The following is a 72,089-nucleotide window of genomic DNA, read 5'->3' on the forward strand; positions in this document are numbered from 1 at the left end:
CTAACTATTTCTCAGTATTTATATTACAGGATATTAACGTGGATGTGTATGACTTAGCTAGATGAAGAACATGACAAGTCCTAAATTTTATTAAATTAATATAAGAAATTTTGTTCCTTATTTAGGAAAAGCATATTTTTAGTTATATGATGGATGGTTGCATCAAATTAGGCAGATACACAATTTTATTAATGCTTTTGTTTGTAAGTTACGTATAGATAAATGATGTTTCTATGGATGTCAATTTGACAAGCATGAACTCTGGATGTTTTATATTGTGACAGTCTGGTTAAGCCAGATGTTTCTTCCAGAATTACTTTTCTTTTATGGGTTGAGGATAGAACTAGCCAAAAGAAAATTTTGTATGAGTTTTAAAGGTGAAAGTAGAGCATCAGCCATTGTGTGCTGAAGATCGGTATAGGACACTAGACACCTCTGCAGCTTACACAAATTATTATTGAGCTCCTCACTCATCTTTTAGCATGGGGCAGCAACCACTCCTACAGATCCTTCTGTTCCCACAAGAGCTTTCCCTTCTGTTCCTCTTAACCTTTGGACCAGGTACCTGTGCTGCTTCATGATGAAGTCTCTAGGTTTTCCTATAGTTTATTCAGGTCATTGAGTTTGGAGGTAGATTCAATTTGCCTGTGTGTACCAGTTTGTTACTGCTTTCCACTGCCTCGTGTTCATCTTTTCTTCCTGACTGTTGTCTCTTGTGACCTATAGGCAATTCAAACCCATCATTATATGTAGAGGTCAGTGCCTTCCATGAACTGTGGAAGGTCTAATCCATGTAATAACTCCATTACTTTGTTTCACCCTTGGCAGTCCCACTTCTTCAATACAATTCTAACCAAAATAGCCTTTAAAAGAGCGTTTCTAACAGAGAATAATAAAAGAACTGCCCAACAGTCATTGCTAATCTACTCTATATAGTTATATCATGCTGAGAGTTGACCAATCGTTGAAATGAGTCAATTTCTAATGTTTAGAAGTACACATTTAATACACCACACCAACAGATAGAGCAATTACAGTGGACATCTCTGGTATAGGAGAGGGGTCAGACTTTTTGTGCCTTTACAGTGAGAGCAATTGCTGACTTGGTAAGTCCAGAAATCTAGGATGTGTCTGGAAAAGAGCATTTGCCTTCACATCTGCTGTTTTCTGCTTCAGAGGACCCAGAATCCATGCTGTTTAGCTGTTTAAAAATATCCTACTTTGACAGAGATAGGAGGTGACCAAGTTGCCTTGTGTGACTACTGTACTCAAAATAAATTGGTTTCTATATAAAAAAAAAACACCTTAGAATTCAGAGTTTGTCTAAAGAACTATTCCTAGAGAAAAAGTAGCTGGGCTCCTCTTGTGAGTGGATAAAAATCTGTTATGGGAAGTTAAGATGCTACTTGGGATGCCTCCATTGCATTTCAGCATTCTGGGTTTGAGTCCTGATTCCTTTTCTGATGCAGCTTCCTGCTTATGTACACTCTTGGAGGCAGCAGATGATAGATAAAGTGATTAGCTTCCTACCACCCATGTGGAACACCCAGATTCAGTCTTGGCTGCTGACTTAGGCCTGAACCAGACCTGGCTGTTGGAGGCATTTGAAGAGTGAACCAGCAGCTAAGAGATCTTCATCTATCTCTCTGTCTCTTTCTCTCTCTGTCTCTCTACCTTTTAAGTGAATGAATAAATACAGACTTTTAAAATTGTGGCAAAGTTATGTTTAGACAGAAAAACTGATTTCAGTCAAAATAACAAAGGTATTTCAATTTTTCCCAGGATACCAATTAATGCAGATAACATGGTTAGTCTTGAATTACATATATTACGGCAATTGTAGAGAAGAAGAATATCATGAAATTTTCTATGGGTTTGCAAGGTTGTCTTTGTGAATACTTTTTAATATCCAAAAGTATATTATGACTTGACAATCTCATGTTTAGGAATCTTATCATATCTTTAATTGGATAATTTAAATTCTGGAACACATAAACATCATTAAATAAAAATTTATTCTGTGAAAATATATTTTAAAATTTTGAATATTTTACCAAAGATATCTTCTAAAATATAAAAGAAAGGAAAATGAAAAGGAAATAGAAAGTAAGCACACAAGTGAAAGAGGATGAAATAAGGGGAAAGGCAGAGACACAGAAAAAAAGAAAGAGAATGAGAAAAAAAGCAAGATCTTGTAATGCTTATTATATGCAGAGTTAACCAAAGAAATAACTGGTTTAATGTTCTCAATTTAGTAATTGTATTTCATCTCATTTCTTTGAAAGTTGAAAATTGAATGCAGTAAGGGAGAGGACAGCTGTCCCTTCTCCATTCTTGTACAACCACCCAAATTTTTATTTTTGGCGTTCTCCTACAGCACAAATGCTAGTACATGTAGGGTGACATCTAGATCTCATTGTGCTGTCCTGGAAGAGGGAAATTGGCACATGGGTAACTGGAGCAGCTATTTGTTGAAGTGAAAAATAGTCCTCCTTGGTCCAAAAACTTGATATTTGTACTAAGGACATTTTATAATATCATTATGTTCTTAGATTTGTATCTACAAAGCACATTGAATCTGTTAAAAAAAAAAAAAAACTAACTAATTTGAAAATAAATGAAGAGTCTTCCAAGATGGTGGATTATGACATACTGTTCTAGGCTATATAAATATTAAAAAAAAAAAAAAAAGTGTAGGAGGTTCACTCTCAGGAGAGAATTGGAGAGAAAACCACACTGAAAATCCTGCAAGAAGAAGGGGAAAGTCAAGGAGCTGGGCATAGGGTGTGGACACACAGCATGAACACGAACACAACATAACAGCTGCAGCAGCCGATAGCTGGAGCAGGTGACAACTTGGAGACAGAGGTGAGACTGGAATGCAGCAACCTGTGGTGATATAGCCAGATAGAGAGGGTGGCCTATGTCTGGACTGGAGCCCTAGTGGCTAGCATTTGGTAGCAGTTGCCTGCTGACCCAGTAGAAGTAGAGAGGGCATAGCTGAGAAAGAACTTCTAAGATTGATCCCATTCACAACAGCTACAAAAAATTTTAAGTACCTTGGAATAAACTTAACCATGGGTGTCAAAGATCTCTGCAATGAAAATTAAAAGCACTAAAGAAAGAAACAGAAGACATTAAAAATTGAAAAAATCTACCATGTTTATGGATTGGAAGAATCAATATCATCAAAATGTCCATACTACCAAAAGCAATTTACATATCAATGTAATCCCAATCAAAATACCAATGACATTCTTCACAGATCTAAAAAAAACTTGCTAAAATTCTTATGAAACACAGGAGACCCAGAATAGCCAAAGCAATCTTATACAACAGAAAGAAAGCCAGAGGCATCATAGTTTTCAAGACTTACTACAGGGTAGTTATAATCGAAAACAGCCTGGTACTGGAAAAAAAACAGGCTTGTAGACCAGTGGAACAGAATAGAAACTCCAAAAATCAATCCATGTTTCTACAACCAACTTATCTTTGACAGAGGAGCTAGAATCAATCCCTAGAGTAAGGACAGTCTGTTTAACAAATGGTGTTGGGGGAAATGGATCTCTACATGTAAAAGTATGAAGCTGGACCACTATCTTACACCTTACACAAAAATCCACTCAAAATGCATCAAAGACCTAAATCTATGACCTGATACCGTCAAATCACTAAAGAACATTGGGGAAACTCTACAAGACATTGGCATAGGGAAAGACTTCCTGGAAAAGACCCAAGAAGCACAGGCAATCAAAGCCAAAATTGACACATCCGTTACTTCAAGCTGAGAAGCCTTTGCACTGCATAAAGAAACACTCAGCAAAGTGAAGAGGCAACCAACAAAATGGGAGAAAATATTTGCAAACTATGCAACTGATAAAGGGTTAATATCCAGAATCTATAAAGAGCTCAAGAAATTCAACAACAAAACAATCCAGTTAAGAAATAGGGAAAGGACTTGAACAGGCATTTAAGAAAGGAAGTTCAAATGGCCAACAGACACTTGAGAAAATGCTCAAGATTACTAGCCATCAGGGAAATACAAATCTAAACCACAAGGAGGTTTCACCTCACTCCGTTTAGAATGGCTCTCATACAGAAATCAACAAATGACAATTGCAGGCAAGAATGTGGAGAAAAAGGTACCATGGTGCACTCTTGGTGGGAATGTAAAGCGGTGCAGCCACTGTGGAAGACAGTATGCAGCTACGTTAGAAATCTGTATATAGATCTGCCATATGATCCAGCCATCCCACTCCTGGCAATTTACCCAAGCCAAAAGAAATCAGGATATGAAAGATTAATCTGTACCCCCATGTTCATTGCAGCACAATTCGCAATAGCTAAGAAATGGGATCAACCCAGATGTCCAGCAACTGTTGACTGGATAAAGAAAATATGGTATATATATATACTATGTAGTACTACACAGCTGTAAAAAAAAAAAAAAAGTTAAAAAAATCCTTTTGCAACAAGATGGATGCAACTGAAAACCATTATACTTAGTGAAATAGGTCATTCCCAAAAAGACAGATATCATGTTTTCCCTAATCCAAGGTAACTAATAGAGTACATGAAATGCAATGTATTGGAATGAAATAGACATTTTGAGATTTGATGACTTTATAGTCCTTGTCTCTTCTGTTGAAGAACAGTGTGGTTCAACTTTTTGTTGATCTCTTTTACTTTTTTTTTTTTTAATGCATTAAGTACACTGAAAATAGATCTTTGTAAAAATCAAGAGTGGGAATGTGAAAGGGAAGACGAAGAAGATTTGGAGCATGGGTATGTTCCAAATCTGTACATATGAAATATGTGAAACTTGTATAACAATTTTTTTTAAAAAATTAAACTAAAAAATAAAATAAAATGGATGTATTAAAATTAATATGGTCTTAACACAAGAAATGCATTAAGGGCACTTTTGTTACATTTGTTCACAAGAAAATATTTAAAAATATCAGAGGTAATAGAAATTCATTCGCATTCATTAACCTTGAGTTTCTCAAAAGGCTTTGGAATTGTGAGTTCTATTATGCCCTGAAGTAATGAAACTGTTAATGGTCCCTCTATAGAAAAAAAAATAAGACCTCTTTAAATTACAAAGCTTTGCAGTACTTTCTTTGACCGCACCCTTCTTCCACAGTCACAAGCCAGAGCTATTTGGTATAAGTAGAATTTGCCCAATTTTATAAAGGCAAATCTACTTAAACAGAATGTGAATTGAGTCTGTTATGCACAAAAGGAATGACAGGTAACTGAATGGTATTTTAAATGTTAAACCCACTCAAAGACTTACTACCTTTTTGTCTCTTACCATAAGGATGATTACCTGCACATCAACATAAATAAGCTCACTTAATGCAAATTTATGTATTAAGTGTAATATTCATTTATTTGAAAATATTAATGCAATTATCATGAGACACTGATGCAGCTACAATTAAAACAAAACTTTGTTATACCCCATTGCATGTATTTCTCCTTTACCCCTACATATACCCTCACACTAAAAGTGCTACAAAATGAGATATGCTTGTAACTAAGGCAACTGGGTTCTCTTAATAGAAAATCTAAAGAAGTAGAGCTTACAACTAGGAGTGTGAAACACACATATGGTATTGTACTTACATTTTTGTGGCAGTAAGGAAAAGTAATCAATAATGCTGGCTATCTAAAGCTAAACTGTTATTGCTCTATTGAGGTGCTTCTGTGCCACATACAAGAGAAACCAGAATGTCTATTCTCATCTGAGTTCAGTTCTAAGTTTCTCCATCAACTTACTGTGATCCCTTAGGAAATTTTATTAAGGTTATGGTTTTTTACCATCTGTAATATGGGAATAAAGTATTAGATACTTAAAGCTCAATAACTCTGAAGAAAACTTGTGGAATATCATCAAATCTTATGGGAAGAAAGCACTATAAAGCATGAAATTTTATTACATCTTTTCTTTCAAGAAGGAGCAGATGATGAAATTTCTGTAGGCTAAGATAATTAAAGTGGTTCTATAAAAGTTTGCCTTATTACAAAGATGTATTTCAAGGCATTTCATCCTTGTGTCCCCACAAGGATTTGTAGTGTTGGGTTATATCCACTGACAGATACCAAATACTTTTTTCTGGAGTAATTCATGTAAATTGATTATATTAAATAAAATTAAAATTAAGATATATTCCTGTAGTTATTTCAGTAAGACTTTTGCACTTTAGCCAAAATAAAGAAATATAATTCACTTGGAACATTGGTGGGGACATAGTTCTTTATACCTATAGAGCCAGAAAAATGTGATTATCTCTTTTCTAAAAAATAAACCAGAAAAATATGTGTAATGCATCACAACTTTCTGTGTTCCTGCAAACTTTTAAAAATTATTATTAAAGAATTCTTATGTTGTTTTCAAATTAAATGATGGTGGGAGAACTCAGCAGAGAGAAATTGCTTGTAGTTTTCATAAACAGACTTACTATTTTTTGAAATGTGGCAGGTAATTGGAAACTTTAAAAAAAAAACTCTCCATTTCCACTACTGATTACCAAGTTGCCTTTAGAGGCACAGCATCAATATAGATAGATGCAACATGACCAACTTTCAGCTTGAAACAATAGCATCTTCAATCCCAGGGCTTTTCATTTTATATTTTATTTCTATATGAGCTGTTTCAAAAGTTTTGCTAGCAATAAACACCTGATGTGGGCTGTCATCTATAAAGAAAGCATCGTTTAAAAATGTAACTATGCAATATTTGCATCAACATTTCAATAACAAGTCAAAATTAAAAACATTAACTTGCAATATCCTACTGATGATCAGTACCACTACAAACCTGTTATTAGTGAGGTTTTTGTTTAATTCAAGATATTTTAATATCGAGAAAGATACTTCCTATTGCCTCAAAATACATGCCTCAAAGTTAAAGTAATGGTTTTACCAGTATGACCGCTTCTGTGAATATGTGAATTAAACAGTAAATGAAAATCAACAGATGTTCACTATATGCCACTTCTATACAGCTCTCTTCAACAGAAACAGTAATAAACATTGATGCTTTTTTTCTTTAACAAAAACTTGTCATGAAGAGTGTTCCATAATTAATATCTCATCATCTGATTAAATTCTCACTGTAATTTGTTGGATTGTGTGGTTTTCTTAAGATCATTTTTCAGATAAGCAAATATTTATTTAAAAATTGTATACACTGCAAGGTTGCACATCTTAAAAGTGGTAGTGCTATTATCTTAAACTAGTTCTGTTTGACACAAGAGTTCAATTTCAACTGTCAATAAAGGCACAATCTCACAGTAAGATTACAGGTGTTCCTCAACTTAAAAATAATACATTTTCCCAAAGTCTTTTCCCTAAGGTTAGATCTCAGATTCTTTGAAAGGTAGGACAGAAAAGTCATTTTATCATTTACATTGCCAAACTGTTGTGTTTAATGCATTTAACTAAAGTTGCCAAACAGCCTTTTCAATATTTGTGCCCTAGCCTTTATACAAGATCAGATCCATAATTGGGTTTCTCACCCTACTTCAATCCCTTTCACTTACCCACCATTACCTAACTCCCAATGGAGTGATCCCATGTTCCAAGCAGAAATGGGTATCTCAGCAAGCTACAATCAGCACTTCAGGAATAGAGCTTATTAGATGATTTTTTTATATCTTTGCAAAAAATCAATCGCTGATATAGAAGAAATAATCAACATTTGATCTCCCTTGTTTCTATTCTAGCCAAAAACTTAAACAAAGTTCAGTTATTAGTGAGAATAGGGCAGGAAATCTTAATTTTTTTGTTCACAAGGAATAGACCACATGAATTGGCAGCAAAGTCCATTTTTGCCATTTGTGTCAATTTAGATACATTTTTTACCATTTTTCTCAACACCTCTTCCACAGGAACAAGAATGACTTTCCTGAAACTTGTAGGAAAAGTTAACCTAAATGGTTTGTATCTTGATTAGTTTCTGTAACGGCCTGGATACTGAATACAGGGTTGACTTTGTGCCCTTGGCTTTTGACCTTTGACCATTACCTTCTTCAATACAGTCTCCATGCACTAGGTGGCAGCATGTCTTAAGGTAGTGATTCATTAAAATGTTTAGGTCATTGTTAATAGTTGATGAGACAAGGACCAACTAGATTAACTTTTATGAAGTTTAGAACATAGATTCAATAACACATATGCAGAATTAACTATTCTGTTTTTATTTTTGCAAGAGAAGTTTTTAGAATAAAGTAGTCCACAAGCAAAGAAACTATGTAAATAACTTGCAAAATATGAAAAATTCAAAAACAATCTTGAAAGGTTTATATCACTGTATTCATGAAAGTAGTAACATCTCTTTCAGTTATTTCCCCCTTTTTTGAAAATAGAAAAGTACAAAGACATCATGGGAACTAGTACTCACACCAAGTCCTCATAATAAATAGAACAGTCATGGAACTTAAGAGACTTATGACTTCAGTTTTCTGTGTCATGCTGAGCTAAATAACTTATAAAGCTCATGTGGTAGAGATAGATTCAGTTCACCCGTTGTAACAAAAATATTGACTCTAGTGTCACAAAGGTGAACAATGACACTACCAATTTTCTAAGTAGCCACATAAGGCATTCTGTCACTTCTTAAATACTCAGTTTTGGGAATAGATTATTTTGTCCTCTAATTTAAAATATTTAGGAGCACAAAGTTTCTGGGTTCTTCTTCTGAGGACATTTCTGTAGGAAAAAAATCCATGTGAATTTACGTGGTGAACATGAAAATAAACCTCTCATATATACTTTCTCTCTTTTTTGTGTAAATATGTGTTTATGTTCTTTGTTTTTTTAGAAAGATTTTATTAATATAAATTTCATAAGTACAACATTGGATTATAGTTGTTTTTCCACCCATAACCAACCTCCGACCCACAAACCATCCCATCTCCTACTCCCTCTCCCATCCCATTCTTCATTAAGATTAATTTTAATTATCTTTATATACAGAAGATCAACTTAGTATATACTAAATAAAATTTTCAACAGTTTGCACCCACACAGACACACAAAGTAAAAAGTACTGTTTGAAGACTAGTTTTACTGTTAATTCAAATAGTACAACACATTAAGGACAGAGATCCTACATGGGAAGTAAGTGCGTAGTGTTGTTGATTTAACAATTGACACTCTTATTTATGACATCAGTAATCACCGGAATCTCTTGTCATGAGCTGCCAAAGCTATGGAAGCCTCTTGAATTCAGCAACTCTGATCTTATTTAGGCAAGGCCATAATCAAAGTGGAAGTTCTCTCCTCCCTTCAGAGAAAGGTACCTCCTTCTTTGATGGCCCGTTCTTTCTACTTGGATCTCACTCGCAGAGATCTTTCATTTAGGTCATTTTTAAAAGGCCATTTACATTCAATGTGACTACTGATAAGTAGTGGCTTTGCCCTGCCATTTTTCCAAAGGTATTTCTAATATATAGTTTGAACTTCCTGTGATCTCTTACTGAGAGATTTTCTTCCTTTACCTTCTATTGATGACCGTGTTCCTGTGTTTCTGTGTGTAATACAACTTTAAGCATCTTTTGCAGGGCTGGATGAGTGGTGACAAATTCTTTCAATGTCTGTTTGCTATGAAAAGTCTTTATTTCACCTTCATTCACAAATGAGAGCTTTTCAGGATATAATATTCTGGGCTGGCAGTTTTTCTCTCAGTACTTGGGCTATATCTCACCATTCCCTCCTAGCCTGTAGGGTTTCTGATGAGAATTCTGCTGTGAGTCTAATTGGAGATCCTCTGAGAGTAATACCCATTTCTCTCTTGCACATTTTAGAATCTTTTCTTTGTGTTTCACTGTGGTTAAGTTTGATTACAATGTATTGAGGAGAGAATCTTTTCTGGTCATGTCTATTGGGAGTTCTGTGTGCTTCCTGTGCTTGGACGTCTCTTTATTTCTCCAAACCCAGGACGTTTTCTGCTAGTGTCTCACTAAAAAGGCCTTTTAATCCTTTCTCTTTCTCCATGCCTTCAGGAACTCCTAGAACCTGACTGTTGGGTTTTTAAATAGTATCCTGTAGATGCCCAACAATATTTTTTAGATTTCTAATTTCCTCTTCATTTCTTTGGTTTGACTGTATATTTTGTCTTCCTTTTTTTTTTTTTTCTTTTTTTTGACAGGCAGAGTGGACAGTGAGACAGAAAGGTCTTCCTTTGCCGTTGGTTCATCCTCCAATGGCCACCGCGGCCGGTGCGCCGTGGCCGGCGCACAGTGCTGAACCAAAGGCAGGAGCCAGGTGCTTCTCCTGGTCTCCCATGGGGTGCAGGGCCCAAGCACTTGGGCCATCCTCCACTGCACTCCCGGGCCACAGCAGAGAGCTGGCCTGGAAGAGGGGCAACCGGGACAGAATCCGGCGCCCCGTCTGGGACTAGAACCCGGTGTGCCGGCGCCGCAAGGCGGAGGATTAGCTTAGTGAGCCGCAGCGCCGGCCTTGTGCTTTGTCTTCTAAATCTGATATTCTCTCTTCTGCCTTAATGATTCTGTTTTTAAGGCTCTCGATTGCATTTTGTATTTGTTCTATTGAATTCTTCATTTCATTTTGATTTCAATATCTCAATTTCATGTTCTATTGAATTCTTCATTTCATTTTGATTCCTTCTTAGGATTTCATTTTCTTGAGAGAGCTTTTCTTTCATGTCCTCCATTACTTTCAGTAGTTCATGTGTGTTTTTTTTTATTACTTTTAAGTATTCTTATCAATCTTTTGAGTTCCATTTCTTAAATTTCTTCTATCTCGTTCTTCATAATCTTGTATTGAAGTGTGATGTTCTTTTGGGAGCATCATGTTGTCTTCCTTATTCTTGTTTCTTGGATTTTTGTGTTTGTTGTTCAGCAGTTGTGGAGATGCTTGTTGGTTTCTTCTTTTTTTTTTTTTTTTCCTGCTGTGGTGGTTTTTATCATTGTACTATGACTCTGTAGTTAAGTGGATTGTCTGCTTTCAGTGAATCTCTAGGGGCTTGTGGTGGATGTGGCCAGAGAGCTATGTTCAGTTCTTCAGGTTTAATGGTGTGCCTAAGGTGACACACCCAGGTTTGGCGTGGTAAATCTCTCTGTTTTAATCAGAAGGGAAGTAATTCCACTCAACTGAGCTCTTCTCAATGAAGATCAGTGCCTGAGTGCTAGCCCCAGTGGGTATAATACTCGTCTACTCTGTCCCAGGGACCACAGAAATGATCTGTGCAGTCCTCAGTATAAGTTCAGATTCCCCTGCAATGTCTCTCACCAGGGAGCCGCCTGAGCTTGTGGCATCTCCACCAAGACTACTCACAGTCTCAGCCATACAGTGAGTTCTCCCACACACGCTCAGTTTTTTTTTTTTTTTTTTTCACAGTCCCGGTTCAGAAGTTCTATACAGTCACTAGGTCTTAGCCTCCAGTTATTACTACCCATCAGAGTCAGGTTTCTCTGCTTTGCTGATTGCCAGGTGCATACACGAGCTGGCATAGCTGTTTTGTATGCCCAAAATGGCCCCTGCTCTATCAGCTTGTATAACTTTGTAGGGTGATTGGAGAGAGAGAATTGTGTCTTTACTGTCCCTTTTATTTTTTTGTCTCCTCTAGTAGGCTGGTGCACTTTCCCCCACAGGGCTTTAAGCCTCATTTCTTCGAGGCTCTTCCTGCCACTTTTCCACCAGTGTCTTGGGCTACTGCAGTCTCCTCTCACCTCACTTTACAGCGCTGGTGTGGAGGCTCTCTGCAGCTGGAGTCTCAAGCCATGGCCACCCACGCTCTCCACTTAGGTCTACCCTGTCCCTCTAATAATGGAAGAGTTTCCTCTGCTGTTTTTTCCCTAACTCTTCCCTGAAACTACACTATCTTCACTTTTATTAAACTATCTTCTCCTGGACTAGGTCAGTAAGCTCCCTCCCTATTCCACTATCTTTGAACCAGCCTCATATATTCTTTTTCAAAAACTATATTTGACTGATGGTCTTTGTTACTGGTCTTTGATTCCATTACCATGTTCATATCAAGGCCACTTGCTACATCCAGGATGGCAGGGTGTCAGGTTAACCTGAAAGAGAGATGACATCCCATCAATTAAGGAAGCAGACTCAGATTAAAGATTTAAATGTGGGAAACCAAGAGACACTGTCTGGTGCCAAAGGTGGAGGCAGAAGCAGAGACTCAGATATCTGGTTACTCCAAGTATTATTATTAATGATGTTCTGATCGATTAATCATAAAGAATGTGCAGTTTCATGAAAACAGGATTTTGTGATGATGGAGTTTAAACATAGTGAAACAGGGAACAATGGGGAGTTTTGGTGTTTACAGGAAAGACTTGTTTGCTTGGAAGCTAGGATTAAGAGAACAATGAAAATGTGGAGGGGTTTTGAAAGGGGCTAATTATTAAAGGGAGTGAACATCCCACTTGCTGTTTACTGGAGCCAACAACATTTCCTTAGCTGCTTCAGCAGCATGTCAAATGACTTTTGCCATTGTCGACATAACTTGACAGATAACCTTTGCAATATGGCTAAGCATGCCTTCAGCAGAATTCAGGCTGTTCGGTGGTCCCAACAGCCACTAAAATGACTCATTGACTCAATATGGAGGGTAAGTCCAATGAAATGAAGGATTCTGCTAACAGGTGATTTTGGCTCTATGACTCCCCTTTGGCCTTGATAAAACTTTATTGGAACTACATGATTGTTGAAGAATTTTCCTGTAAATTTCACTTGCCTCTCTCTTTCCTATTCTCATACATAGGGATTACATGTGAATTATCTGGTTATCAAATCCTCTTTTGGTTGATACATTGTTTTCAGATTAATTTAATCTTACTTCAGTTTGCTAGTATATATATATATAAAGTAAATTTTGCATATTTCTGTTCTAATTGATTATGTGTTGTAGGTATAATATTTCCAAGTTAATAGGCAGTGGCATTTTACTGGGTTTCCCAAGTAGTAGACACTAAAAGATGCCATGTGATATAACTAGGGATTTTATTATTCAAAATTCAAAATTCCTAAGAATCCTTGCCTAAAATGCAATATTTTAAATTTATTAAGCATTAATTTATTTAAATATATTGGAAAATATTTGTGTTGTCAAATCTATATGATTTCCACATAAGTATACAACTTGCAATATAACAATGTTAGAGTAAATTAAAGTTATCATCCTGAATCTAAGAGATAATAGTCTCTTTTATGTAATGTCCCAATTAGAAAAATATGCATGTTACCATTAATTGTGCTTACAAATTAAGAATCCATGAAACTAAAATATTTGCAAAGAAATCACATAAAATAGTGAAATAATTGACTGTATAGCCTTTAAAAGATATCAAAGATAAATGTGATAGATATTTTCAAAGACTTGAAAGAGATGTCATATGGAAAATTGTTGATTTTTTTCAGTCTCCCTTTAGAGGATAGAACAAAAACTTGCAGTTGACAGTTGATATTATGCAACACTTCACTCAGTATGAAGAAAAATGTGTTCATGCAATGTATTAGTCACTTTAGGGATTGAATTACCTGAACTTAATATGATATTTTAAGTATAGGTGAATTCTAGTTTTAAGAAAAATATAGCAGTTATATAACATTTAAGGTACATATATATTATGTATAAATACTTCATGTGCTCTTTAAATTAGAATTTGAGTATTTTATGAATTGCTTACAAAAATTAATGACACATTAATACAGGTATCAGGCATGAAGTTCTCAATACAAAAGGTCTACTGAAGAAAAATTATATCCCAAGAGTTGCTTTCTCATATTTAATTATCCCCACTAGGTGATCCAGCCAGTTGTTCATGACTTTTCCAAGATAGTCTATTTCAGTTTCAGTTGACACCTTCACAGGGATCTAATGGCCTTTGTCTTTGCACCTCATGTCTAAATCCCATACATCCATTCAGGACTCAGTTAATTGTTCCTAGACCTGGCTCTATTTGAATTGTGATGCATGTTTTTTGTGTGCATCTGCCACCATCCTCAAAGTAGAATAAGGAGAGAATGTGAAATGACATCAACACAGGAAACATTAGGAATATTTATTAGTAATAGTATCTGATAGATAAAAGAATATGTATGAGGGATCTTCAAAAACTTCATGAAAATACATGTTATGAAAAACCTGTTCATGAATTTACAATGTTTTGATTTCAAAAACATTCCATTTCTCATGAGCTTTTTAAGTACTTTCATGTCTGTGTGTGCATGTGTGTGTATGATAACCTTATGGATAGAACACATGCTTTTTCCTTACATGACACATATCCTATAGAGGGCAAAGGACATACTTCATTCATTTCTGTGTTATAAAATATCTTTGAATGCTAGGGTCAAGGGTTACAAAGTTGAGGGTATCTACTTTGAAGAAATCTCCATTATAGATTGAGAAAGTAGGCTGGTGTGCCTTCTTGTGCATTTGTACAATATACTACTATGTAAAAGTGGTCAGCAGGAGTTGAGTAATGAAAGAATCTCTCTACTTTGTCTAGCATACCTCCTCCTGGCTGTTTCTGGTTTCTGAATGTGGCCTATCTTCTTCACTCATTTTTTAAAAAGTTTTATTTTATTTGTTTGAAAGACAGAGTTACAGAGAGAGGTAGAGACAGAGAGAGGGGTCTTCCATCCACTGGTTACACTCCCTAGTTGGCTGCAATGGCTGAAGCTGTGCCGATCTGAAAGCAGGAACCTGGAGCTTTTTCCAGGTCTCTCACATGGGATACAGGGGCTCGAGGACAGGGACATCCTCTACTGCTTTACCCAGGCCATAGCAGAGAGCTGAGTCAGAAGAGGAGCAGCTGGGACTAGAAAAGGCGCCCATATGAGATGCTGGCGCTTTGGGCCGGGCCAGGGCTTTAACCTGCTGCGTCACAGCACTGACCCCCTTCTTTGCTTATTTTTAAAGGAGAAGGAAGAAGAGACAAAATAAGATTAAATGCAAGAAACTATATTCAATACAGCGATTTCTAACAAGGCTGAATAGCTGAGAACTTAGGTGCTAAGCTAACCCTTACTTAAACACACAGGTATACTCACATATACCCCTCCAGAGGGAAAGATCCACTGGAAGATGAGAATGGAGACCAAGAACCTCACAATGAACTTCTGAAGGAAAGGATCTGTTTAGCTGTAATCTTTCCTTGGTGTTGGCTGAGCATATTATGATCACCCTAGATATGCCATAGTCCCTCCCTAAAGTCAGTTCAGGGCATAAAACTGCATAGGGCACATTCTTGTCCTCACACCATAGCTAGATGTGCAGAATAGTCTTCAAGCCATCTGTAGCCATGGTGGTAATTTGGGAGATGCCTTTTTAAATGTCTCATTGGCTCCTTTACAAAGTTCATTTCCGTTTCCTTGCTTCTGAATTGGTTCCAGTAGTATTTTGCTGGGGCTGTAGGCTCTTAGATTCATATGAACCTCTGATAACTGTGCTTTTTAGTCTACCTACTCTTCAAGGAGCATTGCCAAATTATAACAGTGGAGTCTATTTCCTGTGTTTTTAATAGATAAATCAAGGCCGTTTTCATCTTAGTAAATTTTGGGTTACTTTTTTAATGTATTTTCTTGAACTATTTCTACTGCAATTCACCTTTTATTCCTCTGTCTACCCACATAGTCTCCTGAGAACTTTTACCAGTCAGTCTTGACATTTCACTACTCAAAGAACTGACAGGCATGTAAGTGGAAGATTTCAGCATCCACACTCCTTGTTCAGATCAGTTATAAAGATAGGCGAAGTCAAATGTGTTATAGGGCAACATCAAGTCACATTGTTCTATTTGGAGTTCATTGTGTAATATATTTTCACTGTTTTTTTTTTCTACCATTTCTTTCTTTATAATATTCTGGTATTAGAATTTAAAAACAGTGATCTGGAAGGGGATGAATAATTGTGTGAGACAGTTAGCTTTAATTTTGAGTGTTTCGATTACTTTGAAATTCTTATCCCACCGTCATCTTCAATTAATAATCATCACAGTTTTTTAATATGCTAGCTAGAAAACAGCTCAATAATACCTTCATATCTAAACATAAATAAATAAGTAAAATAAAAATCTAGCTCACTTTAGGACAATTTAGGATAATTACATCTTTAAGATGTAAAATCCTAAATTTACTCTCTTATATTTATCAATACACATAATTTTTTTCCTACTAGGGAAAAGCGATAGTAATAGGCCACTTTTCAGTTTTGATTAATTGTTTTGAAAGGTTTACTTCTAGTTTATATAATCTCTTTATCTCACAATTCAGTAAGTTTTATAATGGAAGTTATAAGTTTTAATAATGATAGTTTACTGATCTGTGATTCTTAAGAAATTTTGCTTGGGGATTTGGAAATCTATCAGCATGGGTGCTTTCTGCTGCGTATAACTGTAAACATCAGTGCAAACACAGTCATAGAAGAAAAGTATTATCTCATATAATAATAATTCAGGATAGAAAATGAGGATGAAGTTACCCAATATGGAAGTTGTGGTTAGTTTCTCTGTAGCTCTCATGGTGCTATCCTTAACTATACTTTGACTTTATATTCAGATTAGTAGAAAGACAACTCTAGAATTTCCAGGCATAATTTCTAAAGTTGGAGATGTCCATTGGAATAATGTGTTACTCTTTTCTTATGTCTTTTTTTTTATATCAGAAAGAACTTATTTTCTGGATGATTCATAGAAAAATTCTTCTGAGCTTGCTATATGCCCTTTTCTAAATATAGAGTGGCCAGGAAGATGTTTTTGGCCTAATCTCATCACTTAGTCAACCACAGACTATTTGGATAGCAAAATGCATGTATGAACCTATACATATTTTTTTTTTATTTAATGAGCATAAATTTCCAAAGTACAGCTTATGGATTACAATAGCTTCCTCCCCCACATAACTTCCCTCCCACCCACAACACTCCCCTCTCCCACTCCCTCTCCCCTTCCCTTCACATCAAGATTAATTTTCAATTATCTTTATATAAAGAAGATCAATTTAGCATATATTAAGTAAAGATTTCCACATTTTGCTCCCACACAGAAACACAAAGTGTAAAATACTATTTGAGTACTAGTTATAGCATTAATTAAACACCTAAGAGTAATTGTGTATTAATTACAGAGTTCAACCAATAGTTTTAAGTAGAATATAAAATGCAACTTTTGTATTGTTGTGGCCCCCCCAAACCTCCCTCCCTCCCGTGGCCCTCCCCTCTCCCACTCCCTCTCCCATCCCGCCCTTCATCACGTTTCATTTTCAATTACCTTCATATACTGAAGATCAACTTAGTATATACTAAGCAGGGATTTCAACAGGCTGCACTCACACAACCGAACCAGGTATAGGGTATTGTTCGACTATTAGTGTTGTTTTTGAGTTTTATAGTGAAACACATTAAGGACAGAGATCCTACGTGGGGAGCATGAACCCAGTGACTCCTGTTGTTGATTTAACAATTGGAACTTTTATTTATGATGTCAGCAATCACCCGAGACTCTTGCTATGAGCAGTCTAGGCTATGGAAGCCCCTTGAGTTCACCAACTCTGAATTTGCTTAGTCAAGGCCGTATCACAGTGGAGGTTCCTTCCTCCCTTCAGAGAAAGGCACCTCTCTCCTTGATGGCCTGATCCTTCTGCTGGGGTCTTGTTCACCAGGATCTTTCATTTAGATTGTTTTTTTGCCACCGTGTCATAGCTTTCCATGCCTGTGAGACTCTCATGGACCTTTTAGTCAGATCCAAATGTCCCAAGGGTTGATTCTGAGGCAGGAGTGTTGTTTTGGGCATTTGCCATTCTATGAGTCTGCTGTGTGTCCTGCTTCCCCCGCGGGATCATTCTCTCCCTTTTAATTCTATCCTTCATTATTTGCTTACACTGGTCTTATTTGTGAAATCTCTTCGACACTTACCCTATCTTTTTGATCAGTTGTGTATTTATATTTATCACTTTACCAAGTGTGCTGGCATTGATAGCTGCCTCCTTGGTAAGGATGAGTTGAAATCCCCTGGCACATTTCCAGTTCCACCATTGGAGGTAGGTCTGAGTGAGTATGTGCTGTCCTATATATCTCCTCCCTCTCTTATTCCCACTCCTATGTTTCACAGAGATCAATTTTCTGTTAATTTTTAAACACTTAAGAATGGTTGTGCATTGATTGCAGAGGTCAACCAGTGGTCTTGTGTAGAGCAAACCGGGCAACAACAACAACAACAATACTAAAGGAACAAAATAGTAAGTTGTTCCTCAACAGTCTAGACAAGGGCTGCTCATGTCATTGTCTCTCATAGTGTCCATTTCACTTCAATGGGTATCATTTTAGGTGCTTGTTTAGCTGCCATTGATCAGGGAGAACATGTGATATTTGTCCCTTTTGGACTGGCTTATTTCACTCAGCATGATGTTTTCCAGCTTCCTCCATTTTGTTGTAAATGCCCAGATTTCATTGTTTTTTACTGCTGTATAGTGTTCCATAGGGTACATATCCCGGAGTTTCTTTATCCATTTATCCATTGATGGACATTTAGGTTGATTCCATGTCTTAGCTATTGTGATTTGAGCTGCAACAAATATTGAGGTGCAAATGGCTTTTTTCACCCCTTTAATTCCATTTGGGTATATTCCAAGGAGTGGGATGGCTGGATCCTGTGGTAGGTTTCTGAGGATTCTCCAGACTGTCTTCCATAGTGGCTTTACCAGTTTGCATTCCCACCAACAGTGGATTAGTGTCCCTTTTTCTCCACATCCTCGCCAGCATCTGTTGTTGGTTGATTTCTGTATGTAAGCCAATCTAACCGGAGTGAGGTGGAATCTCATTGTGGTTTTGATCTGCATTTCCCTGATGGCTAGGGATCCTGAGCATTTTTTCATGTGTCTGTTGGCCATTTGGATTTCCTCTTTTGAAAAATGTCTGTTAAGGTCCTTGGCCCATTTTTTATTGGGTTGTTTGTTTTGATTCTGTGGTGTTTTTTGATCATTGTGTAGATTCTAGTTGTTAATCCTTTATCTGCTGTGTGGTTTGCGAATAACGTCTCCCATTCTGTTGGTTGCCTCTTCGTTTTCCTGACTGTTTGCTTTGCTGTTAAGAAACTCTTCAATTTGAGGTAATCCCATTTGTTTATTTTATCTTTGATTACCAGTGCCTGTGGGGTCTTCTCCAGGAATTCTTCGCCTATTCCGATATCTTGAAGGGTTTCCCCTATGCTCTCAATTAGTTTCATGGTGTCATGGCGCATCTCTAGTTCTTTGATCCATATTGAGTGGATTTTTGTATCAGGTGTAAGGTAGGCGTCTTGCTTCATACTGCGACATGTGGACATCCAGTTTTCCCAGCACCATTTGTTGAAGAGGCTGTCCTTGTTCCAGGGGTTGGTTTTAGGTCCTTTGTCGAATATGAGTTGGTTATAGATGTTTGGATTGATCTCCGGTGTTTCTATTCTGTTCCATTGGTCTATCCATCTGTTTTTGTACCAGTATCAGGCTGTTTTGATTATAACTGCCCTGTAGTATGCCTCGAAGTCTGGAATTGTGATGCCTCCGGCCTTGTTTTTATTGTAAAGGATTGCTTTAGCTGTTCTGGGTCTCCTGTTTCTCCATATGAATTTCAGCATCGTTTTTTCTAGGTCTTTGAAGAATGACTTTGGTATTTTGATTAGTATTGCATTGAACTTGTGAATTGCTTTTGGGAGAATGGACATTTTGATGATATTGATTCTTCCAATCCATGAGCATGGCAGGTTTTTCCATTTTTTTGTGTCGTCTTCTATTTCTTTCTTTAGTGCTTTGTAATTTTCATCATAGAGGTCTTTGACCTCCTTGGTTAAATTTATTCCAAGGTACTTTATTGTTTTTGTGGCTATCGTGAATGGGATTGATCTTAGTAGTTCTTCCTCGGCCCTGGCATTGTCTGTGTATACAAAGGCTGTTGATTTCTGAGCGTTGACTTTGCATCCTGCTACTTTACCAAACTCTTCTATGAGTTTCCGTAGTCTCTTATAGGAGTTTATCGGGTCCCCTATATATAGTATCATGTCATCTGCAAATAGGGATAGTTTAACTTCCTCCTTTCCCATTTGTATCCTTTAATTTCTTCTTCTTGCCTGATGGCTCTGGCTAAGACTTCTAGGACTATATTGAATAGCAATGGTGAGAGTGGGCATCCCTGTCTGGTGCCAGTTTTCAATGGAAATGCCTCCAACTTTTCCCCATTCAATATGATGCTGGCCTTTGGTTTATCATAGACTGCCTTAATTGTGTTGAGGAATGTTCCTTCTAACCCCAATTTGCTTAGGGTTTTCATCATGAAAGGGTGTTGTATTTTGTCAAATGCTTTCTCTGCATCTATTGAGATAACCATATGATTTTTGTTTCTCAATTTATTAATGTGATGTATTACATTGATTGACTTTCGAATATTGAACCATCCCTGCATACCAGAGATAAATCCCACTTGGTCCAGGTGAATGATCTTTCTGATGTGTAGTTGGATTCGGTTTGCCAGAATTTTGTTGAGTATTTTTGCATCTGTGTTCATCAGGGAGATAGGTCTGTAGTTTTCTTTCTCTGTTGTGTCTTTCCCGGGCTTAGGAATTAAGGTGATATTGGCTTTGTAGAAAGAATTTGGGAGGATTCCCTCTCTTTCAATCGTTTTGAATAATTTGAAAAGAACTGGGGTTAGTTGTTCTCTAAATGTCTGGTAAAATTCGGCGGTGAAGCCATCCGTTCCTGGGCTCTTCTTTTTCGGTAGTGCGTTTATTACTGATTCAATTTCTTCCATGGTTATGGGTCTGTTTAGATTTTCTGTATCTTCATGGCTCAGTTTAGGAAGGTTGTATTTGTCCAGGAATCTATCCATTTCTTCCAGGTTCCCCAATTTGTTAGCATACATCTCTTTGTAGTGGTTTCTGATTATTCTTTTTATTTCTGTTGTGTCTGTTGTTACGTTTCCATTACTATCTTTGATTTTACAAATTTGGGTCTTCTCTCTCCTTTTTTTGGTTAGTTGGGCCAATGGTGTGTCGATTTTGTTTATTTTTTCAAAGAAGCAGCTCCTGGGTTTGTTGATCTTTTGTATTGTTTTTTTTGGTTTCAATTCTGTTTATTTCTTCTCTGATCTTTAGTATTTCTTTCCTCCTTTTGGATTTGCGCTTGATTTGCTGCTGTTTTTCTAGATCCTTGAGGTGCATGGAGAGTTCATTTGTTTGGTTCCTTTCCAGCTTCTTGATATAGGCACTAATTGCTATAAACTTTCCTCTTAGCACTGCTTTTGCTGTGTCCCAGAGGTTTTGATAGGTTGTGTTATCATTTTCATTTGTTTCTAGAAATCTTTTGATTTCTCTTTTAATTTCTTCGATGACCCACTGTTCATTTAGGATCAGGTTGTCCATTCTCCATATATTTGCATATGGTGTAGAGATTCTTGGGTTGTTGATTTCAAGTTTCACTGCACTATGGTCTGAGAAGCTGCATGGTATAGTTTCAATTTTTTTGAATTTGTTGAGGCTCTCTTTATGTCCTAGTATATGGTCAATCCTAGAGAATGTTCCATGTACTGGGGAGAAATATGTGAACTCTGTGTCTGTGGGGTGGAAGGTTCTGAAGATATCTATTAGGTCTATTTGGTCTATGGCATCAATTAGCTCAGTTGTTTCCTTGTTGAATTTCTGTCTGGTTGATCTGTCCATTGGTGAGAGTGGGGTGTTGAAGTCCCCTGTTACTATTGTATTTGAGTCTATATCTCCCTTTAAATCCTTTAGTAATTCTTTCAGGTAGCCAGGCGCCCTGTAATTAGGTGCATATACATTTATAATAGTAATGTCTTCCTGTTGGATAGATCCTTTAATCATTATATAGTGCCCTTCTCTGTCTCTTTTAATAGTTTTTATGTTAAATTCTATTTTGTCTGATATTAGGATGGCCACACCGGCTCTTTTTTGATTTCCGTTAGCTTGGAGTATCTTTTTCCATCCTTTCACTTTCAGTCTGCGTGCATCTTTGCTGATAAGGTGTGTCTCCTGAAGGCAGCATATAGATGGATTCTCTTTCTTTATCCAATCAGCTAGTCTATGTCTCTTTGTCGTGGAATTAAGACCATTCACATTCAGTGTGATTACTGTTAAGTACTGTCTTTTCCCATTCATGTTTCCTGAAACGAGCTGTTTATGTATTTTGAACTTTGTTTGTGGGTTACTCTACATTCGCTTTTTTTTGTAGTGAAGTTCTTGTTTTTGTATTTCTGTGTGCAGCACATCTTTGAGCAAGTGTTGTAGGGTTGGACGTGTAGATACAAATTCTTTCAGTTTCTGTTTGTCGTGGAAGATCTTTATTTCCCCTTCATTCATAAATGATAGCTTTGCAGGGTATAGTATTCTAGGTTGGCATTGTTTGTCTTTTAAAACTTGAAATATATCATGCCATTGTCTCCTTGCCTGTAGTGTTTGCGATGAGAAGTCTGGGGTGAGTCTGATTGACTTACCCCTGAATGTGATTTGTCGCTTTTCTCTGGCACATTTTAGGATTGTTCTTTGTGTGTCACTGAACTGAGTGTTGCCACAATGTGTCGTGGTGAATTTCTCTTCTGGTCTACTCTGTTTGGAGTCCTGGCTATCTGTTGTATTTGTGTGTTGTTATCCAGCTGCCTTTGTTTGAAGTTTTCTGATATTATTTCATTGAAGACACCTTCCAATCCATTCTCTCTTTCCACCCCCTCAGGGACTCCTATTATCCGAACCTTACACCATTTGATTGAATCTTGTAGGTCTCTGACGGTATTTTTTAATTTCTTCTTCTTGCGTTTGAACTGACTGTATTATTTCTGGAAGTTTGTCTTCAAATTCTGATATTTGGTCTTCTATTTCATCTGTTCTAATTCTGAGGGATTCCACGGTGTTTTTTGTATGGTCAATTGAGTTTTTCAGTTCTAGTATTTCATTCTGGCTTCTCTTTAGGATCTCTAATCCTTGGGCTTGTTTTTCATTCAGCTCTTGACACTGTTTCTCATTATTTCTAAGTATTCTGATTATTAATTTTCTGAATTCTTTTTGTGGCATGGTTTCAACTTCTTCTTCTTCAGCCTCTGTTATGGTTAGTTTAGCCTGCTCCATTGGCAAGTTTATATGTTCTTCTGTATTCTTATTGTGGGTTTTTGTTTTGTTTTTTGGCATTCCGTCTGGGTGGTTTTTCAGGTTGATTTCTCTCTGCTATAGGCTGCTGTGAGTCTGCACCAATATCCAGTGTAAGCAGGCTGCTCTACACAGCCTGAACGTAAACAGACAGGATGGCTGCTCTCTGCCCGCTGCAGCTCTGATTATGGGTTGGGCAGCTCCTGTTGATCCCTCAGTTCTGGATCCTGCCCTTTGCCTGCAGGAGCTATTCAATTTTTTTTTCTTGTAACTTGTGTAGACGGTCGTCAGGGCTTTGAGCTGCCCTCCCTCCATGCCCGCCCCTGCGCAAGAAGTGTCCTGTTGCTCCGCTCCACCTTTGGGCTCCGCCTCTGAAGGTTAGTGTTGAGGCAAAGACAGTTCTCCTTTAAAAAGACAGTTCTCTTTTAAGCCTGAATGTAAACAGACAAAATGGCTGCTTCCTGCCTGCTGCAGCTCTGAGGAGGCACCAACAGATACTGGCTTACTCAGTCTCTCAATTAGTACCCCGAATCACACACTCTTCCCGCAGGCGCCACTCACTCTGTTCCATTTTCTATTTCCTCCCCCACTCAGTCATGTGTGTCTCAGTGTCCGTCCCAGGGTGGGTTGGGGGAGGGGCAGTGGTCGCTGTTGTGGTGGTGCTGGGTGAGTGCCCTGTCTCAGCTCGGCTTCCAGTGCTGGTGTATACACACTCCTGCTGGTGTCCTGCTCCTTAGGCATCCAGGTCCTCCTCGCGGGTCCACCCTGTCTCCCCAGTTTCGGGAAGAGCTTCTTGTTCCCCAAAACTGCAAATTCTCACCCCTCTTTGAACTTTTCCTTCCCGGACCTTCGGTGTGCTCCCTCCCAATTTCGCCATCTTCCCCCGCATCCCCTATACATATTTTTTAAACGTGTGAAAATTTCTATTTATGTTATTTCAATGCTAAAGGGAAGGTGACTCCAATTTAAGAAAATAAAATAAATAGGACATGTGACTTGGAACTGGGAAAAACTATCAGTTTATATTGATGTATGTTCCAAGTGACTGTAAATTGCTCATTATCTCTCCAGATTAGTACAGAAACTAATGTATTCATCATATCAAAGGTCCGAGAGGAGCTCATGTTCCTAAGCCTGTATCAGCTGCAGCAAAGATACCCATTTGATGCAGTGCCTTCAATTATAATACTCTACTGAATTTGGGAATTTCCTTCTATTTGCTATGAACCATTAATTTTGTTTAGGAGCCAGAATGGTAAGTTACATGGAAAAAATTTAGGGCCCGCCATCTATTTTGTTTAGGTAATTGTGGGAGACACAAATTTCATCATCTTTTCATAGATGTAAGTAATAATTTTGATTCACTATCTTAGCTAAAAGTTATGTAATTTCAGAGCTTGCCACTTAGCCTTTTCTTTGTTGTAGTGCTTATCCCACAGGCAAAAAGCCAATCTGGTACTTGTACTGGATGCCAAAAAGGTCACTCAGTAATATACCTATGAGGGTGGCCAGCACTGTGACATAGAGGAGTAAAGCCCCTTGCAGTGTTTGCATCACATATGAGTGCCAGTTTGTGTCCTGGCTGCTCCACTTTTGATCTGTCTCCCTGATAATATGCCTAGGGAAGCAGTGGAAGATGGCCCAAGTCCTTGGGTCCTTGCACCCACGTGGAAGACCTGGAAAAACTCCAGATTCCTGACTTTAGATCAATTCAGCTCTGGCAGGCTGTTGCGGCTCTTTTGAGAGTTAACCAACAAATGGAAGATCCTTCTCCCTGCCTCTGCCTCATTATAACTTTGCATTTCAAATATATATATATATATATATGTATATATATATGTATGTATATACACACATACACACCAATACATATACTTAGGATGACCAGTGGAAGCAACAAATTAAGTATGATCTGGACTTGATTTATTACATAACCTACGTAAGGCTGTTTTCAAGGGCTCTAAGATGGTGAGGACTTAGGTTACCAATTCTAACTCAGAACCTGTGTCTGTCAGTTTTATGATACCTAGATAGTCCCTCCTTTTGTGGATATATTGTTTCCTGAGTCATAGGTCACTTTGGCAAAGTTGTGGAAAATTCCTCTGTATACTTGCTGTGATGCTCTCCTAACACATTGGACACATTTTTAGTCAATGGTTCCCACATTTGAAAATAGGATTAGTCTGAAATTGGGGAAGCAGCTATGATTTTTATTGAGGTGACAACCAGCAGTGATGTAATCATCCATTCTTGTTTTCTCTGATGGTAAAAGTGCACGTCTATTTTACCCCTAGATAAATGGCCTCATTTATTGTATCATTAGATACCATTGGCTGTCATTCTAAACTCACATATCATTACAGTAATTGCAACCTCTTCCCTTCTGGTACTTAAGTAACATCATTAGGCCTCTACTTTTTCAGGATCATGTTATCCCTATTGAAGTCAGTATGACAAGTTCTCTAACAGCCTCTCTTATCATCAGTATTGGCCAAGAGATGCGATTGCTACTAAAATGTTTGGTGTTTCCAATGGTCCTATCATTATTGCATTCCTCTAGGCCTTGGAATATGGTGTATTTTTGGACCTTTCTATGAAATGTAACGTGCAGCAATTGGGAGCATACATTGTATATTTATTTCTGAAAGTCTGCTGCTTTTATTTTTTAAAAAGCTTGTTTGAAAAGTATCTGAAAGGTTTGAAAGTGACAGAATGAGAGCAAGAGAGAGCGAGAGAGAGAGGGAGAGAAAGAAAGAAAGAAAGAAAGAAACAAACAAACAAACAAACAAACATCTTCTATCAGTTGCCCCTAGCAGCAAGAACACCTAGGTCTGCCAGGAGCTAGGAACTCCATCCTGGTCTCCCACAGTGGGTGACAGTCCGTATTTTGCTTCCTTTGCAGGTGCATTAACAGAAAGCTAGATCAGAAGCAGAGTAGCCGGGACTTGCACCAACACTCCTATATGGCAACTCCAGTGGCTTAACCTGTTGTGTCAAAATGTAGTCCCCATTCTCTCTGATCTGTGACAACTAACTGAGCACCTAAAAGGAAACTTTTTGAAGTGAAACTGACACTAAGAGAAGCAGTGACTTGATCAGCCCTTGTCCTTAACTGTTGAGGAACAGGTTACTATTTTATTCTTTTTAGTATTTTCTTTTTCTTCTTAATACCATTGGCTGAACCTTTTACTTAACATGGAATTATTCTTAGGTGTTTAAATCCGACTGAAAATTGATCCTGTTAAAAAATAAGAGTGGGGTTGGGGCCAGCACTGCGACGTAGCAGGTTAAGACATCACCTGCCGTGGCAGCATCCCTTATGGGTGCCGATTCAGTCCCAACTGCTCCACTTCCAGTCCAGCTCTCTGCTATGGCCTGGAAAATCAATAAAAGATGGCCCAAATCCTTGGGCCCCTGCACCTGTGTGGGAGACCTGGAAGTAGCTCCTGGCTCCTGGCTCTGGATCAATTCAGTTCTGGCTGTTGTGGCCATCTGGAGAGTGAAATATCAGATGAAAGTCCTCTCTCTGTCTCTCTGTCTCTCTTTCTCTCTCTGTGTAACTCTGACTTTCAAGTAAATAAATAAATCTTAAAAAAGTAAGTGTGGAAATAAGAAAGGGAGGAGATGTACAGTTTGGCAGACTCCCTCAGACTCACCCCTAAGGGTAAATTTAAAAACTTGCCATGGGACTTCAAATCCCATTAAGTTGGCAGGTAACAATGCCATCTTACTAGTTAAAGTGATGATTAGTTGAAGTTCATACTGATCATAAAGATAAGATGAAGTGTCAAAGGGATCACATAAATAAGACCAAGGGTCTGCTAATAAAAATAGATAGAATTAAAAAGGAGAGAACAATCCAACATGGGTAACAGAACACACAGCAGACTCACAGAATGGCAAATGCCCTCAACAGCACTGTTGCCTCAGAATCAGCCCTTAAGGCATTCAGAGCTTGCTAAAAAGCCCATGAGAGCATTTTAGGCATGGAAAGCCAAGACACTGTGGGAAAAAATGTCCTACATGAAAAATCTCTGTGAGAAAGAATGGGCCATCAAAGAAGGAGGTACCTTTCTCTGAAGGGAGGAGAGAACTTCCACGTTGATTATGGCCTTGTCTAAATAATGTTGGAATTTGTGAGCTCAAGAGGCTTCCATAGCCTTGGCAGCTCATGACAAGAGCCTCAGGTGATTACTGACATCATAAATAAGAGTGTCAATTGTTAAATCAACAACAGCAGTCACTGTGCACTTGCTCCCCGTGTAGGACCTCTGTCCTTATTGTGTTGTACTATGAGAATTAATGGTAATACTAGTCTTCAGACAGTACTTTATACTTTGTGTGTCTGTGTGGGTGAAAACTGTTGAAATCTTTACTTAGTATAGAGTTGACCTTCTATATATAAAGATAATTAGAAATGAATCTTAATGAAGAATGGGATGGGAGAGAGAGTAGGAGGTAGGAGGATTTGGGGATGGGAGGGTGGTTATGGGGGGAAGAACCACTATAATCCAAAAGTTATATTTATGAAATTTATATTTTTTAAATAAAAACTTTCTATAAAAAAAACAAAAAATAGTAGTTTTCCAGTTCACTCCTTTTAATCTTTTCTTTTACTGTCAGTGCAAGTTCCTTTAACAAGCCATCATTTCTTCATGCTTCTCATTGTTATTCTAGTTGCAAGCATGCAGCAGCTCACTGACTCTGCCATAATATTAAATCCAGTATATTCTGTGGGGCTGGTGCTGTGGTGCAGTAGGTTAATCCTCTACCTGCAGCGCCGGCATACCATATGAGCTCCGGTTCTAGTTCTGGCTGCTCCACTTCCAATCCAGCTCTCTGCTGTGGCCTGGGAAAGCAGTAGAGGATGGCCCAAGTCCTTGGGCCCCTGCACCCACATGAGAGACTGGGAAGAAGCACCTGGCTCCTGGCTTCAGATCAGTGCAGCTCCAGCCGTTGCAGCCACTTGGGGAGTGAAGCAATGGATGGAAGACCTTTCTGTCTCTCCCTCTTACTGTCTGTAACTCTAGCTCTCAAACAAATAAATAAAATCTTTAAAAAAAAATCTAGTATATTCTGCATGCACTCTAAAGTCAATACATTATCCCTGCCCCAGTTGTATATTCTCATTAACTTTATCAATCACCTTCAAAATCTAGCCCTGTTTTTACTTTCTTTGCTACTGCCATGATTTGCCCAGTAAGTCTTAGAAATGCTTCGTAATACAGTTTCCTTTCTCAAAAAATATCAAGCCTAGCAATGCTCTAGGAAGGTCACATTGCAACTAAATCTTTCTTATTAGTAGTATTGCCAAGGTGGTTGGTGAAGTAAAATCCAGAGGAAGTGTTCTGTTTCCTCTTAAGATAGAGACTCATTTTATTCCATCATGGGGTTGGAGATGGTGTATGGATTGTGTGTGTGTGTGTTTAATGGGAATCAGGTCACTTGTTCAGGCTCAGAAGTTATGAAGGAGGCTGAGATGTCAGTCAATTCATATATGACTGCTCTAGAAGTATCCACCTAAATGTCAAAGTTTCAGATTTTCTCAACCAAGGGTTTAATCTCTGCATAACAGACCTTCCTTTGTGTAGCATTTACTTTTCTTGGCAGTTCAGTCACTAAGACAATTAAATCTAGACATGGCCCTCCCCTTTCTCTGTTCTTCTGCTACAGAAGATAAGAGCTTCCTCAATGCAACCAAGATTGTCTGGTTTTTACACTTGTTTTTCAATTGCCTGGTGTTCACCTTCAGCTGTTCTTTATCTTTCTGTAGTGAATCCATAATATTTAGACATAATCCTAAAATACTTAAACTTATTACTGCATTCTCTTCCACCATATTCCACTAATTCATTTCTGTTGAAATTTTAGCAACAGGACTGCCACTCATGTCTAGGATAATCTATGTTCCTGTATACCACCAGTGATATGATTGGATCTTCATCTAGCAACACAGTGAATAATCCCCATCTCATTGCTTGCTTTCTTGGACAAGTCTTCATTATCCATGAATTTGAATTTCTATTAAGTGAATGCTGAGATGGTAGAGGGTACAGATATATATTACAGATAAATACCTGTGAAAGGAAGAAAGTGGAGTTCTATTGAACCAAAGGAGAAGTTCTGAGAGAGGTTAGCCTTAGCTAACCCAGTAAGGAATTTTGGTATGATTAGTGCATGAGTAGTCCCACATCAGGGAGAGGTGGCTTCCTGCACCTGACCTGCGAGCTGAAGAATGGAACAGCTGGAAGCCATCTGCCAACTGCCTCGTGTATCTTGGAAAAAAGTATACCTTGAAGAATGATCTGCCTGGTGCAGCATCAAGCCTAACACAGAGGCAGTGAGTCTTCCAAATGAATTTCCTTCTTCTGTCTTTCTCTGTTTTATGCACAGCCAGGGTTAAATAAATTCAGACAGATGAGAAACTATCTTAACTCTAAAGGTCCTTAGCGAAGAAAAATCTAAATCCCCCCTAAAATATTCATCTCAGAGCTGTGGTAAGGTAAACTACAAGGTTGAAGAAAGCGTATTTTGACAATCTCCTCAGAAAACATTTATTTTTCCTTCCCGATGAATCAGAGAATTATAAGGCTGAATACACTGTGAGTGTAATTCACTAGACTCTTCTTGTTAGGTCAACTGTCCTGGCAAGCTAAGCACTTTGTGTGCCCAGAGATAATCTTTCTTTTAAGGACACCAGTAAGTTCTTGCCCTAAAGATAGGTAAAAGCCCTTCCAAGCAGAACAAATATTTTGTGCAGAGAAAATGTTGAAGAACCAAAATAAATCTACTTAACATGGTAGGCTTTATGAATTTCCATGTAGTTTCCTCTGTTTCTGCTTTTGACTGCAGTTTCAAGTTATATTATTTTCAAATAAAATAAGGGCTAATTATTTAATGTTTACTCCCATGAATCTCAAAAGTCTTAACCCACCCTCCCCTTTGAATGTTTAAGTTGAAAATTTGAAGTTGAGTTTTAGAAATATAATTTTATTGAATTATTAGAAGTTAGAAATATTTGTGATTTTGTGATTTTTAATTCTTTGTGATTGAGTGGCATAAAAAAATACCTCTATATTCTTCAACTGAGCCTAAATTTTGTGTTACTGCTACGCTACAGGAATTACATTAGGGTCTGAGAATAAAAAGATAGGAAAGAATATGGATATCACATTATTAGCTGGTCATGAGGATGTACTGTTTGAAATTAACCGGGATTTTAGGATGCAAGGGAGTGTTAACGGCACCCTGAATTTCTCTTGTTAGGAGCTCTTTGTGGAAGGGAAGAAGATCTCATTATCTGAATTCTCTATCATTTATACCAATCTGTGTGTGTGATTCCTCTGTACATGATCAAACATGTATCCCTGTTATGTCTTTGTAGATCTAAAGGCTGTTCTTAGAGCTCAAAATGACATATTAAAGTGTCTAACCAAGAGAGAACTGTAAGAATGTTTATAGCTAAACCATCACTATCCTCATATTTCTTGACTCTTGATGACTCTTGATAGGGAATAGCAGGTGTGCTTAGCATGTGGCAAAACAGAGCTTCTCTCAAAACCAAATATAAAGGTTAATCCTGCTATAAAATTCCATGCCTTTTCTTTTCTCTACATATTATGGCTTTCTACATCTATTTGTAGAAGATTTTGTCATTGATGTAACTGGGATTTCTTTTCAGGACTACCCACAGATATGAAGAAATGGAAAGGAAATCATTTATGCATTTGCTCCTGGATCAATAATCTTGGAGTCTGACTGATTAGCGTCTTCAAATGTTATCACTGTTGATTGCAGAACCCTGAGAATAAAGGGGAGGTGGAGTGGGAAAAAATTATTATTCGCACTGTGAACTCTGATATTTTTACTTTCAGGTTACTGATGGAAGAGCCTAAAGGAAAATGTAGGTCAAGTGCTTTTATCCTCTGCAACTTGCACAAGAGCAATCACAAAATCACAGTGACTGGCCCTGATTTTCAATGATGGAAAGTGAAAGATAATAGGCAAGAAAGCAACACACATGTATTCGTAAGTATTATTTGAAAATACAAGGCAGCATATATCACATTTTAAAAAATTTGAAAGATTAGCTTAATTTGACATTGACTTATTATCACTTATTATACTTATTAGATGTAACTTTTTATGTGATTTTCTCTGGTAATTATTATATTAATATGACAAAGTGACAAAAGGAGAAATTTATAAGGCACCATGTTAATGTGCTCAAATTCTCTAATTGACACAAAGCCTTCACAAAACAGTTTACTAAACATTTAGATATTTAAGAGTAGATACTTTATTCATCAGTGTAATTATTGTAAAATCAAATCTACTTAACTTCTTGTTTACAGATAGTGCATTAATTTAAAAATAACTTATAGCATCTTAGAGTACTTCTTGTGGTTTCAAAATGGCATGTTTGTTAGTTAAAGGAATTTTTCTTTAGCTATATTTTAATTTAATTGGGATAGAATCGATTTAATTAATATAATTAAACATCTCATGAAATTTCCTATTATATTAGAGCTGGTTGTGATGAGTCTATAATATTAACACATTATAAAATTTGAGAAGAGTGAGTGCAGCTAGAAAAGTAATGCAAAAATGTCCATGTTTCAGTTAGTTTTTAAATGCTGCCTTTAATTTTGAGCCAGGACAGGTATTTATTTGAATTTATTGGATGCAGCATATCAAGATTTTATAAATCATAGTGTGAAGTTTTGCAGACAGTCAAGAAAACCATGTGTTGTAGATTCAGGGCATAGTGCTGATAGAAAAACAGAGAGAAGAGAAGAAGTAGGGCAGTTGGTTCGATTTTCTTTTATCTATTTTATTGTTTTTCCTTTAAAGAGCCCAAGACACACACATCTAGAAAAATCCAATGGAAAATTGGGGTATAGAAGAAGGGAGAAGAGGCAATAGAGAATCACTAGAGCAGTTTTATATTACTTTCTCTTATCCCTTAGGGTTACAATTAACTTATTAGGTAATAAAGATGTTAGATTTGCTTATTGGTTTTTGACTGTATAAGTTGTCTACATAATAGCATACCATAATCAGTGATGAAATATATCACAAGAAATTTGGGATAACATCTTAAAAATATTAAAAATTCTCCTTAGCAGTGCTTTTCTTTTGCCATGATGACTAATTTTTGAGCTGGGGACTTGTTACCTCAGCAAAGGAAAGAAGAAAAACTACCAAGGAAGGATAAAATATAAGTCCTAAGCCTAGTTTATAACATAAAATAGTGGGAAATAGAATATTCTTTTTATGCTGGGAGAGAAATTATAGGGGATAGGTGAAAAGTCAGATAAATTGAAATAGGGCTAGTGCCAAATAGTTTGACCAAGCATCTTAGATAATTAATCCTCTAACCTTCCTTGGAGTTAAATGTTGGGGGAAGCAGGAGAGGACAACTTGGTAAGTTTGGGATAACATCTTGATTCTCAGATATAGCCTATAATACCACAAAAAGGCTTAGCGCTCATCTTTCCCTATTGCTACATCTTGATAATTTAAGCTTATTCCAGGAGGGAAATAAGAAAAAGTGAGACAGACAGTTCAGAGTTAATTGAGGTGAAAATAATTTGCTTTAGATCAGTGATTTTTACATCAGTGCCTTTTAAAATGCTGGTCATAACTCATTAGTAAATGATGAAATAAATTTGTGGGTTTAAAACAGCTTGAAATAGGAAAGTGCAAATGCCCCCTTACTTGGTGCATAGTGAGTGGTAAGTGTTGCTTGGTAAAATTTGAAGATAAGTTTTGTATCTGTAGCTAAATTTATATATTTGCACACACACATGCATATACCTATTTATGTTGTGCTATATCACAATGAAAAAACAATATTTTTACACAACTGTGATCTTTTTTAAATTGAAGATAAAGTTACCTTAAATGGAACTTTTAGTTTTGTTTATTTACTGCCAAATGGTAATAGAGAATTCAGAATAAACATGAGACCTGTGATTGAAAATAACTTAATTTTCTTATATCTGATATTTGCCATGTAAATGTTGATCCCATACACCACAAGCAGTTAATGTACTTGAGTATGTGTATCATTTACCTTACTAGACTATAGTGGAGTTAAGATTACATATTAAATATAAGCACTTTGTACTGTATTCTTATAAGTTTTCTTGATTGAATAGAAGTAGTAGAGTGAAAGTATACTTAACTCTATGTCATTTACCATTAGAGTCAGAATGGAAAATGGTGGGTCTTTTTGCATTAGGATTCTGTTACATGTCCCCTACTCTTAAGTTATTTTCAGACCCTGAGGAATGAAGGAAATATGTGTTGAGGCAATTGGCTTCTGTATTCTAATCATTATCCAGCTATCTCAACAAATCTTCATAATAATTTGTATATTATTTTGGGTTTTCTATTTAAATGATATCATGTGTAAAGAAACAGTTTTATTACCTTCTTTTGAGCCTTGGTACTTCTAAATATTCATCTCATTACTCTGGCTTTAATGTCAAGTAAAAGACAGCAAAAGGATGATAATGGACCATCTTTTGCTTTTTAAAGTCCATTTGTATAGCTTTCATTCCATTTATGTCAACTTAATACATATGTTCTTAACAATTATGCTTAGATTATTCTTGCAAATGTCATAAGACATTAAACAAAACTATTTATCATCTCAAATTTTGTCTACAGTCATGCATTTATAACAAAAATAGAAAAGACAAAAGTTAAATATATTTTTTACTTTTTTACTGCTATGACTTATATACCTGAACTAATGGGTATCAAACATTCCATTTCTACTGCATTTTCACTTGTATTTTGTTCTTAGGTAGCCTCAAACATTTAAATATAACTAAATATTTTAACATAATAAATAGCAAATAACACTACAAATAATGGAATATGAAGATTTATATACTTAGCCACAGAACAGTGTGTCATAGCTTTCTCCAAAGGAACACTTCTGTATCTGTTGTCAGAAAGTGTGCACATTGAGATCATGTACTCTATAGATACACATATTATCTCTTCATAGATTTATTTCTACTATAGTCTTCAGATCCAAACCTTTAAAGTAACTACAGTAACTACATTTTGACCAGAATCCCCATTATCTGTCAACAGAACAAACCAATATGTGGCAGATTTCTTTGCTTAATTGTGGAAGCATTTAAGGGCTTTATGAATCTACACTGTACCAAAAGTACTATGTAAAACCCTTAGAAGTTACATAAAATTTCTACATCCTTATATTAAACACTTGAAAATGAAAATAGATAACTCCCCAAATGTTAGCTGGCCCTACTTTCCTAATATTAAAATCCACACAAGGAAGGTAGATTATTATATAGAATAACAAACATTTTGCACACCATAGACCAAAACTATTTTTACAGAGGAAAAAATATTCTATTATGGAAATTTGAGTATGAGACAAATGAAAACTGGGAGGCTAGTTAATTTTCCCACTTCAGTTTTGTTTCCTTGGATATCAGCCTGGTATGATAGATTGGCTGCATTTCCTTTTAACTATTTTCAAAAGCTTCTTGGTATGCTTGTTGTGGCCAATTCCACAGTCACTTTCCTGTCATCACTAGGAACAACCAGAGTCAAGTAACTTCATAGTCTCCTTTCATTTCCAGATGGAGGACTGTGCTTTCTTTCTATAAAATGCTGAGATCAAGAACTTTTCAGAGACATACTGCATTATTGCAGACGTGCTCCTAGATTGGTCCCAGTGTTCTGTGTAGTCACAACTCAGTTGTTTTTCTCAGCATATTTCATCAGAAGCTCAGTGTTTGAGATGATCCTCCAAAATGACCTGTAGTTTCCTACAACAGTTTTAGAAATCACTGAAAAAAATTTATCTCTTCATGGGATAATTTAGTTCCTTGCTCAGCTACAGACTTCTGTAACGGCACATTTTTATCCATGACTGCATGTTTTGCATCTGGAGGTTGTGGTGGTAGATGGACATGGCTCAACAGTCTCTACCTTTTGTTTTTCAAAGATACTTTTATTGGATTAACCATATTCCTCTCTATTACTGAATTATTAAATGGGTTTATTGTAATCATGAATTTAGATTGAATTTCATGTTACCCTTCACTTATTCGAAGTAACCATATTGTTTTTTACTTCGATGTATTAATGTGGTAAATTACAGTTATTGATTTTTCTAGTCAAAAATCTTAGGAAAAACACTTTTATACATTTTTTTTTATATAAATTTCTTTTACTTTTAATTTTCCTATGTATCTATAATAAGTATATACAGTTTGATTTTTTAATTTTATTGAAAAATATACGGTGCTACCTATGACAATATAGGACTTTTTCTACCAATGATATATTGCCAAGCTTCATACATATTATTGTATATAAATGTAATTCACTCATTTTGATTGCCTTGTATTTCATTATATAAATAATTTATTATATATTCATACTATTTTTAAGGACTTAATTATAAACTTGAAAATTTATTATGCATTTATTTTCATTTTATTTGAAAGGGAGAGAGAGAGAAATATCCTCTACCTACTAATTTAATCTCCAAATGCATGTAGCAGTCAGAGCTGGGGCAGATCAAAGCTAGGAACCAAGAACTCATCCAAGTCTCACACATGGGTGGCTGGAACCCAAGTACGTGAAGCATCATCCAATCCACTGCCTACCAGTTTGCATATTAGCAAGAGGCTGGATTAGAAACACAGTGACTAGAACTAGAACCATACAGTCTTTTATGAGATGTAGGCATAGCCAGTGGCAACTTAAGTTTCTGTGCTAAATACTCACCTCAGATCTTAATTATAAATTTCAGTAATGACTATGGCATGTAAGTGGTTCAGGGATATAAAACTTGTCTAATGAAATAAAGAACTAGACTCATTCGTTCATACAAATTATGAGGTGACTCACTTTCAGAAAGGAAAGGTGGGAGGATCCAGTAAATGTGGGATGACTGAATAGAATAGGAGAACAAACTATCAACAAAAGTCAAACTATCTCCAGATATATTAAGGTCTTCAATATTGAAAACAAAAAGGTGATTGTCTTAGTGAAACATACCAGTGAGCATATTTTAGGTTTAACAATCACTGACAATATCACAGTTAAGAAATTTGGTTCATCAATAATAATTCTAAGTGAAAACATAAATTATAAGGGAGGAAAAATTATCAGCAATAAATTTGGACAATAAAGAATTCATTAACAAGACAAACTAAAGAACTAAAAATTAGTAGGTAAAGCACCAACAACAGAAAGAATAGATATGGGACAAGGGGATGAACAAGATTTCACATCAGAGGAAACATATTGTCTAGTAAATAGGTAAATACACATTTTAGAAGATGTATACCCTTACTTGTGGTCAGGGCAATGTAAATCAAGACCACTATGAGATATCATTTTAATATTATGTGGGCAAAAATATTGAAATCTTGACTATGCATGGTGTTTTACCATATTTGTCTTTTTTTTTTTTTTTGACAGGCAGAGTTAGTGAGAGAGAGAGAGAGAGAGAGAGAGAGAGAGAAAGGTCTTCTTTCTGTTGGTTCACCCCACAAATGGCCGCCACGGCCAGCCCGCTGCGGCAATCTGAAGCCAGGAGCCAGGTGCTTCCTCCTGGTCTCCCATGTGGGTGCAGGGCCCAAGCACTTGGGCCATCCTCCACTGCCTTCATGGGCCACAGCAAAGAGCTGGACTAGAAGAGAAGCAACCAGGACAGAATCTGGTGCCCCAACTGGGATTAGAACCTGTGGTGCCGGTGCCGCAGGCGGAGGATTAGCCAAGTGAACCACGGCGCTGGCCAACCATATTTGTCTTTTAAACTGGAGGTGGAACTGGAGATGGGACTGTGAAATCTACAACCATTTTAATGTTATCTTATCAATTTTGATATAGTGATGCCCTATGGACCAGAAATTCTAATCCTCTATAGAAATCTAAGAGAAATTCAATATAGGTAGGTGTGGATAGCAGAAAATGTTTATAAAAATGTTTACAGCAACACTGTTTATAATAACAAAACCCCAGAAACACCTCACATGCTCATCAACAGGAGTGTAGATGAATACAAAGTATCTTTATATGATGGAATATAGGACAACTAAATTGGAAAAATTACATCAATTATATGTGAATACTAATGGCATATTGTTCAGTAAAGATATATTCTAAATTACTACATGTAGAATAATACACTTTTTAATAAAGTTTAAAACAACTTAAGTCACATGCTCTTTATTGAAACGTATAAGAGTTTTTGTAAAGATCTATTTTATTTGAAAGGCATAGTTACAAGAGGCAGAGACAGAGAGAGAGAGAGAGAGAGAGAGAGAGAGAGAGAGAGAGAGAAAGAGATCAGTCTTCCATCTGCACTGATCTGAAGCCAGGAGGCAGGAGCTTCTTCTGGGTCTCCCACTGCAGGTGGCAGCTTTACCCACTATGCCAGAGTGCCAGCCCAGCATATGAGTTTAAAACTCTACATTAAAAGAGAAGCAAGAGAATTGTGAACAGAAAAATGCAGATGATAGTTTCTTTGGGTGGAGTAGTTGGATGAAGGAAATGTATAGTTATCTGAAAATTGTGGAGCCATAAAGGAGATACTTTCAAGAATCTGGCCTTCATTTTGGATGGTATGATCATAAAAGTTTATTATATTAAAATGAACTATTACATAAATTTTAGTAATACATAAGTACAAAAAGGGAGGACACAAGCAGACCAGTTCGATCAATCCAATTCTAAGCATCTGAAATCCCTTAAGATTGCAAATGTGCTGTGTCAATATTAATTATTTAAACTTTTTAGAAAACCTAAATGAATTTTATTGGCATATCCTAGCACTAATATCTGTTCAGCATTTCTTCAACATACATTACTGTTACCCTGATATTTAAAAATTTATTAATTTGGGGGGTAAACCAGCAGAAGGAAGACATTTCTGTCTCTTTCTCTGCCTATAACTCTACCTGTCAAAAAAATAAATAAAAATAAATAAAAATTTATTAGAGATATAAGGAGACTTACCTTTCTCCTCAGCTGCTATATACTGTTGTTGTTTTTTTTTTTTTTTTTTTTTTTATAGGCAGAATTAGACAGTGAGAGACAGAGAGAAGGGTCTTTCTTTTCCATTGTTTCACCCCCCAAATGGCCACCACAGCCGGCGTGCTGTGCTGATCTGAAGCCAGGAACGAGATGCTTCCTCTGGTCTCCCATGTGGGTGCAGGGCCCAAGCACTTGGGCCATTCTCCACTGCCTTCTTGGGCCACAGCAGAGAGCTGGACTGGAAGAGGAGCAACCAGGACAGAATCCGGCGCCCCAACCGGGACTAGAACCTGGGGTGCCGGCACTGCAGGCGGAGGATTAGCCAAGTGAGCTGTGGCGCTGGCCATATATACTGTTAATATGTTTAGAAACAACAGAGTCTTGTCTTGAATGTTCAAATCTCTACAGAAATGCTTGTAGGTAGAGTTAACAGCTGATTGTAATTTTCTGGGGTTCTAAGGTAGAGTGAAGAATGGAGCAAGTGATCTAAGTGCAGAGAAAGGGCAAAATCTTTGTTTCAAGGAATACAGGGTAGAAGTAGCTGTTCAATGTACCAAATAGCCAAAACAGATGAAAGTCAGAATTAGAAATTATGTTATTATCCTTCACTGTTTGGATCCCATTTATTGCTCTAAAAACCTAGATCTATAATCTTTGTTCCTAGCCTAACCTACAGCTTTTTAAGCAAGTAAAAGTTGCCCGCCTCAAAAGAACGGAAAATGTGGTTGTGAATTTGAAATTACATGCTTCTCTGGACATGACTAAACTTTATACTATTATGAAGACATATTTTCCCAAGAATTCCACACAGCAATCATTAGAGTTCTCCATTTGCTACCATTTAATGGAAATAACTGTAGTAGTGATCTAATCTATTATTTAACCCTCAGATGTCATGCAGATTTTCTTTCTGTCCTGAAACCCTTGGCCGTGTTTCTTGCTTGAGGGACAGTAGAGTATAAACACTGAAGGTGAAAATTGAGGAGTCAAGGTAGACATGGGTTCATGTTTATCTATGCCATTTATCTATTTGATATCTACCTTTTCTTTTTTTAAGACTTATTTACTTACTTGGAATTCAAAATTATAGAAAGAGAGGGAGAGACAGAGGAGAGAGAGGGAGAAAGAGAGAGACAGAGACAGAAATCCTCCATCTGCTGATTCCCTCCCCAGATGACTACAGTGGCCAGAACTGAGCCAGGCTGAATCTAGGAGCCAGGAACTTCACCCAGGCCTCCCACATGGGTGGCCAGGGCCCAAGCACTTAACCACCTTCTGCTGCTTTCCCAGGAAATTAGCAGGCAGCTGGATCAGAATTGGAGCGGTTCAGACTTGACCCAGTGCCCACATGGACACCAGTATCACAGCCAGTAGCTGAACCTACTGCGCCACAACACTGGCTCCAATATCTATCTTATGTACCTTTTTTTTTCCTTAGTATTTTATCACAATAGTAATGACAGTAAATATTTGATAGTTTTGCATATATATGGGATTGGATGAAGTAATATATAGAGAGAGCTCTCAGCAGAGTAACAAATCAGAATGCTACAGTTAATAAAAAACATTTAGCAATAATTTTGTTTCAGAAAAATATTTATGCAAGGATATTGTATGCTATACATTTGTCCTGAACTCTGAAAGACCAATTTTCTATCTGAGAGAGATTGAACTCAAGGTGCTCTTCACTTTCAAAAATATCCTATAGAAACATTCTCAATGAACTTCTGTGTGTTTGGAAATCTATACTTCAAACTGAAAATGATTAAAAGAAGAATGGAGGAAAACATTTGTTTTTATTTCTTGAAGGATATTAACAGTGCTGAGTGTAACTCTGTGATCCTCTTCACTAATACTCTGACTACTCCCATCAAAGCAGATGCAAATGTGCTGTACTGGGGTTGGTGATTCACTGAGATCACTTTTGCATCCATTTGAAAGTCACTTCTTCTTATCTCTGTATTTTTCCTGGTGCAGTTTTGGAAAGGTATTTGTATGTTTCACTCCTCCTCTTCAGATGAAAACAAAACAAAACCAAAAACTCAACTGCATAATACAAACACTCCCCATTCAAACAAAATTCAGAATAAGCACTTATGTAGCATGATCTAATCGTAAACTTTTCTTCCGTAGCAGATACTTTGGAAGATACTAATTCTAAAGAAAAACAGTACTGGTTAAAGGTTAACAAACTCTAAAAAAGTTAGGATGGTGGGTAATTCTAGAGAATATTACCATATTATCATCATTAAGCTAAGATCCGGATTGTTCTACCCTCTAATTGTTTGCTTACAAGAGAAAAATTGAAGCATTCATAATTATTTATGCTTTTAATTAGTATTTCTTTTTTTTGCCTTTTCCCATTTTTTAGAACTTTTATTTAGTAAATATAATTTTCGAAAGTACAGTTTATGGATTACAATGACTTTTCCCACCATAACTTCCCCTTCCACCCACACCCCTCCCATCTCCCATTCCCTCTCCCATTCCATTCACATTAAGATTCATTTTCAATTATCTTTATATACAGAAGATTGATTTAGTATATATTAAGTAAAGATTTCATCAGTTTGCACCCACACAGAACATAAAGTGTGAAATACTGTTTGAGTACTAGTTATAACATTACTTCACATTGAACAACACATTAAGGACAGAGATTCCACATGAGGAGTAAGTACACAGTGACTCCTGTTGTTGACTTAACAATTTGACACTCTTGTTTATGGCATCAGAAATCTCCTTAGGCTCTAGTCGTGAGTTTCCAAGGCTATGGAAGCCTCTTGAATTTGCTGACTTCGATCTTATTTAGACAAGGTCATAGTCAGAGTGGAAGTTCTCTCCTCCCTTCAGAGAAAGGTACCTCCTTCTTTGATGGCCCGTTCTTTCTACTGGGATCTCGCTATCAGAGACCTTTCATGTAGGTCTTCTTTTTTCTTTTTTCTTTCTTTCTTTTTTTTTTTTTTTTGTCAGTGTCTTGGCTTCCATGCCTGAAATACGCTCATGGGCTTTTCAGCCAGATCCGGGTGCTTTAAGAGCTGATTCTGAGGCCAGAGTGCTGTTTAGGACATCTGCCATTCTATGAGTCTGCTGTGAATCCCACTTCCCATGTTAGATTGTTCTCTCCCTTTTTTATTCTATCAGTTAGTATTCACAGACACTAGTCTTGTTTATGTGATCCCTTTGACTCTTAGACCTATCAGTGTGATCAGTTGTGAATTGAAATTGATCACTTGGACTACTGAGATGGCACTGGTACATGACACCTTGATGGGATTGTATTGGAATCCCCTGGCACATTTCTAACTCCACCATTTGGGGCAAGTCCGATTGAGCATGTCCCAAATTGTATTTCTAAAAGATAAACAACTTATGTCAAATAGAAATGTTGAATTTACACTTACAGATAGTTTTTAAAAATGTATACTTTAACGGGAGCCAGCACCATGGCTCACTTGGTTAATCTTCCACCTGTGGTGCTGGCATCCCATATGGGCACCGGGTTCTAGTTCTGGTCGCTCCTCTTCCAGTCCAGCTCTCTGCTGTGGCCCAGGACGGCAGTGGAGGATGGCCCAAGTGCTTGGGCTCCTGCACCCGCATGGGAGACCAGGAAGAAGCACCTGGCTCCTGGCTTCGGATCAGTGCAGCGCGCCAGCCGTGGTGGCCATTTGGGGGGTGAACCAACGGAAGGAAGACCTTTCTCTCTGTCTCTCTCTCTCTCACTGTCTTATAACTAAAAATAAAAGAAAAAAATATATACTTTAAAAACAAATAAATGATCAATTCAAAATATCCGAACAGTAATAAAATACCACCAGGGCTGGTGCTGTGGCTTAGCGGATAAAGCCGCTGCCTACAGTGCCAGCATCCTATATGGGCGCCAGTTCAACTCCCGGCTGCTCCACTTCTGATCCAGCTTTCTGCTATGGCTTGGGAAAGCAGCAGAGGATGGCCCAAATCCTTGGGCCCCTGTACTCGTGTAGGAGACCCGGAGGCTTCAGATTGACACAACTTTGACCATTTTGGCCAGTTCGGGAGTGAACCAGTGGATGGAAGGCGCTCTCTCTCTCTCTCTCTCTCTTTCTGCTTCTCCTTCTCTCTGTGTGTAACTCTGACTTTTAAATAAATAAATAAATCTTTAAAAAAATAAAATACCACCAATTCTTAGAGAGCATGTCATTGGACAAGTAACAAAATACATTCATTATACATTATTTTATAAAGTCTCAAAGGGAAAGGTTATATTCATACAATTCAGACTACCTACTTTATTTTACAAAATAATTCCTATTGGAAAATAATTATCCTTTTTTTTTTCATATGAGGAGATTATCAAGAGAGAAGCAGCTTTCTAAACTCATCCTGAAATTGAAGAAGAGATCCTGAGTCTGTATGAGCACCACTTGTTTCATAGATCATGAGTTGGTCATGGTTGATATATTCATATGACTAGACTATATCAGTAATATTTTTAGATCTTATTCCCGTTTTTACTAGTGTTTAATTAAACAAATCTCATTGCTAGTTAGGACTAGGCATATTAATGTTACCCTTCTTATTTCAGTCAAAACATCCTTTAATCAATTCAATGATAGGCTTTTCTGTGGAACAGGACCTTCTGGTTCCCCAAGACACAGTTATTCCACAGTCCAATTAAACTCTGCAGTTATGTTTTCATGTGCATCTAGGTAGCCTATTTTTTAACCTTCCTAAACTGGGATCTCTAAATCTTGGAACTATTGACATTTTGGATCAAATAACTCGAAAGTATGTGTGTGGGGAGCTGGCAGAGGGCAGAAGGTAGAGGTTCATTGTTTTGCAACATTCCTGGCCTTTCTCCACAAAATATCTGTAGCACTCCCTCCACCAGTCACAATCAATAATGCCTCTAATTCTTATGAAATACACCCTGAGAGGCAAAATTGATCCAAATTAAGAACCACTGTTCTGGGGGCTGGCACTGTGGCATAGTGGGTTAAGCATCCACCTGTGGCACTGGCATCCTATATGGCTCTGGTTTGAGTCCCGACTACTCCTCTTCTGACCCAGTTCTCTGCTATGGCCTGGGAAAGCAGTAGAAAAAGGCCCAAGTACTTGGGCCCCTGTGCTTGTGTAGGAAATCCATAAAAAGCTCCTGGCTTAGGATTGGCTCAACTCCAGCTGTTTGGAGAGTAGACCAACAGATAGAAGACCTCTCCCTCTCTGTAACTATGCTTCTCAAGTAAATAAAAATAAGTAAATCTTGAAAAAAATCATTGTTCTCACCCTTCACTTCATTGAAAATCTTGCATTCGTACCCTTTTATACCATATAAAAAGCCTTATATATCTTTAAAATGTATAGGATATTATTCTAACACATGGTGACTGATTATCAGTTATGCCTTTGCTAGGTGCCTCAAGTAATAATATGTGGTTGGGTTCAGTAAGTGTGGATCTAAAAATATAAGATTTCATCCTCAATAGTTACAATATTGATATTGATTATGGAGAATAGTTACTGTGGTCCCCCTATGAAGGACTTTGAAGTATCAACCTTCAAACACAACCCTTAGACAACTGAAATTTCTACCTCATGAAGTAGCAGATTTCTGAAATAAAAACAACACCCCATCCTCACCCTAAGGAAATGAGTTTTAAAATCTTACCTGAAGAATATGGGCCACAAACCATAATTTACAATTATTGCAAGATCATGTCCTAGCCTTTGCTTTGTTGAAGTTTCTGTTTAAAGGAGAATGAGCAAGGCCTTTAAATATTTAAGATGTCTCTAAAAGAAGGAACTGGAGAGACAGAATTCGCAACTATAAAAGCCTTAGGCTGATTTAAGTCAGAGCTGAGGAAGCATTTTATTTCCTGTTTGAAGTTCTGATTTTTTTCTCCTAATTTTATTGTTTTTAGGCCGATATCCTTGGACTTCATATCATGTAAGTCCCTATTTACTAATACTATACTCAATTTTTAATCACCCTTTTTTCTATAGTATATCATCACTGACAGTTTCTTTTCTCTCACCTTTCTAGCCTTAGAAATGTGATAATAGATCTAGTATTCTGTCAGAGTAGGAGATAAATTATATATATATATATATAATATAAATATATTAAACTAACCCACTATACATGTACAATATAAATTACTTTTATTGCTTTTAATATAATGATTAACATAGTATGTCATTTACATCAGGAATTATGTTATATGTTAGGAACAAACAAAAATGTCATGAACAAATATGGGACTTTACTTTGATAGGCTACTTACTAAATCATAAGTTTGAGCATTTTGTAGCCTTGTTGATCCATTAAATAACAGAGAAAAGTAAAAAAAAAAAAAGACAAACATATTTATACTATGCAAGGTTATGCATACTAATTTCACATACAAGTGCAAAACAACTGCATGTACTAAGTTTTCAAGAAGTCTTCCATTTCCAGTATCTTCTACAATGAAGCTAACATTTTCACAAGCTGCTGAACTAACTTTTTTTTTAAGATTTTATTTTATTTTAGATGTAGAGTTACAGTGAGAGGGAGAGACAGAGATAAAGGTCTTCCATTTGCAGGTTCCCTCCACAAGTGTCTGCAGTGGCTAGAGCTGAGCCAATCCTGAGCCAGCAGTTTCATCTGGGTCTCCCACATGGGTGCAGGGGCCAAAGCGTTTGGGCCATTTTCCATTGCTCTCCTAGGCCATAGCAGAGAGCTGGATTGGAAGCAGAGCAGCCAGGGCTTGAATCAGCACCCATATGGGATGCCAGCACTGCAGGCAGAGGATTAACGTACTGCGCCACAGCATCAGCCCCTGTACTAACTTTTTTTTAAAAAATATTTATTTATTTGAAAGAGTTACACACACACACACACACACAGGTCTTCCATCTGTTGGCTTACTCCCCAGTTGGCCACAACGACCGGAGCTGTGCCAGTCTGATGCCAGGAGCCAGGATCTTCTTCCAGGTCTCTCAGGCAGGTGCAGGGGGGCCCAAGGAATTGGGCCATCTTCTAATGCTTTCTTAGGCCATAACAGAGAGCTGTATCAGAAGTGGAGCAGCTGGGACTAGAACCAGTGCCCATATGGGTTGCCAGCACTGTAGGTGGTGGCTTTACCCACTATACCACAGCGCTGGCCCCTTGTACTAACTTTTGATTGAAAATTAGTTTGTAATAATTTTTGAGAAAGTATCTTGCACTAGTACCAGCATTTTTGATTACCAAAGCAAAAACTGAGGGCTGAAACTGTCAAATCATAGCAAATGATTCAACCTTTTTTTTTTTTTTTTTTTTTTTTTTTTTTTTTTTTTACTGTATTGCTTACCATCAACACACATTTCAAAATTTACCCAGTATTGTTGCCTTTTGGCGTTGGCACCAGTCGTAAAGTGATGATATTTCAAAGAAAACTGAAATGCAAAGGATGTTATGTTGCATTTACTTTAAGGTTCATTCATTTTGACTTTTACATGACTTGTTAGACATTAGCCTCCCTGTTTTGAAAAGGCCAAGCACATCAGGGTTAGTGCGGAGGGTGAACACCATTAGTTTGCACTTTATCATTGTCATCCAGCTACTGAGTGCTTGCATTTTACACAGGTAACGGGAGATGTCAGAGCTATTTCAACTGTTACACAAGTCAAAATAAACTGAGGAGTCAGGGTTTCTGATTTTAAGTGAGATTTTTATCTTCTAAGCCCTTAAATAATCTACATTCAATTTTCAATATAGTAGTATTTGAAATATAGAATATAGTAATTATTGAGTGCATTTTGTTAACTTATTAATGAACTCTATGGTTCAGAACTTATTATTTTAAAACATAATAGTTATAGAAGATGTGTTTAAACTGTACATCAAATGTTTTTTTAAATTAGATTTTAACCAAGATTAAACAGTTCGCAATGTGTTGCCATACATTTTTTACATTAACTCATGGGCACATAAGATTTCTGAAACATAGAGTTGTTCACTCAATTTTATGTGGAATTCACTGGTTTCTGTCTGTGTGTAGCCTAACAGAATTTAGCAGCCATTTGGGGGTGAACCAACGGAAGGAAGACCTTGAAAAAAACTGAACTTTTCTAAATTATTAGTAAATTAATAATTTTATGTATTGAATTTATATATTTATGCACATCCTTCAAAATGCATTTGTACATATTATTTTTTCCTGATTTTCTATTTTAAAGTGAGGATCACTTGATACATTTGGACTGATATTACCATTTCCATTTCAACAAGAATGATTCAAGATCAGAAGAAACTAAGTGGCTTAGCAAAGATTCTGTGGCTTTTTAAAATCAATAACTTATTGAGATATATAATACTGTGAACGTAATGTGGATCTACCACACAGAATGTTACTGGTAGAATGTTACTGAAATCCCGTATGTCTCTTTCTGTCTTTGCTGTGACACTTTACAATGGCTACTCATCTCTAACTGTACCATTTTTTAAAAGACCTGCTGTGCTCTAATGAAGCTTTAAGCATTTTCTTTGCTGCACTTGGATGTTAAGCATTGTGGAGGGAGGCTTTGCAAGAGCTTTGCAGGAGGAAGGGGCTTATCTTCCTGATCCCTGCGTTGCCTTTGACTTTTTTTTTTTTTTTTTTTTTTTTTTTTGGACAGGCAGAGTGGATAGTGAGAGAGAGAGACAGAGAGAAAGGTCTTCCTTTTGCCTTTGGTTCACCCTCCAATGGCCGCCACGGCTGGCGCGCTGCGGCCAGCACACCGCGCTAATCCGAAGGCAGGAGCCAGGTGCTTCTCCTGGTCTCCCATGGGGTGCAGGGCCCAAGCACTTGGGCCATCCTCCACTTCACTCCCGGGGCCACAGCAGAGAGCTGGACTGGAAGAGGGGCAACCGGGACAGAATCCGGCGCCCCAACCGGGACTAGAACCCGGTGTGCCGGCACCGCTAGGTGGAGGATTAGCCTATTGAGCCACGGCGCCGGCCGCCTTTGACTTTTTTTTTTAAAGATTTATTTTATTTATTTGAAAGAAAGAGTTACAGAGAGAGGTAGAGACAAAGAGAGAGGTCTTCTATCTGTTGGTTCACTCCCCAGATGGCCACAACTGCTGGAGCTGTGCCAATCTGAAGCCAGGAGCCAGAAGCTTCTTCCGAGTCTCCCATGTGGATGCAGGGGCCCAAGGACTTGGGCCATCTTCTACTGCTATCCCAGGCCACAGCAGAGAGCTGGATCAGAAGAGGAGCAGCCAAGACTAGAACCGGTGCCCATATGGGATGCGAACACTTCATGCCAGGGCTTTAACCCGCTGTGCCACAGCACAGACCCCTCTATATCATTCTTATAATGCATTTTGGTATTAAGAAAGATGTTAAAGTTTAGTATTTTCCTGAGTGATGCACTGAAGTTTAGCACCTTTCTGCACATTTGTTGTAAACTTGGCTTCTTAATTTGTAAAATGCTTGTTTTAAGGGTTTTACCTAAGTTTTTATTGGTTTATCTGGCTTCTAAGGAGTTTTCTTCATATAAAATTTCGATAAAAGTCCTGTATCAGCTATATGTATTGCAAATAAAGTTTTCTGTTCTATAGCTTTTCATTTTTAAATGTCTTTTGAAAAAGGCAAAATTATGACCATAATTTTAACATCACTGAGTTTATTAATATTTTTCTTTGTGGTTACTGCTTTTTGTGTTTTGTTTAAGAAATCCCTTCCTGTCAAGGGCATTAATATATTATTCCCTATTATCTTTTAAAAGCTTTATGGCTTTGCCTTTCACATTTAGGTTTTTAATCTACCTGGAATTGATTTTTTTGTACAGCATGAATGCTTTTGCTATTATGCCATCATTTCTAAAAATCAAATGTACTCAAGGTCACCATTACCATTTAGTTTATTCAGCTACAGTTGTGGGAGTGCTAGCATGATATAGAATGATGCTGAGTGAAGTGGGACAGTCTGTTCTTTTTAAGAAACCAATAATTATGCTGTTAACTGAGTATCCGATAAAATGTAAGTGTTTTATGTATATAACCTGAAAAAAAACCCCTCATTTTTATAAGAAATCAATTAAGGGTTAAAGAGATTAAGGAAGTTGGCTAAGGTTACATAGTAGTATAAATTGAAAAGGATTTAACCTTTCACAATTTAATCCAAAAGCTTCTGCTATTTATATCTATCTAAATATATAGTTTTTGTGTTGACCCATTATTTTTTTCTTTTCCATGTCTTTAATATGAAATTTGGATTTTCCTAGAATTATTAACCATCTTTGAGTCCTACTCTACGCGTTGCTTATACTCAAAGTCCCCTCACTTTCCTTCTGTTCTCTAGTGTTGTTTTCAAATAGTCCCATTTGAAGAGTTGTGCTTATTTTTCTGTTTACTTCATATTATCATTGAACAAAAAAGTGGTTTATTCAAGAATTATAGAAAGTGGGCAATTTCGTAGAATTTAAATGCTTATTATAAATGCAGAGTCTCTAGAACCTGGATCAGAATTGGGTAGTTTTGTGTGTTGGAATCACTGAAGTTTCTGCCAGGTTTCCATATAATCCAAAATGGGAGTTGCTGAACAAAGAAGGCAAGATTTTAAGTCCCCCATTCCACACAAACACCTCACATCAGCTTTAGCCAAAGACAGTATGGTTTATGTGATGAGGTTTTTGGACTACCATACATAATTTCATTTGAATGAAAGTTTTTTATTTGAAACATATCTGAAAATACTCATTGTGTTGAATAATTTAACATCTAATATTGTGCCCTCAACTCTTCAATTATATAAACATATGATTATAAAATCATCTATGGCAGAAAATTAATAAAATAATTTAGTAAAATCAATACAAAAACAATTTCATTTTTATATTCGTAATAGTCAGAAAATGATATAAAAACATTTTTAAGAGCATCATAAAACAAAAATGCTTCAAAAGATATTTTTGAAAAGATGTGAAAGATCTCTACTTAAAACTACAAATAACATCTGTGAGAGTTAGAAGAAAGTATTAATAAGTTTAGAAATATATTCAGAAGTTGAAAAACTCAGTATTGCTAAGATGTATGTTCTCAGCAAAGTTTTTTCAACCCAAAATTATTTCAGCATTTAAAATTCTTTCTGGATATTTTATTGTGGCTGGATCTTCTGATAATTCTTTGTTGTTTTTATTTCTCTAGTGTCCTCAAGCTTTATATATGTTCTTGTGTATGTATGTGTATCCATGTTCTCACCTGTACCAAAATACCTCCGTCTTGGTGGTGTTAACATTGGGGGCTGGAGAATTCTGTTTTTGATGATTGTTCTGTGCATTTCATTTACAGTAGTATCACTGTCCTCTTTCCACTAGTTTTAGTAGCACTCTTGTCCCCCTTTTGATGAACAAAATGTGTCCAATTACTGCCAAATATTTGTTAGGTGGTAAATTTGCCCTATTTGAGAACTGACCCAATACAGTATTTCCTGAAGTAGAGAACTGATCTTCAAATAGTTATTTTCTTCTCCTCCTTTCCCTTTTTGCTTTCAGACATCATCTCCCATCCTGAAGCTTCCAACAATGTTATTATATGTTGAATCACTAATAATTATTACACTCCTCTAAATCATTAATTTATTTCCTATTAATTATAGAATATATTCAAAATTTCTTTTTTTCATTTAAAATTTCCTTACTATTTTTGAGATAAAATATTTTTCATTTAAATTATAATCAAAGAGTTGATTCTCCACTAAACAAAGAGTTCAACACAATAAAAGCACCATAGTGCAGCAAGGAAATAGGCAAGGACTACTAATGATAATCGAATGAAAAGATGTTCAACTTCACTCATATAAAGTATATTTTAAAATACTCACAATGGCCGATGCTGCAGCTCAATAGGCTAACCCTCCACCTAGTGGCGCCGGCACTCGGGATTCTAGTCACAGTCAAGGCACTGGATTCTGTCCCAGTTGCCCCTCTTCCAGTCCAGCTCTCTGCTGTGGCCCCAGAATGAAGTGGAGGATGGCCCAGGTCCTTGGGCCCTGCACCTGCATGGGAGGCCAGGAGAAGCACCTGGCTCCCAGTTTCGGATCAGCGAGGTGCACTGGCTGCAGCCGCCATTGGAGGGTGAACCAACGGTAAAGGAAGACTTTCTCTCTCTCTCTCTCTCTCTCTCACTGTCCACTCTGCCTGTCAAAAAAATAAAAATAAAAATAAAAAATACTCACAAAATCATTAAAACTGTGGTAGCATTTAAATCCTCTTAATTTGTTTGATAAAGATTGACACAAAGTTTGAGAAAACATTGCATTTAAAGCAAAGCTGATACACACAGGCATTTTTTTTTTCTTAAAGTTCAATTTACTTCTCCAGTCTCTTGTCTCACCATACCTTGCTATACACAGAATATTTTTGAAACAGCACTTTTCAACATTACTCTTATTGCACACATCTGGAGCCTTACCTTGTGTCACTTCTCAATGTCTTTGTGGCCTTCTTTCCCCTTGCCTGTGAATGAGACACTTTGCCAGCCTCTCTTCACTTTCTTTATGCCCCACTCTGACTTCAGAAACTCTGTGAGTAATGTTGTGGTATTATTAAGCAGTTTCTCATGAGTGTTGGCCTGAAAACACATCTCATACCCTGCCCTGGGATTCTCTGATGTTATAGCATAAGATACTTATGGAAGTTTTTTTAGAACTCATGAATGAGTGAGCAGTGGTTGGTGCCTGGGTGCCATCCTGGAACAAACAGAATTATCTGTACATGTCTCCTCTTTTTCATCTGCTGGTTGGATAATTTGAAAATATTTTACAAAGTTCTTCAGAAAGTTCCACGTGATCGAGTACCATTATTTTTTTTTATCTTGGTGAGCAAATTGACTGTACTACTTATTTTAAATTTCCGTCTTTGCTTGTTTGGGTCCTGCAGTTTGCTTTCTCTGATTAGAATGATTTCTCCCAATAAATTATCTGTACACAAATTTTGACTACAGGCTCTGCTTTCAGGGAATCTCAGATTATAATAACCTGGTTAACTCTTGCCCATCCTTTAAGACTGTTGTCTAGATATAATTACTTCTAAAAATATTTGTTTGCCTCTCCCCTTCCTACCTGTTTCATTATTACTCCTTCTAGTGCCACTGATCTCACCATACCTTTTTCTTAGTATTTGAAAAACTGCTTAAGAACTGGACTTATATCATAATTGTCTTTGTGTCTGTTAAACAGTTAAAAATAAGTAAATTAAATAAATAAATAATAAAAAATAAGTAAGTTAAAAATAAGTAAATAATGATATACCTAGTTGGTCATGATGATATATTCAATATCTTGAAGAAAACAATCAACTATATAATTAAATAATAAAAATACTGGTTTAATTATTTTGTCCTCTGACAATAATTTGGAAGGATAAATCTGTTCTCTGATAACCTCTTTTCTCATATTTTGTGCTCATTCTTTAGACATTACTATCTCATTGCTACCTGTTCCTCTCAAATATAACTATACCTCAAAACTTGGAGCAATATTTTAATTACTAAATCCAGTGACTTTCTCTGTCTTCCTCTTCCTTAGTCTCCCTGAAGAATGATATTTTTGACAGTTTCCTCTTTCTGGAAACTCTTGGCTTCCAGGATGTTGCTGTTTTCTTTTTTCCTTTTTGATTATTCTCTCTCAATTTCCTTTAATATCACCATTCCCCTCCTTACTCTTATTTAATTCATTTTCCCTATTTTCACTCATTTATCTTTCTTTTGTAACTCTATACATCATGTCTAGGCTGGCACTTAAATACTGGCAACTTTATTTTTAATTTTTAAAAAATTATTTATACATTTTACTTATTTGAAAGGTAGGAAGAAAGAGAGAGTGTGAATGGTCTGTCAACAGTTGGTTCACTCCTCAAGTACCTGCAATGACCAGGGCTGGAATAGGCTAATGTCAGGAGCTGGGAACTCAATCCAGGTATCCTGTGTGGGTGGCAGGAACTCAGTCACTAAGGACTAAGGAAGAGGAAGACAGAGAAAGTCACTGGATTTAGTAATTAAAATAGGGATCACCTTTTGCCTCCCAGAGTGTGCATTATTAGGAAGCGGGAATTGAGAGCAAAGTACGTACTCAAACTTAGTCATTCCAATATTACATGCTAATGTCCCATGTGGCAGCTTAACAGCTGTGTCAAATACCTGCTCCAATGCTGGCACTTTTCATTGTGGGTAGTCATTTTGTAGAATATATTATCTGAATGTTTATAGGCAATTGTAACTCATTAGGACCAAAACTTCCCATGTTATTTGTGTTTCTCAAGCAAGCTCTTTGTTTCTGAGAATTGGTTAAAGACACTAGCACATTATCAGTATCTCTTTTTCTAAATGAGTACAGTCTTTTTAGTGCCTGGTTCCAGTTCTAATCATCCCAATCTTATTCTCTGCCATCAGAGGGATTTATCTGGACAGGAAACCTGACCTTGTCATGTATCTACTTATAAGCTCCCAATTGATCATCTAAAGTATAAAGGTGATTTCTGAAATCTTTGGCATGGCATTCAGGATCTTCCATAATGAAGTTCTACCTTCCATTCTCCTCATTTCATTAATTCATCAGTTTTGCTGTGTTTGCTGTTCTTTCAGGCAATAGGATTGCCTGTTTGATCAAAACCTACACAGTCCCTTTCTTAGATCTTTTATTTCCCCACACTTCCTGTCTCCATTGATCACATGCTAGACTCTCCTGGTTGTTAATGTGATATACGGATAGATTGTGAAATGATTATCAATATCAAGCTAATTAACACATCTATCACTTAATGTAGTTTTCATACGTGTGTGTGTGTGTGTGTGTGTGTGTATGTGTTTGTCCCATGATTTGGCCATTAGTTGCAACCCTCTAATTTTATTTTAAAGCCTTTACTTAGAACTAGAATACTATTTCACTATGTAAATTAAGAGTCTTTCATATTCTTGGACATCTAATAAATACTTTGAAAAGATGGAAACATTGTGGGATCCCAGTTTTGCTATTAAATGTGTGATCTTGGGAAAAATATGTATTTTCTTGACTATAAAATGGTTTTAATGACATGTCACAAGATTATTTTAAAGTTTTTTTAAAGATTTATTTTATTTATTTGAAACACAGAGTTATAGAGGGAGGTAGGGAGAGTGAGAAAGAGAAAGAGGTCTTCTCTCTGCTGGTTCACTCCCCAAATGGCTGCATTGCCTGAAGCTGAGCTGATCCAATCTGATCCAAAGCCAGGAGCTTCTTCTGGGTCTCCTACATGGGTGCAGGGGTGCAAGGACTTGGGCCATCCATCACTGCTTTTCAGGTACATTAACAGGGAGTTGGATTGGAAGTAGAGCAGACAGGACTTGAACAGGCACTCATGTGGGATGCTGACACTGTGGACCAGGGCTTTTACTCGCTGTACCAGAGTGCCAGCCCCAGATTAGTTTAAGTTTTAAATGTAGCTGAAATTTATTTAAAGCTAGATAATTTTAATTTCCTGCCCATTAAATTGAATTAATCAGTGAAAAATCCATTTTAGGCAGGTGTTTTTCTAATTTTCTTTTTTAACTTTAAAATTATTATTATTAAATTCATAAAACAAAAAATTGAGATAGTATTACAAGTTCCCGCATGCCCCTCATCCCATTTCCCCTATTTTTATCTTGGTATATTTGTCATATATAATGAACCACACCCAGATTTCCATATTTTTATAATCAAAACTCCCTCTAAGTCTGACCCTGTCACACACTTCCCAGTAGCTAGTAGTCACCATTCTGGGTTCAAATTGAGTTTTTTTTTGTTGTTGTTAAATTTTAACTCCCACATATATGGGAGAGTATGCAGTATTTTGTCTTTCTGACTCTGGGTTTTCTCATTCAATGTGATGTCTTCCATTTCCAACCCTTTTGCTTCAAATGATAGGATTCAGTTCTTTTTTAAAAAACAGATGAGTAATATTTCATTTCATTTATATATTGCATTTTTCTATCCATTCATCTGCTCTTGGACATCTTGGTTGACTCCATATTTTAATCATTGTAAACAGTGCTGCTGTAAACTTCATCAAACAAGTATATCTGATACAATGAGTTCCTATATTTTTGGTATATACCAGTAGTGGGATTGTTTGAACAAGTCCCTAATGTATTTGCATCCACAGAATATTCCAGAATAGGCAAAATTGTGATCCTTGTCAAAACTATTTGATTTTCAAAGATTTATTTCATTACTGATTTCAAAGGCAGAACAATAGAGATACAGGAGGGGATACACACACACACACACACACATACACACGGGGTTGGGGGGGAGAGAGATAGAAAGAGAGACTGACTTTTCATTCACTTGTTCACTCCCCAAGTGACTACTGCAGCCCAATCTGGGCCAGGCTGAAGCCTGGCCTTCTGTAAAAGGGTCAGAGACCTAAGCACATGGGTCATCTTTTGCTGCTTTACCAAGAACATTAGCAGGAAGCTGAATTTGAAGCAAAATAGCCAGGACTCAAACCTGCACTCTGATACGGGGTGCTGTTGTTACAAGTGGGAGTTTAAACTATAGTACTACAATGCTGGTCCCAATGCAAAATCTTTAAAAAGGTGATTGATGCAGGAAAATAGATAGGCCAAAGATGAGGCTTCAGTGAAAGAGTGATGTCATATTGTTAAAGACCTTGAATCTCTTAGGGCCAGTGCTGTGGCAAGTGGGTAAAGCCGCCTCCTGCAGTGCCAGCATCCCATATGGGCCCTGGTTCATGTCCTGGCTGCTTCACTTCCGATCCAGCTCTCTGCTATGGCCTGGGAAAGCAGTAGAAGATAGCCCAAGTCTTTGGTCCCCTGCACCCGCATGGAAGACCCGGAAGAAGCTCCTGGCTCCTGGGTTCAGATTGGCACAGCTCCAGCCATTGTGGCCAGTTGGGGAGTGAACCATCAGATGGAAGACCTCTCTCTCTCTCACTCTCTCTGCCTCTCCTTCTCTCTCTGTGTAACTCTGACTTTCACATAAATAAATAAGTCCTTAAAAAAAAAAAGACCTTTAATTCCATAGTTTATTTACTTTTTACTTTTACAGAATTGGCTGTTATGGAAACCATTGTAGTTCACCAGTGCCATACTAAATATGTGATTTAGAACTATCCCTCGAGCAGAAGTTAGGTCAACTTTGAATGTGTCTATACTTCTGTAAGACCATGGAGAATATGACAGTTTGGGGGATGCACTGGCATTGGGGATGGAGCTGAGTAGGTTGGTATGAAGCATGTATAAGTAGTATCTTACAAGGACTTGATGGCAGATTGTCTGTTGAGAGATGTTAGAAAATAAGACTATAGGAGGCTTTGTCACTCCCCCTCTTCACGGAGGAACGACACTAGACCCTGCACTGTTCTTTTGTCTGCTCGGCCCTTCCCGGGTTTACTGCTGGTTCTTCCCAGGTTGGCTGCCGATCCTTCCACCTCTGTGGAAGGGCGGCTCCCCCTGCCACTTTCCCCACTTCCACGGGGGAGCGGCACACTGCCGGCCAGCTCTCTCGGGGGCTGCTCAGATGTTATTCGGATGTTCCCCTTAGAAGTTCGTGGTGCATGTTGTCTCTCTCCTCCTTTATAGTCCTCTTCCACCAATCCCAACTCTGCTACCCAGACGCCAAGTACGCTGCTCTCCTCCAATCAGGAGCAGGATCAGCTCCTGCAGGTTATTGGACGAACTGGAGGCAGCTGTGTAGAAGTTGTTTACTCCTCTCCCAGCGCCATATTGTGGGAGAGCAGATGCATAGAATAAGTCTTAATTCCAGTAACTTAGTCTAGTCCGAGTTGCTCCCCACAGTTCCCCCTTTCTTTTTATTTTTTGGTGTTGATATGCGCCTGTCTTCGGTGCCCCGCGGCACACACTCTGCTCTGCTTGCTGGAGTTGCCCACAGGTGCTTACAGGCCCTACCAATCAGGCAAACCGAATCTGGGTCCTCTCTTTGCCATGTTGAGAGGAGGTTTTTAGGTGCTGATGCGTGCCTGTGTTCGGTGCCCCGCAGTGCAGGCTCTGCTCGAGCTGCCTGCAAGTGCTTATCGCCTTAATCAGGCAGACCGAATCCAAGCCCTCTCATTGCCATATTGTGGGGAGACTTATTGGTGTTGATAACGTGCCTGTCTTCGGTGACCTGCAGCGGATATTCTGCTAGCCGCCCGCAGGTGCTCATCGCCTTACTAATCAGGCAGACCGAATCCAAGCTCTCTCATTGCCATGTTGTGGGGAGGCCTTATTTTTCTCCATTTCTCTATCTCCGGGCATTCCTATCTCTCCTATTTTACTTCTATCTGCCAGCATTCCTATTTCTCTCATTTTACTTCTAAACTTCTGTTTCTCTTATCCCCGCGGCTTCTCAGCGCCTCACCCCGCGGCGGCTTCCCGGCTCTGCGCGGCTTCAGCCCGCGCTTTTCTCATCTGCGTGGCTTCCTGGCTTCGCGCGCGCTCCGCGGTCTCCGCACCCCGGCCTCCGCACCAGCCCCGCACTTCCTATCTACTCACGCCCCGTGTGCTCTCTCCGCTTGTGCCCCACACGCTTTCTCTGCGCTTGGCGGCTTCCGCGAATCACAGCCTAGCTCACGTTTCTGCCATCGGCTGGTTTAGTTTTCAGTCTAAGTTCCCGGGCTAACCTGACGAAATCCAACCTAGCTTAAGTCTCTGCCTTTCGGTTTGGCTTCCTGTCTTTTGCTCCCCGGGCTAATCTGACGGATTCCAACCTAGCTTACGTCTCCGCCTCTGGTTTTAGTTTTTTGCCTTTTGCTCCCCGGGCTGACTTGACGAATCCCAACCTAGCTTACGTCTCCGCTTTGGCCTGCCCCGGCGGCTTCATTTTCCCTAACATATTTTTCTCTACCCGGTATGTTTCCTAACTTTTCTTCCAACAGTATTCCCCTCTCATTTCTCCTGGCTTCTCCCCACAGTCCGTATCCGAGTCTGAGTTTCTTCTAGCTTTCACTTTTGCTTTTAACCATAGATTTCTCCTAACTTCCCCACCATAGTCTGTATCCGAGTCTGTTTCTTCCAGCTTTCACTTTCGCTTTCAATCCTAACTTCTTCCAGCACTTTTTCCATCCAGCTTTTCCCTAGGCTCTTCCCTAGTCTCTCTCTCCGGTATTTTCCCACTTCTTCCCGCTTCTTCCCTAGTCTCTCTCCGATATTTTCCCGCTTCTTCCTGCTTCTTCCCTGCCTAGGTTTCCTATCCGAGTCACGGCACCATTATGTCGCCTAGGCTTCCTATCCGAGTCACGACACCATTATGTCGCTCCCCCATCTTCGCAGAGGAATGACACAGGACCCTGCACTGTTCTTTTGTCTGCTCGGCCCTTCCCGGGTTTACTGCTGGTTCTTCCCGGGTTGGCTGCCGATCCTTCCACCTCCGTGGAAGGGCGGCTCCCCCTGCCACTTTCCCCACTTCCGTGCGGGAGCGGCACACCACCAGCCGGCTCTCTCGGGGGCTGCTCAGGTGTTCTTTCAGGTGTTCCCCTTAGATGTTCGTGGTGCATGTTGTCTCTCTCCTCCTTTATGGTCCTCTTCCACCAATCCCAACTCTGCTACCCAGACGCCAAGTACGCTGCTCTCCTCCAATCAGGAGCAGGATCAGCTCCTGCAGGTTATTGGTCGAACTGGAGGCAGCTGTGTAGAAGTTGTTTACTCCTCTCCCAGCGCCATATTGTGGGAGAGCAGATGCATAGAGTAAGTCTTAATTCCAGTAACTTAGTCTAGTCCGAGTTGCTCCCCACAAGGCTTCAGTATTTTTATCAGATGAATGTCCGGTGTCAATCTTCACTAAGGCAGGAAAGACTCACATGAGCACGTAATTTGATGATTATTCATTGAAAATAATTATTAAATATAAAAATATAAGTACCGTCTATTAAGCATTCTAAACTGCCCTGTGTTTTATTTAATGGAAGCTTCATTCTGATCTTTTCAGATGGATTATTTCTATTTCACAATTAAGAAAAATAAGTTCCAGAGATAGTAAGTGACTTGCATAAATTCCTTAAGCAGAGCTATTATTTGAATACATATTTGATTGTAGTGATAATGTGCTTAAGTTAGATGCTACATTGTGTGTCATTAAGGATTTAGTAAATTGGCCTATTGAAGAAAAAGCAAAGCTTGTGGCATTATTTAGCCCAGGATAATAAAGACTGACAGGTCACGGAGTACTATCAATAATATGAAACTTTTTACATATACAATGAATTGCTGTTTTTATTTTTTACTAGAAGGTTAAAAGGTCAATCTTTTCAACCTAGCTTGCAGTCACAGCAGTACAAATAGGTTATTAAAAATAACTCACCAAGAATTCAATTAACATTTAAACAATTGAAAAACAGATTTTGGGGGAATGGTGTATGAACATGTAAAATGTATCCTCCTGGGTAAATATCTGTCTCAGGGAATAGTACTCTGTGAAAAGATTCAAGAGGTAATCTATGAATGTTTTTGTTTCATAAATTGTTTAATGCTTGTAAGTCAAAGAAGCTCAGTTCCAGAGAGAGTAGACCCAGATTTGGACAGGCCAAAGAATAATTTCAGAACTTTTTGCAGGTTCATACCTCTTTATTCTTGCAGTGGGAAGCAAGTATACACTGGAAAACTCCACTTGCACGTGATGGCAGTTGGACTACAAAGAAGTCTGCATTTAACCACAACCCCCTCAACATCTACACCACTACAGGAATACTGACTAGTAGGCAAGCCAGTTGCATAACAGAGCCACATCAATTCTTGGTCTGTCGGTTACCACAACACCAGTTGCCATAGAAGCATAGAGGTGTTAGAACCTGATAAGCCTCACTTTTCCAACACTATTCCTTCTGGTTTCCTATCATAAATTCCTGTGCTTACATTATCTTCTTGGAAGGTCCCTGTGCAAGGAGCATGCATGGAGTGTGGAACATTACACCCAAAGGACACAATTTTATAAGCTACAGCAACAAACTGGAATGAATATGGCATTCCAAAGATAACAGTCAAGGTTGTCTACTATCCATCCGTTTGTTAAGGATACTCATCAATCTTGGAGGGGATCCACAATTACCTGCTCAGTGTGCAACATTTCTAATTTTAGAAAAGCAAGGGTTTAGGTTACATTATGATGGGCATCTGGTCACATGTGGACAAACACACATACACACACACAATATTCAGTCTTTTGCATGGTGTATGCACCATGTTGGGCTATTTTAAGGATGTCTAATGTCATGTGATTTTGTTAAACAACCTTTTATGTTGGCACAGTTCCTCATTTAAGAAGCCCAGTGCCTTGTTACTTTCATTAAAGGCCCATGCTGGATGCAGAGCCAATGCAGTAACCTCAGCCTGAATACCTATGGTAGCCACACATGGGGAGAGCATGGTAAGTGGAAAATACCACAATGCTTTGTGTTTCACTCAGTGTCAAGCCTTAAAATCTTTCCATTTGGAAGGCAACTGGGAAAGTGTAGAGATCCATTACCATGGTATATGAGGTCATCCCAATATACAGTGTCCTACCCAGCCATAAGGCAAATAGGAGCATACATAGGATTCACAAGCCAATAAGACACCAAAAGATATTAGTTAGGTGCTCACTATAGTTTTAGGATTTCTCTTTGGTATTGTTAGTCTTGTGTTGTATAGTTATACACAAAGATAGAAGAGTCCTTCCTATTTGACAGCCATTCCTTGGTTGTTGTATGCGTGTGTGAAGGTAGCTCTGTTGCTTTTGCAGAAAGCTAGCACAAATCATTTCCCATAGAAAAACCCAATCTTGGCCAAGACGTGTTATACTGTTGCTGGCTAAAGTCTTCATCTGCTTCCAGGTGTGATTCCATAATGAATAGAACTCTGGTTTCTAACCAAGTCTCCTTTTGGTCAGTGACTACAGTTATATTTTAAGGCAGCCCAGTTGTAGAGCTGATAGGTAAATTGCTGCACACCTAACAAGCCAATTGGTTGGTTACCATTGTGAAGGTAAGCAGTTCATCGTGGTATTCAAAGCCATCAGGCTAAGGTCAATAAGACAAAAGAAGTTAATGGCACCAGCGATGGCAAGTACTTACCATGGGGTAAGATACAAGTAATGGATTTATCTTGATGTAGCACTACAGCTGGCAAAAGAGGTTGCCCTGGCTTCTAATTCCAGACTGGGTGGAGTATAGTCTTTTTTGGGTACTCGTTTATAGGTATGGATACTGGAAATGCTGGCATTGGCCATAAAGCTTAAATAAATATACTCTTGAGCAAGCTAGTTGCCCCTTCCTTGTGTGGGTAATGCACTTTGTCCACAAGAGGTCAAGTGTCCGATACTCATGGTGCCACCTCTAGGTCATGTTTCAGTCGTGTTCTCCATGCAAACAGCAAAGCAAAATGAGAATTACTGGCTTTTCATATTTTTATGGACACTGCCAAGTGGCACGCTCCCTGTCTCAAGGGCCATGTAAGCAGGCAACAACACATTGTTCACCCTTTTTTTTTTTTTTGGCCAGGTAGTGTTAGTGAGACAGAGAGACAGAGAGAGAGTTATAGAAAGTGTGAGAGAGACAGAGAGAAAGATCTTCCTTCCATTGGTTCACTCCCCTAATGGCAGCTACAGCCGGTGCTACGCCGATCCAAAGCCAGGAGCAGGGTACTTCCTCCTGGTCTCCCATGTGGGTGCAGGGCCCAAGCACTTGGGCCATCCTCCACTGCCCTCCTGGGCCACAGCAGAGAACTGGAGTGGGAGAAGAGCAACCGGGACTACTACCCGGCGCCCCAACTGGGACTAGAACCTGGGGTGCTGGCACCGCAGGCAGAGGATTAGCCAAGTGAGCCACGGCGCCAGCCAATGTTCACCCTTTCAAAACCAGGTTTTAATAGGGGGTCATGACCTTTCTGAATAATGCAGCAAAACCACCAGGGAATTCAGTGTTTCTGCCTGGGGTCATTCATTTTTACAGTCATAACAGTCAAAATTCTCTTGGTTCATAACCACTTGGGAGCCTAAGTTGGCTTCTTTTCTGAGGCCTTGTTTTAATAGGACATTATACCATGTAATCATTCTGGTACGTTGGGAATAGTATGGTACATGTAGTTTCCAGTCGATACCTAGGCACTTGACCCAGTCCTACACTCAAGAGTCTGTAAAATGTGTCCCACATTCACTATCAATAAGCTATTGTCACTCATATATGGCAATAGTCTTTCTGAGGCATGCAGGGCCACTTGCTGGATAGGCTGTCTAATGGGAACAGCAAAGAGTAATCTTGTGGCAATCTCCACATTAGTAACACTGAATTTGCACCTGTCAGATTAGGGCAAAGGGCCAATGAAATCTATTTGCCACTGTTCAAGGGGTGCTTGCCCCTGCATCACAGTGGCTGTCAGAACTTGACAGGGATATTTCTGAAAACAGTACAATTTTTGTTGGTCTCTGGAACCTCCTGGTGGGTTTCAGACAGATTCCAGGTCTTCACTATCTTTTGTCTCACACCTAGCACCTGCCAATGTAGCCATTGAGCAGCTTCGTTTTCTGGAGCCTTCTGCAGCCAAGGTACCTTTGTAAGGATGTCAGCCTCATCATTCCCTGGATGAGCAAGGGGAGTATAGCTCTTTATGTGATATATGGTCATTGTCTTCTGGTGTCCTATCTCCCATAAGTCTTTCCTCATGGCTTGGCTCCCCATAAGCTGGTGCATAACCATCTAATTTTTGCATGCTGTGTCACTATCTAGACAGTTAGGCCCTGATAGATGGCCCAGCTGTCTGTGCAGATGATAAAAGGTGAGAATTCATTAACATCAACCAGCCACACTATTTGTAACTTGGCCTAAGGGCTGCTTTGGTGATTATTTGATTTCCACCAAATTGTCTAGAAGACTACCACAGTCACTGCATGGGGTGTACTCTGTGGGATTCATCTGTGTGCCAGACCCCCACAGGAATCAGTGAAGTTCCATCCTGGAATGGACTAGGTACTGGTTCCAAGGTGCACAGGGCTGAGGGAGTATACAGTTACATTAAGTCATAATGAAATAGGCAGGCATACAGAATAAAATCAATTAGGTTTGTGAGCTGGAAGACCACGCCTTCGCCATGCCCCTGTGTGACCTCATGCCTTACCTGATACCTTCACCATGCCCCTGGGTGACCTCATGCCCCTACCTGGCCACACCTTGGTACCCACCAGCCAATCAGGTTAATTAACCACTCCTCTTTGGAAGTGGGTTAAAATTTTTGCCTGGGACATGGAGTGTCCCACCTTTCACTTTGGCCCTGGCCTCTTGCCAGGAGGCTTGCTGTAGCCCTGCGCCTTTGGGCCACACGCCCTAGGCTTCCTGGCCTAGATGCTCCTCCATGTGGCTGGTTCCTGGTGCTTGGTATGAACCCAGATTTATCTCTCTGTCTTAGATAAAGCTCTCACTCTCCTATGCATCTTTCTCACTAAATAAAAGCTTAAAATGTAACATGCTGCCTCGTTTATCTGTGCTGGTATTTAGAATTCTTCTCTAAATATTAGGCAAGAACCCTCTCAGACTTATTAATATTGGTGATTTATTAATAAGCATATGGTGATACCGTATGGCACCCCAAATTCCGGTAGCATATGTGGCACCCCGGATGGCACTTCTGGGGAACTTTAAAGAGGCCACATTTTGATATAGATTTTAGGGGGTCATCTCAGATATCAATAGGTTCCAAAATCTCTTGTAATGTACCCCACAGTGGGCTTGTATTTAAAACTGCCTGTTGTCCCAGGTAGGCTTCTTTGCAATGTGAGCATTTGTGTTCTACTATGTTATTCTGCTTCTACTCCCAGTCTCCTGTGCATCCAAAAATAGTATGAACTGTGCACTATGACAGGAGCAGTGCCTGTTATGCTTTTAGTAGCCATCAGATGACATACAATGTAGTGAGTGGTTTTTAAGGAGTACCAAATCTCTGCTCCTTTTTATAATTAAGACCCAAACCCAAGATGCTATCTCAGCCTTTTATACTCTGCCAAAGGCCTCAACCCAACCCTTCCATAGTGACATACACATCAAGATCATATTGGCAGGTTGGATCAAATACATTGAGAGCCTGGGCACCTTGTACATTCTGCTTAGCTTGCTCATCCCATTCTCTCCTGGAACCTTTTTTTACCAAATGATATAACGGCCTCAAAATTTGTGTTAGCTGCAGAATAAACATCTTCTAATATCTCAGCAATCCTGTAAACTCTTGAAACTGATTTACAGTAGTTGGGGTGGGAAAGGCCTGAATCTTATCTATCATTTCCTCAAGGATGACATTGTCCTTCCCCAACCAACCAACTTCCAAGATTTTGATAAACTGTCCATGTCACTGCGTTTTTGACTCTAGCCACATTATTTTAGATGATTCAGTAAAGTAGGAATAGCTGCAAGAGAGTCATAGGTTCACATCATGTTATTTATATAATGAAACAGCTTCATGGCTGGAGCTGTGGGCCATTGTGCCAAGTCTGCTGCTACGAAGCCATGACTTAAGGTGAAGCTTTGTAGCATAGTCTTGTAGAAGAATGGTGAAGCTCAACTGTTGTTTATCCTAAGTGAAGGTGAAGTGGTCTTGACTCTTAGGAGATCTATCAATAGCAAAGAAGGCATTAGCTGGATATAAAAAGAGTGGTCCATTATGTCACTCATTGATGGAACTGTTGCTGCATGCAGGGAAAGAACAACTTTATTAAATTTCTGGTAGTCTACTATCATCTGTTTTCTTCACAGGCTATACTGGTGAATTAATGCTATGTATAGGCCTAATAATGCCCACCTTCTCTAGTTCCCCAGTGGTTCTGGTGATTTCTTCATGACCCTCAAGCAGTTTGTGTTCCTTGGTATTTGTCACCAACCTGGGAGTGGGTAGCTGCAATTGTTCATGGGCAGCATGCCTTCTCAGCGTGGCTTTAACCATAGGCACTCACAGGAAAGCTCCCCCACTGTAGTTTTTAACCGTAGGCCCTGCAGGATATCAGTGCCCAGTTTGTACCTAGATATGGTGGATACATTCACAGTATTTTCCATGAGTGGTAGGTGGACTATTCCCAAAGGCAAGTTTACTGCTCTTGCCTGGATAAAGTGTCCTGCATAGCTATCTATGGCTACCAGGTGCCTAGGAAACCTCTCAGAATCGCAGTGCAGTAATGCATATTCAATCCCTGTATCAACCAGTGCCAGCACTCTCTAAACGTTAGAGGAGGACCAGTGGATGGCAAGTTTCACATATGAGTCCACCGGTCACAACCCATCCCTACCAGGAAGGTACCTTGGCCTCTCTGCTAATCAAAGTTAAATGTCCAGTTGTCACTACTGTCTGTTTCAGATATTTGAGTCCTTCAGAAAATCCTGCTGGGACCCCTGGTGATTGCTTTACTGCTTTGTACAAATTAGGTTTCTTAAGTGGTTGGAACAATTGTTCCAGTTTTAATTGCTGTCACAATGCTAATAATACCTTATTAGTCTGTCCATCTAACATTTCTCTGTCTGCTCCCACTGCCAGGGAGCATTTCTGGGTTTTATTAACCTTAATTGGGCTTTTTCCTTCTTTCTTCTCCTGGGCCCTGGCCTACATCCTGTTCCACATGAGCACAATCTCATCCTCTCCCAAGTAAGCAACAGTTTATGTTGTTACATTGATAGGATGTCCCACATATAGGGCTAGCATTGCAACCAAGGAGCCAACCAAAACAGAGGGAACATAAACTCCTGTGTTCCTACCTGCCATGAAAAAACTCTGATCTGGCCTGTAAGTTCCACATCACAGATGGAATTGCACATGCCCAGGTCAAGTAATTCTTATAGTACAGCATATATCTGCCACCCACTGAAAGTCCCAGGTAAATCTCTAGCATTAGGCCACACCAAGTGGGCACCAGCCATGAGCCAATCCAAAATAAAATGATTCCCTACCGTGTGATGAGGAGTCTGCTGCAGGGCTTAGTGCATGCTCGGAGATACCAGTTTGTCCATTTTTTGTTCAGAACATAATTTTCCACCCTACGTACCATAGCTGAAGCAGCTAAACTGCTGACCTTCACTCCCAGCTCTGAGTGTATTAGCAGAATGTTAAATCCTCCATTACCTGGTGTGTGCAGCTGCCCTCGAGGAGCCCATAGTTGCTTGGTTTTATTGTCTGGGTGACCACCAGATGGAGCCTTGACCAGCACAGGAGGCTAAATGTTGTCTCCATCACTGGAGTATGCTTCCACTATAATCAGCAGGTCATCTCTGGCATTGGATGCAACTCACAGAGTGGAAACCCTTCTTTCTAAGGTGTGGATTATATCTCCCTTTGATGCTTTCTCACTTCTTCTGAGATGAGGTTCAGCCTCTCTCTCCCAAAACTCTACTGCAATCTATCATTATTTTTTGCTTGTAAAGCAATCAGAAGGATCCAGTCCATAGTTCCAGCTGTTGTCTGGGCATTTTTCCTATCTAAAGTTTCTGAAAGGGCATGAAATACCTTCTCTACACTTGTGGGAGAGTCATCCCTCTAGGCCAACAAGGCCTTAGCCACTGGATACCACACACTTGTGACTAGTCACCTCTGAATCCCACCTCCTGTGGGGATAAGACTCCATTTTGGCCTGAATCTAATACTGCCAACTTTTCGAAGTGTAAGTCAGGAGCTCAGCTCCAGGGAGACTACGTCTGGATTCAGACAAACCAAAGAACAATTTTGGAGTGTTTTGCAGATTCAACTCTTTGCTCTTTCATCAGGAAGCAAGTATACCCAGGAAACCTCTGGTTACACATGATGGTAGTCAGGCAACAAAGAGGTCCATGTGAAACCATGCCCCCTTCAACTTCTATGAGCCTACAGAAAAAGTGACCAGAAGTCAAGCAGTTGCATAACAGATCTGTTTCAGTTACAGGTTGTGGTGGAATGAGAAGGCCATGCCAAGATGGCTGCTGGCAAGGGAGCGTCAGCTACTCAGGAATGGCTTTGAAACCACCTGGTAATAGAGCCTGACTGGCAACAGGCTGTGATTGGATGGCTTTGGAAACCACATGGCAAACGGAGCCTGCCTGGCAACAGGCTGTGATTGGATGGCTTCGGTTGCTGCCTGGCAACAGGCTGTGATTGGTTAGGGCAAAAACTGCCCCTTGATCAGATTGGCTGCCTTGGCTATTTAAGCCACTGTACCAACTGAAATAAACGAGTATGCGGGCTGCTCGCCTCTGGCCGGCTTTCACCCGACTCCCGGGGTCTGTGTGGTGACTTCATGCCTCTTGCCCCCACCACGCTCCTCCTCTCAGATCGAATCAACCTCAACACCAGGTCTGTCAGTTACCATGGTGCCCACTGCCAAAGAAGTGTAGAGGTAAGGGATAGAGGTGTGGAAACCTGATAAGCCTCACTTTCCCACAAAGGTGTAAAAATTTAGCTTAAAATTGGGTGAGAGGTTATTCACCAATTGAACAAGAAAGAAGTGTCCTTACATAGATCTGAAAACAAAGAAAAGTGCAGCAGCAAAATAAGTCAAAAGGACCATGATCAGACAACACACAGGGGAAATATGTAAATGTCCAGTAAAGATACTATAAACATCCAACTTTATTATTCATCAAAAAAGGAAAAATAAAACTATAATAAGGTAAAATATTTGTCTATTAAACTTCAAAATATATTTGTGATAGTATAGTCATCTTCTAATGAGAATGTTAATTTGAAATAACTATGGTAAAACACTAATAAATGTAAAAAAAATTCAGTTTCCTCCCTGAAAAGAACTATTCTAAGTGTTATGAGTATTTGTTCCTATTAAATCATTACAGTGATCATTTAAAGTGGTTTCTGAATTTATTGTTCAGATGAGGAGACTGAGCCACATAGAATCTGCCCTTGGTGGGACAGGCAGCTTGGTTCCAAATCCTACAGTCTGTTTCTTCTAGAGAAAGGTTCATTCTTTCTGCAGTGTCATTTATTTGTTAAGTATGCAGATCCTTTAAGTAAGCCATTTAAGAATTTCTCTTGAAGGAGTGATTAAAATTTTGACAGAATTTACGTACAAAGGTAGACATTGTAGCATTAGAGATAACACTAACAAATCTAAAACTTCCTATAGTCCCATGGAGAAGTAGTGGTTGATTATTATCAACAGGGTTGATGCCATCTGTACTATAATACTGAGAAGATAAGTTAATTACATGGAGGATAATTATCATTTGTTAAATTAGTAAGTAACTTGCAGAAGAGCCTATACACTATAATTATCTTTGTAAACACAAATGTTTATAAATAAACATAAACACACATCATGAAATATTTGGAAATTTGTTCTCTGAAATGTTACCGTGTTTATCTCTGGGTTGTTAAGATATTGATTATATTGAATTGCATATCTGTTTACTGTGATTTTCCATACTGAGTGTGCTTGAAAGAAAGTCTCTTGGTTGCAGTGAGAGTTTCCATATTTGTTACTCTGTAACATTTGAGAGAGAGTTAAGGAAGCCTGGGGGAAATTTGGGAGGACAAAAGAAGCAAACTCAGTCACTAGGGTGAAATCTACAACTTTTATCAAACAACTTTTGAGTCAAGGACTTGATCACTTTGTGTAAATTATACTGAAAGGAGTAAACAATAGAAAGGTGACTCTCTGCATTTCCTATTAATGTATCTGTTAGCACTTGTTTTTAGTGGTTCTGTGAGTCTAATCCCTGTTTGTTCTAAATAATGACAGTTTCACAGCTTCCTGTGGTAGATAGATTATTCTGAAAACCCACAGTTTTAATTGAGCCATCTTTCCTGAGAATCCATTCTAAAGGTTTCTCCTCAATTTCCCCCTCATCAATCTTCCTCATATCATACTAATTATTGATTGTTGCTAACTCTGTAGACTGACTCATTCCTTTAGGTTTTTTATTGTAGCACCTGTATTCATAGATGCTTTCTTTACAATATCACTTATTCTTATCCTCATCATCTGTTTTACTTCTGTGTATTTTCTTTACTTGATTCATGTTTATTTGGCTTCCCACAGTGTGTAAAGTTCTTATTCTTGGTTAATATCATCAAAAACTCTTTTTAGCAGGTGTGATGACAGATCAGACTTACATGATAAGTACATTATTATATTACTAACCTTTTGGTTCTGTGACAATGTGCCCAAAATATGAGCATACTAAGTCAGCCTCCACATTGTTTAGTAAGCAGAAATATGGCCAATTTTTCTACCATGGATGATTAGAATGCTTTACCACAAAGCTTATTGACCTTTAAAGCTGATGTGATGCCAGCCAGTGTGACATTTTGTCCAATTCTGTGACCCAGAGATTTTTCCAATAGGTTGTCATTAGGAAGAGCAGGAGTAATAGTGTGCCCAGGGATTGTTTTGTTTGCTCTAGACTATGTAAACTGTGCCTTATAAAAAACAGCACAGGCTCTGGAGCCAGATAAGTCTGATGTAAGATCAGATCTGCCATTTACCAGTTACATGACCACAGGCATTTGCTGAAAGTCTTCAAACTTTTGATTCTTTTTTTAAAAAAATTATTTATTTATTTGAAAGTTACACACACACACACAAAGAGAGAGAGAGAGAGAGAGAGAGAGAGAGAGATGGATGTCGTCCATCTGGTGGTTCATTTCCCAATTGGCTGCAACGGCCGGAGCTGTGCCGATCTTAAGTCAGGAGCCAGCAGCTTCTTCCAGGTCTCCCACACAGGTGCAGAGGCCCAAGGACTTGGGCCATCTTCTACTGCTTTCCCAGGCCCTAGCAGAGAGTTGGATTGAAGTAGAACAGATGGGTCTCAAACCAGTGCCCGTGTGGGATGCCAGTGCTTCAGGTCAGGGCATTAACCCGCTGCACCACAGCACCGGCCCCTTGATTCTTTATTAATGAGAAAGAAGTATTACCATCTATATAATAAAGATATATATGTAATATATCATAAAGATATATGTGTAATATATCTTTATTAATGAAAAAATATTACTATCTATATATATAACAATACTGTTGAGTGGCTAAAATAAAATAATAATTTATCAAATACTGTGTATTCAGAAGATACGCCATAAAAAATGTTTTGAATGAATTCATGAAGCAGTTAATTTTTACTCTTTCTGTCCTTCTCAAGTGTATAATGACAGCTCTTACACTCTGATTCAGATCTTGGTGACAAATATCCCAGTGATACTCACTTTCTTCTTATACTTCCCATTGTTTTAAATGCTCATTTCAGTTCAAATGAACAGTATTTCTAAAAATTATTTCTTTTATTTCATGTATTACTAACATCAATAACAATAATTTCTATCCAATAATCCTTCATAAAAAGATGAAAGACTATCAAAAGTAAAAGTATGACTTGGGATTCAGTTATCTGTTTTATGTAGTAGGCATATAAAAAATTTCTAATTGATACCCTCCCAGAGCTCTTTACTACAGATGCATCTTTTTGTTTTTATGCGAAAGTCATTCAGAGTATCAAGTTGTGCAACAGTAGGCACCTTGATATTACTTCTCCATTTGTTTGCTCTTTCTTGCTTTATTTTTTTTTTTAAAAAGGTTTATTTATGGGGCTGCCCTTGTGGCAAAGCAGGGAAAGCTGCCACCTTCAGTGCTGGCATCCCATATGGGCACCAGTTCAACTCCTGGCTGCTTCACTTCCAATCCAACTCTGTGCTATGGCCTGGGAAAGCAGTAGAAGATGGCCCAAGTCCTTGAGTTCCTCCACCTGTGTGGGAGATCTGGAAGAAGCTTCTGGCTTCTGGCTTCTGGCTTCAGATTGGCCCAACTCTGGCTATTGCTGCCATTTGGGGAGTGAACCAGTGGATGGAGGACTTTCTCTCTCTGCCTCTGCCTCTTTGTAACTCTACCTTTCAAATAAATAAATATATTTTTATAAAGGTTTACTTATTTATTTGAAAGGCATAGTGATGTTGAGAGATACTCCATCTGCTGGTTCACTCCCCAAATGCCTGCTCCAGCCAGGTTGAGGGAAAACCTAAACCAGGAGCCAGGAACTCCATCCAGGTCTACCATATGGGTGGCAGAAGCATACGCACTTAAGCCATCATCTCCTGCCTCCCAGGCATGTTTTTAGGAAGCTATATCAGAAGCACAAGGACTTGAAGCACACATTCTGTATGTAATGTGGGCATCCCAAATGGCAACTTAACCAGCTACACCACAATGCCCACCTATGCCCTTCTTATTTTAGATCATCATTGGCCATTTGGTGACTCTGAGTTCCATTCCTGGGTTCTGTGTCAGGCAGGCTTCTCTGTTTAGAGCTATTCCATGTGAATAAATTATGTCCATGAATAAATTACTTACTATTTTTAGTTTTGGATTCTTTTCAAATAAAGTTATAATATTCTTGAAGTGGTTACTTTAAGTATTTGTTTAGATAATGTTAATAAAGTACTTATTGCCAGCTTGCCACAGTTTAAGTATTAGATTTTTCTATTTTATTATTATGATTAGAATATCATAGTGAATATGTTTACTATAATGATTGGGATCATGACTGGAAAAAACTTGAGGATTTTAGTAAAGAAATTTTCTGTGAGTTGAAATGATGCCAAGTGTCAAAAAAATTTAACCCATATATATTTGTGCAGAAACCAAGCAATTGCTTTTCAAAAGTAGATTTAAGAAAGAAATTTGTATCAAGTAACAGTGTTCCAATACTATAGATAAAGGGGGATAAATTATGTGGCACATATTGCTAATCTGTTATCATGAGTTTCAATCCATATAAGGAACTGAAAATGATGAAGAGAAGTAAAGAAATTTTGGACTGGAGATTAGCATAGAGAACACAAAACAGATGTGATATGACAAGAAAAAAATAACCAAGTTTGTTTTTGGAAAAAGTAGAAACAAAGGACATTTATTTACAAGGGCAAAATTTTGTAAGAATATAAATAACATAAAACAGAAGAAATTCTTATTCTTAAAGAGCATGGAATTAAAATAAGTACTTATATTCTCTTAATCTTCCACCCAGCTTCAATTTTAAAAACTGTCATTAGCTGACATCATTATTTGTGAATGTCACAGTTTTGGTTTAGTAGGAAGCAGATTCTAAGGCCAATTTTAAATAACATAAAACAGAAGAAATTCTTATTCTTAAAGAGCTTGGAATTAAAATAAGTACTTATATTCTCTTAATCTTCCACCCAGCTTCAATTTTAAAAACTGTCATTAGCTGACATCATTATTTGTGAATGTCACAGTTTTGGTTTAGTAGGAAGCAGATTCTAAGGCCAATTTTAGTGTTCAGGAGGAGTCAGACACAGTAGAAGGGCAAGAGAGAAAGCAAGACTGAGGAACAGGATTGGATAAGAGAAGATGTTGCCAGATCTAACAGCCCAAGCTAACCTCCCAAGAGGGTTCTTTTTATTTTTTTATTTTTTATTTTTTTTTACAGGCAGTGTGGACAGTGAGAGAGAGAGAGACAGAGAGAAAGGTCTTCCTTTTCCGTTGGGTCACCCTCCAATGGCCGCTGCGGCCAGCATGCTGCGGCCGGCACACCGCGCTGATCCGATGGCAGGAGCCAGGTACTTATCCTGGTCTCCCATGGGGTGCAGGGCCCAAGGACTTGGGCCATCCTCCACTGCACTCCCTGGCCACAGCAGAGAGCTGGCCTGGAAGAGGGGCAACCAGGACAGAATCCGGCGCCCTGACCGGGACTAGAACCCGGTGTGCCAGCGCCACAAGGCGGAGGATTAGCCTAGTGAGCTGCGACGCCGGCATTTTCTTTCTTTTTAATCGCAGTACCAATTCACACCTTTACAACATCATCTCTTAGTTTTAAAAATGTGTTTTCATTTTGTTTGAAATGTAGAGTGTAGAGAGAACACTTCCACCTGATGGTTTACTCCCCAAATACCTACAGAACACAGGAGTGCATCATGCTGAAGCTGGGAGCCAACAACTCAATCTCTGTCCATCACATGGGTGACAGGGACCCATTTCAGCCTGCATTTCACCTGCTGCATCCTAAATTAACAGGAAGCTGAATCAGAAGAGAA

At 38.4% G+C, this 72,089-nt stretch overlaps 1 long non-coding RNA gene across 2 annotated transcripts; it reads left to right on the plus strand.

Annotated features, from left to right (window-relative positions):
• The first annotated feature begins 9,198 nt into the window (after window positions 1–9,198).
• LOC127493549 (uncharacterized) lies at window positions 9,199–48,908 on the plus strand. 2 transcript variants are annotated; one of them, XR_007923826.2, is made up of 5 exons: window positions 9,199–9,307; window positions 30,989–31,142; window positions 42,485–42,546; window positions 44,057–44,082; window positions 47,210–48,908. It is a non-coding gene; the product is annotated as an uncharacterized lncRNA (long non-coding RNA). The 2 variants fall into 2 exon arrangements; XR_011385251.1 differs by lacking the exon at window positions 42,485–42,546.
• The last annotated feature ends 23,181 nt before the right edge of the window (window positions 48,909–72,089 follow it).

The sequence above is a fragment of the Oryctolagus cuniculus genome, chromosome 1, assembly GCF_964237555.1.
Source record: "Oryctolagus cuniculus chromosome 1, mOryCun1.1, whole genome shotgun sequence".
Taxonomy (NCBI): domain Eukaryota; kingdom Metazoa; phylum Chordata; class Mammalia; order Lagomorpha; family Leporidae; genus Oryctolagus; species Oryctolagus cuniculus.